We start from the raw sequence: 70,054 nt of genomic DNA on the forward strand, positions 1-70,054 counted from the left end.
GGAGGTGGGTAAAGACTTGAAGAAGACATGATTTTGGGAAATCAGCAGTTCTTTGCTACTTTAGCTGGATTATATAGCAGGAAGACTTAGATAGCCAGATATGTCTTCTATGAAATGTCTTCTCACTTTGAGGTAAATGGGTCTGGAGAGTTTTAGAGATGGGGAGACACAATAGGGCTGGTGAATACAGGTAAAGTTTGAGTAAAGTAAATACTATGAGAGTGCATAGCTTTTTAGCAAAGAGCCAACATCAGGGCTTTTAAAATAACCCTTCTATAATGATTTATTTGTTATTGCAACTTTTCTATGATAAATATGCAAATAAAACATTCTTAATCTGTATCAGTACAGGATCATTCTCTTCACTTTCTAATCATTTACAGGGGGCCTATGCATCTTATCACATTTACTTCTTGTTTCTGTGGGCAAGAAACATAATTTCCAGCAATATTCTTGTAATACAATAGCAGAAGTACACTCTTCCTATTTTTTAATATAAGAAATAGTAATAAAAATATTCTAAAAAAATCTACTGGGCTCTAGATTCCTGGTCTTTATGCAACTCCAAAGAATTTGCAATATATACAAAATATAAATTCTTGTTAACATTTATAGATTTATATAAAAACATGTAATAAAATATGTCATGGGAATGATGTGTGAAAATGTCATAGTACTGGACTAAGAATTAGAAGCCTGTGCTTTATATTTATGGAATTTATCACAGTTTGGAATGTGTCACTGATGCTTTCTAACATGGAACTCCTCTCTGGCCTTCCCTGTGTTTTAGTTCTCAAATCAGAAAACTTGTCTAACAAGTACTTTTTGAAATTTTTCATAGGCTTACAAATGCATAATATTTAATATTCCCTGTCCTTCAACACTGATGTAAAATGGTATCCTGTTCAGAAATGGAGATAGCGCCTCTATTCCCCATTTCTACTTTCACTGTCCGAACACAGGCTCTCATTACATTTTCTTTGAGACTGCAGCATTGTTCTAGGTCATTCCCCTTCCTCCTTCCATGATTGTCTTTTTTTTCCATATCACTGCTGCCAAACTCAGTTTAATGAAGCACTGGTTCTCTGCCAAATTGCCTTGTTTAGGAATTTACCATAGTTCATTATTACCTATCACATTCCCATCTTTTCTTTCTTTGAAACTGGACCTATTTGGAGCAGATACTGCATGTTGCTTTTCAAATTCACATTTCTCCCTTCATCCTTCTTCTCCAATACATAAGTATTCCAAAGAAGCCAGCTAAAGATAAAACAGAACATGATTTCCCAGGTCCGTTGTACCTGAAGGTAAGCATGTGACATGATTTTGTATAAAAAGAGGTGAGTTTGCTGGAGGCTTTGGGGAGCGGTAGGTTTCATTTTGGCTTCCATCTGCCTGGAACACAGATAACCCTGCTCACAGTACAGGAATGTAGGGAAAACGATCTATTCTTTGGTTAACCTGCTATAGTCAAGTCTCTGGTATACAACTGAACAGTATAATAAACTAATCCATGCTCCACTGGTTCAGCCTAATTTTTCACTAGCTTCCCCAGCCCATATTTCAGTTTTGCCGTTGGAATTCCCTCCTATCCATTTCTATGTTTTGAGCTATGCACTTCCACCCCTTACTACGCACTCGGAAAAAAAGGTTCTTTTTATTGACATTACCCTTTCCAAACCTCAGACATTCTTCAAGTCCACTCAAGTCACCTTCTACATGAAGTCTCCTCTCATAAACCAACCAGAGTCTGAATTTCTACAGCATGTATGCTTTCCACCACACTACACTACACTGTTATTCGTCCTATTATTTTGTTCCCTTGTGTTAACACTTTAAATAGAGTACATATTCTTTAAGGGCTGAACTGTTCATAAATTTATTAGAATATATGTCCCTGAAAGGCAGGGCCAAGTTTTACACCCAATTTTATTCATCATTCTCCTCTCTTCTTCATCCAGCACTGCTATACAGCATGAGTACTCAAGAATATCCTTTGGGTATGTGTGTATATATATATACATGCAGAGACTTAGGAGACTTTAAATGATTCAGTGATTAATGATTATATTTTATATTTATATTTTTAATCAAGAGCTATATCCTTTAGCAGTCTCCTTTATTGGAGATATTCTCACTCTGAAATGTTTAGCAGATAATTTAAAGCAAGACAAAACCTGTGTGATCAGTTTTCTCCTATCCAACTTATTGTCATTGTATAAGAATTTTGTAAGGCAACATTTATGAAGTTGACAAAAACTTAACCTTTGTGTCTAGTTCTTGCCAAAAGTCAGGGAAAACATAATGCAAAAGTAATAAATCACATGTTTGCTTATATTTCTATCCTCAATCAATTACATTCAATTACAATCAATTACATAAGGAGGTACTTAGAAAACAAACTTTTGCAGAGTAAAAAGAATTGCAACTTAAAGATTTCCTGACAATCTTAAATCTTTCTAATAAAGAATCTTGCATATTATTTTAAAACTCTAATCACTCTCTCTCCTAGGTCTGGGTGAACAGATTGTGTTAGTATTATAATCACAGCAGTCATTCTAACATAAAAATCACCAAGGGAAAAATAAAGATATGAATGCAATAGGATTTTTTCACACTCTATAAAGTTTTCCTCTTGTTAAGCTTTAAAGATTTTCTAGTGTTTGCCCATATTAGCACTATTTCTAAAATATCTGACAGTTGTTAGACTGCCTACAATAAATGAAGTAGTACCAAAGATAAGGAATGTGCCTACACTAGCCATTTGAAATGAAGTACTTTGCAGAAAGTGGAATTGCTTTCATTCCAAGGAAGCATTTATAGTCTTTGTAGGCATTTACTGTTTTTATGTGCTTTGTATTATGCAAGTTTGGAATACGTTCTTTCCTTTCAGTGCTCTTAATTTTTTAAAGCACACTCCTGATCCTGTTGAAAGAACATGGTCTGAAGTTCATGGCAGTGCTAACTTAAGCTTGCATCCATCATACTACATGAGCTTTACCTGATTTTCTGGTTAATTGCCTGTGAATGCCAACTCAGGTGTCTCTTCCCTACATCCACTGTCTTCTTTACCTCACTTTTCATGTTTGTGATGGCTTAGGTCCAAACTACAAAATTTATATTGTTACATTGTTGGTTTGACATTTAAACTTGTATCTTTCACCCAAGGGAGGGGGGAGGCCGGGGGAGGAGGAGGTCTGTCGGGTTCTGTAGTGCACCAGGGAAGTATGAGAACTTTTTCCTGGCATAATGTACCAACGCCAGGTAGAGACTATGATGAGAAATTGATCCTTCCCTCCCAGATTTGGCTATCGGTGGCACTTTTGTGGCTACATGGTTTCATGGTCTCTATCGAGACCAGGAGGCCAATCCATCTGGAAGAACCTCATCAGTTTGTATATCAGCTCTGATTGGTTGAAACACCTTTGCTTTGGAAAACTGAGATGAATAATTCATCTCTATTCCTTCAGATTTTAAATTTTACCTCTTTATAAAGCAATCTACTCCTCCATATATTTAAAAGAGGGAGAGCTTAAATTGCTAGTTTTGGAGTATGAATTTAAGGTATAATCTTTAGGCTAAATGTCTAAATTTAAAATACTCAAAAGTCCATAAGATTTTACTCCTTATTTTGGCCATTGGTGATGAGTAAGTAAGAGCTTGTTAAGAATCTCATAGCAAGGGATACTAAGAGGTCCTTATTGAATTAAAAAGATTTGGGCCATTAAGAAGTTCTAACTATAGAAACTGATTCAAATGCAAGACTACAATCCTTGTTCAGAGAACAAATACTCCATCCCAGAAAGAGACCTAGTTATTTGATGGGTTACCAAGTCAGGTACTCAAGCATGAGAAGTTGAGGTACCAAAAGGGGATTTTTTTTTTTTCCATTATGTGCCCAGAGCATAAAGTCAAGGTCGGAAGAGCAGCAACAAGACTTCCATTTTGAAGGGCACCTGGGTGGCTTAGTTGGTTAAGCATCTGCCTTTGGCTCAGGTCATGATCCCAGAGTCCTGGGATGGAGCCCTGCTGAGTGGAGAGTCTGCTTCTTCCTCTCCCTCTGTGCTGCCCTGTTTATGCTCTCTTTCTCTCTGTCAAATAAATAAATAGAAATCTTAAAAAAAAAAAAGACTTCAGTTTTGAAATGGAGCTAAATAAATTCATCCATGTATAAACATGACTGATTTGTGATTTTTTACTTGGGATCAAGGTGATGAGAGATTCAGCAGCTAAAACTAGGTATGTATATATGTGTATTTATGTTCACGTGTGGAAATATTGCACATGTGTAGGCTTTTGAGTACTTCTACTCTCAGTTAAATTTACAACAACACAACTTGCCTGTGACCTCTACTTGATAGAACTGTATCTGGAAGTAACCTTAATTTTTTGAAAATACAAACTATTTGTGTGAAACTCATAAATTTTTCTTGGATTTTTCAGTGTGTATAAATCATGGTTATTATCTCTAAGAGGTGGTTCTTAAGGTCAAGTTCTGTCAGCAGAACAGCAACAGAGAGAGTGCATGGTGAGTACAGCTGCAATCCTAAAGCCACACAGTCTTAAATGCTTTCTTTTTATACTCTTTGCTGATGACCAATGCTGAGGGAAGGTGTAGCTTTCTTTTATCAGCTTCTATTTGTGTGGCAAACTTTGCTTTCTTATCTTTCCTAATTTACCAGCCACAATGAGTTTAGCTTACTTGCTGATGACTGTACAATTTTCTTACCTCCAATAATGTTATCTGCGATAACAGGGACAATCATGAAGATCTTAAAGTGCTTTCTGTAATTTGAAAACAAAAACAAATTCTGTTAATTGAGGGCTTTACCCCTCATCCAACTTTCTTCTACTTTACTTCTTCTATATCCATGAAGTCTATACAGTGCCATCCATTCACGTTGGTTTAAATTTGTAAAATGTTATTTGTTTTACTTATGAGACTCAACATTAAACTGAAAACATCTTGAGGGTAAAAAATTAATATACTTGATGTGAATGGGATAAATAAGATTTTATCCACACACCTTGGTGTTTTAACCTCGACCTAATCCCCTCAAAAGGAAGTAAATGGGGCACTTGAGTGACTCAGTGGTTGAGTCCCTCTGGCTCAGGGCATGATCCTGGGGTCCTAGGATCGAGTCCTGCATCAGATTCCCTGCAGGGAGCCTGCTTCTCCCTCTGTCTATGACTCTGCCTTTCTCTCTCTCTCATGAATAAATAAAATATTTAAAAAACAAAAAAGAAGTAAATGGTAAGTTCAGATAAAGATTCTAAGGTATCAAAGGTAAAATAGACTAGTGCTATTTTTGTGGTTCACTGTTATTTTATAATCATACTGTCTGTTGCTGAAATATTGGTCAAAAGTCATCTCCTTGGGACAAATCTAAATGCATTGTTTTTTATATCCATGCATAGAACACAGACCTGTGGACTGCAGTTCACAGACCTGCCTGTTGACTTAGACAATATAAATTATCTCTCTAAAAACTAACTAAAAAAATAATGAGTTGTCACTTTTGTTTTTTTTAACAAATTAGCAAAATTAAAAAGTTGAATGGCACATTTTTTTAAAAAAGTAGGGAAAAATAGAAATAGGTACTTCAATATAGTTTTGATAGGGGTATATGCTGCAGTAGTATTTCAAAAAGCAATTCTTATCTATAAAAATTTCTCAGATGTTATGATCCAACAATCCAAAGAAGCTGTTCTACAAAAACAATAGCATGACAAAAATATAGAAAAAAAATCACAGAATTTGTTGCATTCTTGCTTTTAATAAAAATTGGAACCTGCCTAAATTGACTTCAGTAGGAAAATGGTTGAATAAAGTATACTACACATGTGCAATGTACTATATCAGTTAAAATGAATGAATCTTTGTTGACACAACAATCTAGAAAGATGTACCAAAAAGTTTTTAGCTTTTAAAAGCATTGAGGAATACAGTTTGGTTCCATTGTGTTAAAGAAAACTTTGGAACAGTGTGTGTGTGTGTATGTGTGTGTGTGTGTGTGTGTGTGTGTGTCGATATGCATATATCTGACTTCATTTACAAATATATAAGAAATATAAATTTTGGAGGCCCAGAGAGAAATATTGAATAATATATCAAAAACTTAGAAATGTTTCCTTTGGTGGAGAAACACCAGAGCAAATTTCACTTCTTTCACTTAGGTAGATAATTTTTACTTTTGGAGGCATTTTAGTTGTGTGTATGGGGGGGTATACTTTTTAAGTAATAATAATGATAAATCTACAGTTTTGTACTTCTTAAAAATGTAGATAAAGACATCTCTCTTTCAAAATTTATATGAATGAAAACAATTATATATGCAATTATATATGTAAAATGCATGGCATATATTTGGCTTTCAAATTCACAAACTACATTATTATGAGACTGTTGTTCTCAGTTATTGTTATGATGAGGACAATCTTATAATCAGTTTGATGTTTAAACAATTCACAATCATTAAATACCTACAGTATAGAATTTTTTGGTAATTCTTAAGATGATTACTAGAATCTTCCTTCAATTTCCTTAGGATCTCGGGATTTTATAAAATCTATGATTCTGAGAGTGTGCTGAACCTATACTGGAGAATAATCATGTATCTGTTCTGACCTTTTGACCTCCTGATTCCCACTGGCAACCTTAATATACACTTCTAAGAATGTCTGTCTGTTAACTATTACAAATACCTTATTGACCTTAGCTATATCCAATTGTAAGAACTGCTTCATAAGATTCCAAGGCTCTGTTTTTCTTAAACTTCATCTCTCATACAACCCAAATGCTCACCAAGTAATCACTACATTCATTCAACCAGTTATTCATACAATCATACATTTTGCAATTCATATCTTTATCCCTTCACCAAAGTATCCAGTTGCACCCCTACCCCCATTTATTACTTTTATTGAATTTATCACAAGTTGTGATTTTTTTGTCTTTTAGAAAAAAAATGTGTTTACAATTTTTTTATCCTCACTTAGAATGTTAGGCTCCATGACCGCTAAGATAACTTCCATTTCATTCACCATTGTTCTCTACGTTTAACCCAGTTCCCGATGTGTGTACAGGTATATATATATTTGAATGTGTATGGCTACTTGGATAAATATTGGGCAAACATCTTAATATTTAATTAACTTTTTAATTTATTCATTGAACACATGTTTATTGAGAGATCTGTTTTGCCTGGCCTTATGTTTGATGCTGAAGATCCAAAATTTATATTAGATCCAACTCGGGTAGCCCTCCAAATATGAGTGAAAGGTGTAATCATTGATTTTTATGAAGTCAAAATTGAATATTTAACTGTCTGATCCAACTCATTACTTTTCCCCAGAAATACTTGAAGTATTCTTTTAATTCTCAACCTGAGATTTAGTATAGAGTACTCAAAATGTAGGTTACAATTTTCTTTTGTTTTTGTTTTCTATCACTTATGAATATTACTTAGGAAACAGGGATGCACTAAGTTAAATTTCCTGCTCCAAGTGAAAACATCTATAAAAGGTGTGTAAATAATAAGCACAATTTTTAAAGAGAATATAAGAATTTTTTATTTAAATCTCAAATCAGTTAATTACTTATCTCAAATGCTTATTTTAAGGCTTCAAAAATGAAAGAGGTAGCTGTTGGAAGGTGACAAACAGGATTTTTCTTGCTTCTAAACCTTTTTTTCTATAAAATAATAGGCTTATAGGAATCTCTCTTTCTATAATTAGAGAAAAACTGGCTTCTCTCTAGATTAGAGTCACTAGAGCAGTTTAAAAAGAAACCCTCCAAATCTCACAAATACTTTATGTGGGGGGACACATCTTACATAGCCTGGAATTTTTTCTTTCCTTCCAAAGATCCTGAATTGAAAGGGAAATAGATACCTACTGACTAATGCAGGAAGAATACCTTAGGCATGCATTTCATGTGATAATTGCTTTTCTTTTGCATTTAGGAACTACAGGCAAAAGTGAGAGAAATGTAGCTGGTTTTATTACCCAGAGGGAAAGCAATCACTATGCTTGTCAGGTCTATGAACATTTCTCCCATCCTGGGAAATCTTTGAAAAATAAAATCATGTTGGTGGCTATCTTGCAGTGCACTCAATTAAAGCTAAGTTGTTAGATTTTTTCTTAAGAAATGTCAGCTACTACCATTACCGAGTATCTGACCAGGTCACATGGAAAATAAACGTGTTCATGCTATACTATCCTCATTTGTCAGGGACTGAGCTAAAAAGAAATACTGATTAGTATCTCATGGATATTCATTCTGGTTTTACTTGGGGCAAATTACATTCATCCTGCAAACTCTTTGACCACAAATGGTTATCTTTGCTGCTTGATTTGCCTCTAAAATATAACAATGCAGAATTTTATAATTTAAAAGTATAGATCAAATGCAACTGGTTTATGCATAAGCTGGATGAAAATTTGAAGAAATCTGCTTCATCAAGCATTAATAGAAAAAAGATACAATTAGAGACTGTTCTGTTGAGACTATAACTAAACCTCTGATTTTAGTTACTGTGGAGGAGAGAGTGACAGAAAGAGAGAATGAGTGAATAAGATGGTAATTGGGTTTCTCAGATTGTTCTATTTGGAAAATGTCACATTTCAGAGATTCTGCTGCCTTTCTTTCCAGGATAGAAGGTGAGATTCAAGAAAGCTTTTGTGGATATAGAAAGCGCAAATTGCCTCATCAGTCATCCACTCCATCTTCAACTACTTTAATAACTCTCATTCCAGTGCTCAGCTGAGGCACAGACTCAAGGCCAAAGTCTACTCCTGAGATATAGGAAGAGTAGCAGGTATTTTTTAGACTGGAGAACTTGGGAAAAATTAAAACAAAATCTACTGTTCTAGCCCAATATATATTCTCAGAATGAGTTTGTCCTGATACTTTCTTAATCCAAATCCTCTGCCAATGCTTGCAAATTATTTTGTTATTGAGTTATCTCTAATTTAGCCATTTTACCATATGGTATTGTTTCTAATTATTTCAAAGAGCTATGAAAATTGCCAAAACCATTCAAGGAACATTTCTTATAGGCTACATAACTTTATCTGCCCTGCCTCTAAATTTTTATCAAAAGGTGGTGACATCACCTGAAAAGGACTACAATTCTAATATTTTCTTTTATACATTTTCCTAAAGATGTCTATTTGATTCTCAGAGAGATGCAACTATGAATATTCTTTCATAGTTTGTTATTACACTTTTACTTTACTAAGATTTCATCAGCATAGATGGAACTATTCCATCACTATTTTGTCCAATTATGTTTTCAAAGGACTCCCAGCCCAGGGAATTTCCACTATAATTAGTTTTAAATTTTTTCCAACTACATTTGGTTTTTACAGTAATTTTATATTATCCTGGCTATATTTTCATTTTTTACAATATTTTTCTTAGGTTTCATTTATATGAGAGACACAAGGAGTTTGCACAAGTCACATCCTTGCCATATCTGATTATATTAAACTCACTGCACGGTGGAAGCAGTATTGACCAACACAGAGCAAAGATGAAAAGAAGGAAAACTTCTTCGTTATTTTCTTCTCTCTCAAGTGAGTAAGTCAATTTGTATTATTTTTGATTTATTATTTGAGATTTTTTTTTACAGCTCCAAATATAAATGCATTTTACATGGAGTACTTGTTTCATTATGACTGAAAAAGTAAGTTATCTCAGCAAAGTGGTACAGTATCCATGCCAAGAAAATATGAAAATACTGACTCTTCAGCAAGGAACTAACTTAGCAAAGTAGTCTCATGATAAAGGAACATATATAAATTATTAAAAAGGGTAGAACTTGCTTATTAGCTCAGGAGTTTGCATTAGAAATATTAAATATAAGAAATTCAGGTATCTGGAAAAAGAGGCTCAAGATGAGAAGTGGAACCGTTGCTGAGTAAAGGCCAATTTCTTGACAGTGAGGACTGAAATAGTATGAAGTAAACAGCTAAAATGTTCAATTGTGCACCAAATCTTGTGGAACTTTGGATTCAGAAGATTGACTACAGATTATGATGATTTTTAAGGCTTTGCTTATTGCTCTCTGCTTATAAATTTCTTTTCATTTTTGAAAAAAAAGAGAATTATAGAAATTCAATGTTAAAATTGTACTATGAGCTACCAAGTCTAATACATGTTCATTTTGGAGGCAAACATACCAATACTTCACCTGTGTTTACTTTAATTCTACAAATGTCAAAAAAAATTCTACAAATGTCAAATATGATTTCAAATATTCTTCAAATATGTTTTTTTGTCCATTAAATGTATATAATTCTGTTTCAAATTTACAATGCACATACATTTCTAATAATGTAATATTCATTTGTTTTATACTAAAGGCAATCTCCCAGTGTTGCTGTTGTCCTTGTTAAATAGGGACGTGACTTCATAAAGGGAAAAAAATGGGACAGTATGCATAAGTAACTTGCTTTCTAAGCAGGGAATTGCTAATTTCCAGGTCACACACTGAACCTACATCATTTTTCAGGTAATATTTTATTGGGAAATCATACAAAATGTGTTTTATAGTAGAACTATAGAGATTAAGGCAGAAAACTGTTTAAGTAACCATCTATGCATGCTGTCAGCTTGAAGTAGGGCCATTTGGGGTGAATGACTATATGAAGCAGTAAGAGCTGTAAAGAGTATCTTACAGTTTCACACAGGACTTATTTTGTGGGTTGAGTAGTGCAAAAGAAGAGAAGTTGGTAAGCAAAAGCACCAAAAATGCTTTAGACTATTTTTTGTTACTCTTCCGAGTATTCTTTCCAGACTATTATCTTGAAAGAGTTTAAATCTATATTTCATACCTAAATTGAATATACCAAGTAAAAGCCTATGCTATATAGTATAAAGTGAATATGGGTGAAAAAAAGAGATATGATTGAGAAGTCTCCATTTTATTGTAATACAATATCATGGAACTTTCCCTGAAGATTGATGTTTATAGTGAATATAGCTACTCTTTGTCAAGGACCATGGGAAACTGAAATTTTAATTCTGTGGATACCTGCCTACTTCTAAGCCCCTCCTCAACTGCCTCTAAAGATGTTAGTAATCAACATGGGTTTCTATCATCTCTGTTAAAAGAATCTTTTTTTTTTTTTTTTTACCAAAATTTCTGATTCTTTCCAGCTATACAGTTTCTGGTACTGTGAACTATTTCATTTAACCTGTTTATTTTTTTAATATCATGTTTTACATAGATTTCTGGTTTATTCCCTATGAAAATTATATTGGGCGCAGCCCAGGTGGCTCAGTGGTTTAGTGCTGCCTTCAGCCCAGGGCCTGATCCTGGAGACCCGGGATCGAGTCCCATGTCAGGCTCCCTGCATGGAGCCTGCTTTTCCCTCCGCCTGTGTCTCTGCCTGTCTCTCTGTTTCTCATGAGTAAATAAATAAAATCTTTAAAATATATAAATATATATATATATGTATATAAATAATCAACTGTATGAACTAAGATGGAAAAGATCACCAGCTTACTCAGGACTTTTTTCTTTGATAGAAACACATGGTTCTGTCCCTGAGCACAGGTAATTGGGCAGATTTATTTTGGGTACTAGTGTTTAGTCCTAGAGTTTAATATGAAAACAAAAAAGAAAAGTGAATCACCATGGGTGATTGGAACAAGAACATAGAAATTGACTTAGTTTATAATGAATGGAAAAACAGAATATCAGTTTAACAACCTCTCATGCCAGTAGGCCAGGGAACATACTTAATTAGAAGAATATGAACTCTACTATCTCCAACATATTTTTAAAAATTTAAGCTGCTTTATTAAAAACATTACTTTCCTGTTTTTCTATGTTTCTGTATGTGGAAAACAAGTGACAATAGACCTACAGACATAACACAATAATTTAGGGATTCTGGAATGCTACAGTATTTTTGTCTCTAATCTTTCCTACTGAAAAGAAATACTTCTTTTTCTTTTTAATACTGTCACGTGGTAAATTAGTATAAAGGAATGCAAATTAAAGACTTATGCCAACATCACACATTTAAATCCTTTTTAATCTATGTAAAAGCAGACTTTCTTCCCTTTACTTTTAACAAGATTAATTCATAGAAATCTCTATAGGACATTTCTCTTGATTGAGAAAGACTTGTAGCCCTTTAAATATTAGAGCTGTGCCAGAATGTCCATAAATAATTCCTACTCTCCCACAAACTAGAGTGCTAGTAAATGTGCAGACACTGCAGATTTTTACTGTTTCCTCTGCTTGCATTCATATTACAATAAATGAGAATAGATTTCTAATATCCATTTCTATTACATACATTAACTGAAGCTGTGGGGGTAAAATGAAAAATTTGCTAGGATTTGAGACACTGAGAAGGCCCATATGTTTATGTGTGGGCAGAAGAGTCAGTATTTCTGCCATGCGGTTTGGTATTTTTTGCTTTCCTTTTTTTTTTTTTTTTTTTAGAGTAGCTTAAAATGTTCTAGGGTTTGCTAAAGGTTGAAGAGCATTCAAACACCATTCTGTTAGTTTAATTGTAGCCCTTTCTGTTAATAATTTTGGAAGGATGAACCAGTTTCAATTAAAAAGCCTGAACTGAGAGAAAAAATAAGCCAAATTGAAATGTACATGAACAAGTTTAGATTGTGCACTTCTTGGCATTATTTTCTTTCAATGAATAATTAGCATGAAAATGCACTGTAAAATTTAATTATAAAGAAGTTGTCTTTCTATCCACAAGTGAAATTAAAATAAATCTGCTATTTAGGATGATATAATTTTTATGAGTGTTGATTTGTCTATGTCTCAATTGATTGATTTACTATGGAGGAGTTTAAAGATGTTTCCACATCATAAACTTTTTGGTGGAATATGTACCTGTATATCCCCATTATTTGGCAATGCACATCATAAATATTTGCCAAAAAAGGATTAGAAAATCAGTGGCAGAGTTGGAATGTGATCTCTGAAGACTTAAATTAATGGAATTCTGCTGGAGACATAAAAGTTGTTTCCCTGCTGTTCACATCTGTTGCATTCTGGAAAAAAAGAAAATGTTATGTGAAGAGCTGTGCTTGCATAGCTGACTCTTCTTGATTTGTGCTGATGATAGCTGAAGCTTCAATCTTGGCATCTTCCACTGCACATTGTCATCAGCAAGGTAGGAACACATCCTTGAATTAAATTAGAATTCAGTGTGAAATCTGATTTGTTTGACAGAAATTCACTTCTAGTCTAATCTGTAGAAATGCAACTGTTTTAAAAGTTACTACAAAATATTTGAAAATATTACCAAAGGTAATCTACCTGCAAAAAAAAAAAAAGTAATTTTTGAAGTTTCCTCAAAGAGAAAGAAAGCAATCATAAATACCATTCAAAAGTTAAGGCCACAATGAAGGTGAGAAAAAATCCTGGTCACACTCACAAAAGCCTTATTGAAGGGACATAATTAAATGGTTTATGAACCTTGAGTTTATAACAAGTTCTAACTCACACTGTTTTTTCTTATCTCTTTTCCTTCTTCTTTTGCATTTTACAAAGATCTGTGCTGTCTTTTACCTCCCTAGGAATAAACAGAGTATTAGTGTCAGGGATTTCTTTAACAGGATAAGCAGCATAGAAAGAGAAGTTTGGGTAAAGTGACAAATTAAGAACAATATTCTGTGGAATAGCCAAATTCTCACCTGGAGGTAATGAGAGATCCCTGGCTTTGATAAACAGAAAAGAATAAAATGTAGATGGCAGTTAAAAACTATAGAGATAGGGACACCTGTGTGGCTCAGCGGTTGAGCATCTGCCTTTGGTGCAGGGCATGATCCTGGGGTCCTGGGATCAATTCCGCATAGGGCTTCCTGCAGGGAGCCTGCTTCTCCCTCAGCCTGTGTCTCTGCCTCTCTCTGCGTGTCTCTCATGAATAAATAAATAAAATCTTTAAAAAAAAGAAACTATAGAGATAAGTCAATAAAATGTAAAGATAAAGAGATTAAGTGAAGAAGGAAAATATCCAACAAAGATACTAAGAATAAATAACTAAGTAGTAGGATCAGAATCAGTGTTCTAGAAATTATGAAGTGAGAATATAAAGTTAAAGGGAATGGTTACTAGGGTTACATGCCACAAAGAAGTTAGAGTAGAAAGTGGCTATATAATTTGAATATTACCAGCTTATTAGTTAATTATTGGAGAGCAAAGAGCCAGAAAGAGATTTTTAAGATAGAAGTAAACAAACATTAATTAAGCACTAAAAATAGTGAGAGTAACCTCTTAGCAAACTGAACATACAGAGATAAATGTGAGGATGATAGATTGAACCATGGTCCTCCTTAATGTATCATGCATGGAGCGTATTGGGAGGAAAATATGTGAAGGAGGGAATTAAAATCTTGAACCCCAGGGACGCCTGGGTGACTCAGCAGTTGAGCGTCTGCCTTTGGCTCAGGGCGTGATCTTGAGGTCCCAGGATGGAGTCCTACATTGGGCTCCCTGCAGGGAGCCTGCTTCTCCCTCTGCATCTGTCTCCAACTCTCTCTGTGTCTCTCATGAATAAATAAATAAAATCTTTAAATAAAAAAACCCTTGAACTCCAAAAAGGATGTGAAACAAGTTTCTTATTTCAATGACTTGAAATATCATTGTTGTTTTTATTTTTTTTAAGATTTTATTTATTTATTCATGAGAATACACAAAGAGGAGAGAGAGAGAGGCAGAGACACAGGCAGAAGGAGAAGCAGGCTCCATGCAGGGAGCTTGACGTGGGACTCGATCCAGGGTCTCTCCAGGATCACACCCTGGGCTGCAGGAGGCGCTAAACTGCTGAGCCACCGGGGCTGCCCTCATTGCTGTTTTTATTCATTTAAGATTATAAATTAGTGGTCTTGGATGAAGACTTGTCTTTATACAAAACAAATTTATTTTATTTTATTTTTAAAAAAAAAATATTTTATTTATTTATTCATGAGAGACACAGAGAAAGAGAGGCAGAGACACAGGCAAAGGGAGAAGCAGGCTTCATGCAGGAAGCCCCATGTGGGACTAGATCCTGGGACCCCAGGATCCTGCCCTGAGCCTAAGGCAGACACTCAACCACTGAGTTACAGAGGTGTCCCAATACAAAACAAATTTAAAAGGTAAGAAGTAGAGTTGTAAGACTGGATACAAAAATAATTCAAGATGGAATCCAGGAAGAATGCTATGCTAAAAAAGTTAATGATAATCCTCAGCAGCATGACAGATGGAAAATTATGAGAAAAGATAGAAACAGAAGAGTCAAGGAGTAGTATAGATTCCTCACAAATTATAAGAAGTTTCCAAATTTTAAAAAGAACTAGACTTTCAATTTCTAATGGAATTATAATGAGGGTTTGTAGTCATGAGAAGGCTGAATGAAACCATGTTGTTAACTTCAGGAAGAAAAGTGTTGGGTCTAAAAGAAAGATGGATGTAGACATTCTCCAGGATCTGGGCAAGGTGGTGGGGGGCAAAGATTGGGAGCATGTGCCTGGCAATCAGGCCATCCTCAAATCCTTCTACTCCTTTGTAATTTGTTTATTGTTTTTTCCTTTTATTAGTTATACTTCATAGTATGAAGTATCAAATATTTCTACAGATTTATTTTGAAAAACAGCATCCTATTGCAATTCTTTCTCAGCAGCAATTCTATTTTAAATTCTATTTCTTTTAGCTGGTAATTTTGAATATCAACTCAATGTCTCTAGATAATGGCCTTCTATTATTAGTTCTTTTGTTTTTGTTTTTGTTTTATAGCATTATGTTTTGACTTCCAACTATGGAAAATAAGGACTTAGCTTAGTTTTTATTTTCTTTCCTGTTTTCTCTACTTTTAAATTTTTCTTCTAGAGTTAATTTTTTTCTTGTTTGGTTTTCATATGTGCATTTCTCTAATTCAACCAAGACCTTTGTCAATTGCCTATTACCTATGTCATCTTTCAAGACATTTTGATGCCTCAAGCAATCTGTTGCTTTAATCTGTATGAAAAAGTCTTATGTAGAATCATTTGACTTATTACAATCTGGATGGGCTGCCCGCTATACCTGAGTACAGCTGTCATCCTGGAATCTCTCCTCTACATCATCCTCAGGACACTTTCATCACCCTCTTGTGTCTTGCCTTTCATTCACTTGTACATTAATCATCTATTCATATTTTTTGGCTGTGTGTGTAATTTGTTAGGTACTGTTTTAGGTGCTGGCTGTATACCAAAGCGGGGGGGGGGGGGGGGAGAAATAAAATTCATTACTCTTATTGACTTTATATTACAGTGATACTCAAAAGAGAATTCACTTCAGTAATATTTTCCTCTTCTATATGGGTGCCTGATAAAAAGTATAAGAAAAAATACTCGTAGTGTTCTGTGGAGAAATAAGTGTTTCATTGTAATTATAGCTTATCATGCACTATCTAAAAGCAATCTGAGAAAGTCAACAGAACTTTCTGTAATTTTCCATCTGACTAGTCTTTCCTATAGTTTACTCCACTGTCTAAATAGTGTTTGGGAGGCACTCAAGATGAAATCTCTTTCAAAAACTTTGGGACTCACTTAGTAAGATTCCGCAAAATGTGTTAACGGACTTTTCTAATTTTTACCTCACGGGGAGTTATGTGAACTTTGAGGCCTATGGGGAAGATATATTTTTTAAAGTTTTTATTAAAATTCCAGGTAGTTTACATACAGTGTAATATTAGTTTCAGGTATACGATATAGTGATTCAGCACTTCCATTCAACACCTGGTACTTATCACAGCAAGTGAACTCCTTAATCTCCATCACCTATTTAACCCATTTCTTCCCACCTACCTCCCCTCTGGTAACCATCAGTTTGTTCTCTATAGTCAAGAATCTGTTTCTTGGTTTGTCTCTGTCTCTTTTCCTCCTTTTTCCCTTTGTTTCTTACATTCCATATATGATGAAATCATATGGTATTTGTCTTTCTCTGACCTATTTCACTTAACATAATACTCTCTAGCTCCATCCATGTCGTTACAAAAGGCCTGATTTCATTTTTTAATGGCTGAGTAATATTCCTTTATTTATACAAACATACACACACACACACACACACACACACACACACCACTACTTCTTTATCTATTTATCAGTTGAGGGACACTTGAGAGAAACAGGGACACTGTTTCCATAATTCAACTACTGTAGATACTGCTGCTGTAAACATCAGGATGCATGTATCCCTTTGAATTAGTATTTTTGTATTCTTTGGGTAAATACCTACAAGTGCAATTGTTTAATCTAAGATAGTTGTTTTTGACTTTTTGAGGAACCTCCATACTTTCTTCCAGAGTGTCTGCACCAGTTTGCATTCCTATCAATAATGCAAGAGGGTTTTTCTTTCTCCATATCCTCGCCAGCACCTGTTGTTTCTTGTATTGTTGATTTTAGCCATTCTGACAGGTATGAAGTGATAGTTCTTAGTAGTTTTGATTTGAATTTCCCTGATGATGAGTGAATTTGAGCATCATTTCATGTGTTTGTTAGCCATCTGGATGTCTTCTTTGGAAAAATGTCTATTCATGTCTTCTTCCCATTTTTAATTGAGTTACTCATTTTTGGGGTTGTTGAGTTTGTATCAGTTCTTTATATATTTTGGATCCTAACCCTTTATGAGATATGTCATTTGCAAATATCTTCTCCTATTCCACAGGTTACCTTTTAGTGTTGTTGTTAAGTATAGACTTCAGTGGCATTAGTTACATTGTGCAGCTTGCCATCATCCATCCCCATACCCTTCATCCTGTAGAACTGAAATGCTAATCCCATTCAACAGTAACTCCCCATTCTCCCCTCCCCCAGACCCTGGCAACCATCATTATACTTTCTAAAATTTTGATTACTCATATAAGTAGAACCCTACAGTATTTGTCTTTTTCTGACTGGCTTATTTCATTCAGCATCATGTGCTCAAGCTTCTTCCATGTAATATATATCAGTTTTCTTTTTAAAGTTGAATACTACGTTGTAAAAAAAAAAGGGGGGGGGGGGTGTTTGTTTGTTTCCTTTGCCTTGTGATGTACTTCCAGTAGTTTATTTGGCGTATCTAGAGAGAAGTTGCTATGGCCAATGTCAAAGTGGTTGCTGCCTATTTTCTTTTTATGGTTTCAAGCCTAACATTTAGATCTTCAGTCCATTTTGAATTTATCTTTGTGTATGGTGCAAGAAAGTGGTCCAGTTTCATTCTTTTGCATGTTGCTGTCCAGTTTTCCATACACCATTTGTTGAAGAGGCTATCTTTTTCCCATTAGATATTCTTTTCTGTTTTGTCATAGATTAAATGACCATATAATTGTGGGCTCATTTCTGGCTTTTATCTATTCAGTTGATCTATATATCTGTTTTTGTGCCAGTACCATACTATTTTGATTGCTACAGCTTTGTAATATGACTTGAAGTCTGGAAATGAGAGGACTCCAAGCTTTCTTTTCTTCTTTGAGGTTGTTTTGGCTATTTGGGGTCTTTTGTGGTTCCATACAAATTGTAGGATTGTTTGTCCTAGCTTTGTGAAAAATACTGTTGGTATTTTATATTTTGATAGGGACTGCAATAAATGTGTAGATTGCTTTCGATAGTACAGACATTTTAACAATATTTGTTCTCCCAATCCACGAACATGAAATGTTTTTCCATATCTTAGTGTCATCTTCAGTTTCTTTCATCAGTGTTTTATAGTTTTCAGAGGACTTCTTTGATTTTACTTCTTTGATTAGGTTTACTCCTAAGTGTCTTATTATTTTTGGTACAATTATAAACGTGGTTGATTCCTTAATTTTTCTTTCTGGTGCTTCTTTATTGATGTATAGAAATTAAACGGATTTCTGTACATGGATTTTGTATCCTGCAACTTTACTGAAAACATTTATCAGTTCTGTTTTTCAGTGGTCTTTCAGGTTTTCTATATGGAGTATCAAGTCATCCGCAAATAGTGAGAGTTTTCCTTCTTCCTTGCTAATTTGGATGCCTTTTATTGTCTTTTATTTCATTTTGTTATCTAATACCAAAACCAGATAATGACTCCACTAAAAAACAAACAAACAAATAAAAAAAGAACTGCAGGCCAAAATTCCTGATGAACATGAATTCAAAAATTCTCAATAAAACACTTGCAAAAACCAAATCCAACAATACATTTAAAAAATCATTCACCATGACCAACTGGGATTTATTCCTGGGTTACAAGAGTGCTTCAGTAATTTGCAAATCAATCAATGTGATATACCACATTAATAAAAGAAAGGATAAGAACCTTATGATCACTTCAAAATAAAAAAAAAATTAACAAAGTACAACATCCATTCATGGTAAAAACCCTTAATAAAGTAGGTTTAGAGGGAACATATCTTAGCATAATAAAGGCCATATATGAAAAACCCACAGCTACTATCTTCAATGGGAAAAACTGAGACTTCTTCCTCTATGGTCAGGAATAAGACAGAGTGACAGTCCACTCTCACCACTGTTATTTAACCTTGTCCTAGCCACAGCAACCTGGGAACATTAATTTCTTTAAATAGTTTTATTTAAACATAATTACTGAAGTGAAAAAAAAAAAGTCACAGATGAGATAAACAGGGAAGGCAAAACACGAAGAAGCAAAGGTACTATTAATACTGTCTTCTCTCGGGGATCCCTGGGTGGCGCAGTGGTTTGGCGCCTGCCTTTGGTCCAGGGCGCGATCCTGGAGACTCGGGATCGAGTCCCACGTCGGGCTCCCGGTGCATGGAGCCTGCTTCTCCCTCTGCCTGTGTCTCTGCCTCTCTCTCTGTGACTATCATAAATAAATAAAAATTTAAAAAAAAAAGACATTAAAAAAAAAATACTGTCTTCTCTCTCAAGTATCCTTGAAATAAAAAACAAAACCCAAAAGCTAGATATAAATTTTGATTAAAGAGAATGGCGGGCAGCCTGGGTGGCTCAGTGGTTTAGCACCACCTTCAGCCCAAGGCGTGATCCTGAAGACCTGGGATCAAGTCCCACATCAGGCTTGCTGCATGGAGCCTGCTTCTCCCTCTGCCTGTGTCTCTGTCTCTCTCTCTCTGTGTGTGTGTCTCTCATGAATAAATAGATAAAATCTTTAAAAAAAAATAAAGAGAATAGCAATATATTTTACATATTTGGATTTTTTTCCTAAATAAATATATTAAAGTATAATATCTGCATTTGACTCATTTGTTTCCATGTAGTTTTTAGACTCTTTCTGAGAAAGTGTATTTATAGGTGAATTTTTGGAACTTGATACATATTACAGTATCTTTATTTTCCATACACACAGAATTGATAAGTTTGGTCATTACAGAATTTTAGGTAGATAATACTTTCTTTCAGAAATCATCCTCACCAGTGTGGTGAAGAGTAATGCTATGTTGATTTCTCATCTTTCACATAAGACTTGTTTTCTCCTGTAGAATCTTTCAGAAGCTTCTCTTTAAAATCCTGTTTTCAGGGAGGCCTCAGTGGTTGAGCACCTGCCTTCCGCTCAGGCCTTGATCCCAGGGCCCCGGGATTGAGTCCCACATTGGGCTCCCTGCATGGAGCCTGCTTCTCCCTCTGCCTAAGTCTCTGCCTCTCTCTCTGTGTCTCTCATTAATAAATAAAAATTTTTTTTAAAAAAAATATCAGTTTTCAGAAATTCCAGAATGATGTTCTCTTGTGTGGCTCTGTCTTCCTTGAACAGAACACTTTGTGGGCACCTTCAGTCTAGACCTTATGTCCTAGAGTTTGGAATAATTATCATTAGGAATGTTAATCACTTATTCCTTCACATCTTCTCTTTCTCTTCTCCAAAAGCCCAGTTATGTGGATGTTATTTAGGCCCTTTGAAAAGTCGCTCTAATTTTTTGCTCTTTTCTCTCCTACAATACATTTCTTTGTGTATCATAACATCTAGGAGGTATCTTCAGTATTTTCTTCCAATACTTATTAATAATCTTTTAGCACTGCTACCTAATGTTAGGTTTTTTCCAAAATGAACAGTGGAGAAATAACAAGAAAACAGCAGAGCCCGGCGGCAGTAGGTTCGAGAGTGCTTTAATGGGGAGCACTCCCGGGCAAGGTTCCGTGACTCAGAGAGGTGGCCGAGTGAGGGAAGTCGCACCGGGGTCGGGGGGTGTGGGGGTTTTTAAGCCTTATTGGTTCCGGGTCTGGATCCAGGTGGGTCCCTTGCCTACACCGTGACCCTAGGTGATTGGCTGGGGGTGGGGATAGTACAGAAGATGGGGGGTGGTCCCTGGCTGGAAAGTCCTGGATGGAAAGTTTCCGTTTCCTCTCTAGGCTTTGATTTACTGGAGATGATGTGGTGGTCATGGCTGCTTTGGCAGAAAGATCAGCCATTTTGACCCAATTTGAGATGTCCGCCATTTTGGGTGTCCCTGTCTCTCAGCCAGCCCCACACCGAAATGTGAATTTCCCGAAGTTCCTTTTAAATTCACTGACTGTTTCTTTGCCAAGGAACCCCTTCCTCATTTCAGAACTCCTGTATCTTATCTTATCTTTCTGGTAGATTTTATTTTTATGTTTTCTTTCCTAGGCAATGATTTTTCTCAAAAAATTTTTTTACTTTGTTTTAGTCCACAGCTTTCATATTAGCATCTTTGCAGTCTTTTCAATTATCCTTTGTTGTTTGCTCAGATTTAAAACTGTAGCACTGTAAAGCTTGTGAAAGCACTGAGCATGTGTATGGAAAGTTCAAAAAGGAGCTTTATTTTATATGGAGACATCTAACTGGATATTTTAGTTGACAGTGTGCTATCATGGGCTTTATTTTCTTTTCCTTTCTCTCCCTTCTTTCCTCTTACTTTCTTTTTCTTTCCCCTTTTCTCTTTCTCTCCCTCTCTGTCCATCTTATCTCACTATGTGTGAATGTGTGTGTTTGTGTGTGTGTGTCTTCTCAGAAGCTACTAAGATTCCCGATAAAAGAGTCTGCAAATTTTTTTTTTTCTTAGACAGCAAAGACCTGGCTCATGCTTTGGTAATTCAGGGACCCCAATGAAGAAAGGGTTCATTAGCACCATTTATATGCATGCATGTATTTTTCTTCAGTCTGAAGGATGGTGCCTACTTTGCCTATAATGAGACTCTATTATTACTAATTTACTAATTCTTTTTCACTTTTTCATTCACAAAAATCCAGTTGTTTTACAAAATAAAGAAGGAGAAATCGTCTTGTTGAACATAGCAGAGGAAGGGATTGGATGGAGTATTTCTTGAATAGGTTTTCAGCTAGTCCTTCTTAGTGTAGCTTTCTTGTATTTCACCCCAAACCCAGATTGCCTAGTGACTTTCAGGATTCTTGGGGGGGGGAGGGGGGGGGAGAAGTTTGTTCTGAATTGTCCTATTAAAGATTTATGATTCAGGTTTCTTACCAGCATCAGGCATTTCCACTCATTTGTATGCTTTCCTAATTCCACAATTGTGATACTATTGTCTTTTTTTTTCTTTCTTTTCATTTTTGTGGGTTAATGTCTTTAAAAATTCATTTATTTCATTAGATAACAAAATAGATATGTGTAGACATGTATATTTAATAAACTATCCCCACCTTCATTTCTACTCACCTTCAGCTTTTTTGAAATACATTGGAATGATTATACTATTACAAAATCTGACGGTGTTAATATTCAATATACATTTGCTCAATTAACTAATATATAAAAAATGAATGAATAAAGACTTGACTGTCTTTCTAGTGATATTGATGAGCAAATTAGTAAATGTAATAGTAAATAGAAGCATTTGGGAACATATGTGGACTATTTGCCACTTGCAATTGAAGGTTAAAATTTGAAAGAACATGTATTTATGAGCAGTGAACAGATGGCTGTGGTTATGAAGTTAAAAATAGGATTTTAAAATTCTAATTGTTGAAGACATTGGATCTTACAGTACTCAGAATAATGTAGATAGCAAAACATTCCTATTTGATCAAAATAATTTAAAGTGAAATATCAGAGGGAATTCTCCAAAAAAACAAACAACAAAACAAAACACACACAAACTAGATTTTATAAGAGAAGGAGGTATGCCATATTAATAATCATTGTAGAGAGAATGCATAGGAAGTACATATAAAGAAATTAAGCTATTGATATGTGGAACTTCAATAACTGTTCAACTAAAACTACAAATAAAGTGAGGACCTGATATTTTAGTTAAGGTAGGTAGATATGTCCTCATGATTATACCAGAAATTCAATGGAATAGGATTCATAACTGGAATATGGCCATTATTTTAAAGAAACAATTCTAATCAAAGGAGTTGGATATAAGAAAGTATACAGATGCAAAGTAATCTACAAACCACACGGGGACAGTTGTTCTCACCAAATGCTCCATTTATGTACCAATTCTTGCAATTCAGGAAAACCACGTACCTGGTTCTGGGTAATGGATAGTGGGCAGAAGTGATATGTAACATTTTTGAGACAGAATGATGAAAATATGCACCTGATTTTCTGGTTGACACCCAGTGAATTGTGATATTCCAGGTAGTAGAGATCCTGGCCAACCTGGATCCTTGAATGAGTATATAGAACAGAAGACTCTTCCCATTACCAAGCCTACCTGAGCACATATCAATGACCAAGAAACAAACTTTCCATGTTGTTTTTAAGCAATTTATATGTTACAGTGCACTAGAACCACCTAATTAAGGTAAGTACATTAGTGATTGTAGTGATGACTATTAGAGAGATGGGAAAGCACAGTTTAGCAAAAGTTTAGCAAAAAAGGATAACATACATGTGAAATGAGAAAATCTTATCCACATTTTAACTGGAAATTTTTATTCACTTAAAACAAGAAGAATTGATCCTTTTTTTATTTGCCTGGCTGAAAATTCAGTTTAAATATCTGTCTGTCATAGTGATGAACAATTAGTAAAGGGTGATTAGGTCATGAAACTACATTATTGGCACAAAGTGATAATGATTTAAAAATATGAATACAAATTAGCATATTCAATTGAATATATAAGCTTAGGGAAATATGTTAAAAACTTTATGAAAATAGTAGACATCACACCATGGATTGAAATAAGAAACAGACTAAAGATTGGCAAATGTTTGTTTTGTTTTATTTTTTTTATAAAAAGAAAAAATGGGATGCTTGGGTGTCTGGGTGGTTGAGCACCTGCCTTTGGCTCAGGGCCTGATCCCAGGATGCCGGGATCCCACGTCGGGCTCCCTGCATGGAGCCTGCTTCTCTCTCTGCCTGTGTCTCTGCTTTTCTCTCTCTCTCTGTGCCTCTCATGAATAAATAAATAAGATCTTTAAAAAAAAGAAAATATTAAAATATCAGAAATACAAAAAGGAAAAATAGGCAGCTAAAAACATTACCATTACCCATGTAGATTGCTGTTTTATCAGCTCACATTTTAAAAGAATGAGCAAGAAATATATAAGCAAATTAAGAACACTGACAAATCTCTAAGGATATTGACAATGAAATTAGACTTAGAAGTGAATCGAGGGTACCAGAAACAGAGATTTTTAAATTTTGTTTTGATCATAAAAAAGAGAGACATATAGAGTTACGTGTCCAACTCTTGATTTTAGCTCAGGTCATGATCTCAGGGTCCTGATATCGAGCCCTGCATCAGACTCTCTGCTCTATGGGGAGTCTGCTTATCCCTCTCCCTCTGCCCCTTTCCCTGCTGGTGTGCATGCCCATTCTCTCTCAAATAAATAAATAAATAAATAAATAAATAAATAAATAAGCCTTTAAAAAAAGAGAGAATGAGAGACCTACAACCGAGGCAGTGTTTGCAGAAAACAAAATTAAATAGAACTCTTATTTTGCTGCATCAAAGATGGTCTTAAAATTAATATAGTAGGGGATCCCTGGGTGGTGCAGAGGTTTAGCACCTGCCTTTGGCCCAGGGCGCGATCCTGGAGACCCGGGATCGAATCCCACGTCGGGCTCCCGGTGCATGGAGCCTGCTTCTCCCTCTGCCTGTGTCTCTGCCTCTCTCTCTCTCTCTATGTGACTACCATAAATAAATAAATTTAAAAAAATTAATATAGTATATCTTGCTTTAATGAGAACAATACATGAGACAGGGGTATGTGAAAAGTCTACCCATGAAGTTTAATTTCATCATGAACATTTCAATATAAACATCATAAACAGCATGACTGTAAATTAATAGAATAGTCTAGGAAATATAGAATAGTCTAGGAAATTTTAACCAAGTCATGGAAAATGGGAATAGGATAAAAAAATAAAGAAGGACTAAGATTGCAGTTTTCAAAACAGTGGATTCTGGAATTATAAACTAAGTATAATGAGCATCTCCAGAAAAAAGAATGTAAGAAAATGGACTGTTAAACACAGGATATTGGAGTAGTCATAAAGGAATATTAGAGTTACTAGAACCAGCACAAATTCAATAATATAGCAAGGCTTGCTGAACTGATTTTACTTATTTATTTACAGTGTATTCAGAATTTGAGAAAAATTTTAATATATTCTCATGTATAGTGGAACAATTCAACACTGATGAATAGACAGGGTCACATGGATTCTGACCTCTTTGCCAAGTACTAGTAAGGGATAGATGTTTATTGTCTCATAATATTCTACAATTGGCCTCTTCAAAATTGTTATCATGATTTTAATGAAACGTAAAAACCATGTTTATTGAATTTGATAATGACACAGCTCAGAAATCATGCTAATGATCTGAAATACTGAATCTTTATCTGAATAAATTTGGAATGACTGGGGTAAGGCTGAGCAAGAAAAATTCTAAGATTTCTCAGGTGACCCAAATTCATATTTACAAAAGGAAACATATTGGCCATAGGAAACGGGTTTTATTTCCACTCTCTGTGATCTGAGAAAGCTGTCATCCATCCAATAAATATTTGTAAACTGCCTACTGTGTGCCAGGAACTTAGTCCACTGAGGATCTGTCCAATAATAAACAAGAGCTCTTAAGCCTGGAGAGGGAAGAAAGATAAACATTTAAAATATTTCAAAGTCTGTAGTTCAGAAAAGCACTTATACTTTTCTGTTTAGTTCTAAGAGATAAGAACCAGTGGCCAAAACCACAAGATATATTAGATATTAAGAAAACTTTCTTTTCATTGAGACTTCATTAAAGAGTAGGATGCCTGGTGAGATTAAGGCCCTACCTCTTTTTGATCAAACATGCCAGATTCTTATCTGAGTAAGTGTTGATCTGATATGGAAGATGTTGCTTGAATTTCTCAAAAGATTGTGTCTACTATCCCTCCCAAGACTTGATAGTTACATTATTCTTAGCAGGCAGGTACTTAGAATATATGGCATTGGTGCTTTCCATGCTTCAAAAATATTGGTTCATGTCTAGCAGAAAACTGTGGAGACAGAATAATGGTGGATATATGAATTTAAGTAACTTTGGGTTTCAATTACAAAAGCAATAGAGCTGTTGGGAGAAATAAAGCAAGCAGCACATAAGTAACTGAACTAATGTGAGTTTGCTGCTTGATGAGTTACAGGTAGAGACTGTACCAGGTAGACTTGTCACACAAAAGACACTTTATTTGCAGCAAACAAGATGACAGGAATAACTTTCAAAGCCATGACTCCTCAACTGGGAATGAGTGGGTTTCTTTTATTTAGAGTTAGGATGAATATTCAGAAAGGGAAGCTTTGTCATCACATGTAAAGGTGGGCATAAGGTTGCACAGGCATACTTTGAAAACATGCCTATACTTGCATCCTATATTATGGTAATGAAGCTTATGCTTTTCCTAGGGTAGAAACTAATATTATAGCGAGGCACATAAAATGACTTTTCTTTCTGAGGACCCCTAACTCTTCCTGCTTACACAGGAGTATTACAATTAGCATACTTTTATACAACACTGAAGTGTTAGTGTCACATTTTGTTATTACTGCAACATGTGCATTTAAAGACAGACACATAAATTAGGCTAAGCTGAAGGTGCAGGGTTTTCAATTTTAATACTGCCTTATGAAAATATGGCATCTGTAAATGAGAGTCTATTGGGACAGGAATAAGTTGCTTGTTTTAGTTAAGGGAGAAATTTGCCATAGGAAGGGAGTTGGATGTATGATTTTGATTCCCTGCAGGATGGAAAAGATGATATCATTAGTATTAAAAACCCATCAACACCCAGCATGTTATTGAGGCTGTGTTTGGAAATGCTAAGTGATACTGACACACAAATGTTTTCAGGGTCATTTGCAGAGAGTGTAGAATCAAAACTAGACACTTTTAGACTTGCTGAACAGAAAAAGGAATTTGAAAAACAAAATAGTTGAGTTTTCAGGGGAAAAGTCCTATTTCAAGGTTACTGTTAAATGATTGACACTAACTCAACACCTTTCCCCTGGTAAATGACAGGAATTCAGTTGAGTAAATTTTAAGGATCTAATTGGCTTTATGAGAGGATTCATGATTCAGGCATCATCCCCTGTAGCAACTAGAAAAGAGCTCCAGAGGGCTATAACAAGGGAAAAGCTTTAAAAGGTGGGACAAGAAAGTCATAAACCACCAAACAAACAAAAGTGATCATTTTGGGCAAGTCCCTTTGGGGGACAAGAGAATCTTCTTAGATTACATTTCTGGGGAAGAGTGAAGCTACAGGTAGGTTGGGTTTTAAGCCCCTTTGGTAACATGGGTCTAGCACTAGTGACACTGTTTTAGGCCTGTGGTTTTCTTTTTAACACACTCAAACAGCACAGGAGAGAGAAGTCTGTTAGCTGTTTACTCTTTTAAAAATTTAACCAATTGATTCCATGGAAATTCTGGTCTACAAGGTTAGAAAAACCTTACTACTCTAATTCTTGTTTCCCGAGTGACCACTATAAGATTAAGGTGAAAAAGAGCAACATTGAGAAAGAAAGCATGGAATATCTGAGTATAAGAATTCTGCTTTAATTAGACAAGTTTATATTTGAAACAGAAAATCCAATGGGAGAATCAATTTACTTTACAACAGTTTATATTATTTTTAAGTTCATACATTTTAATTTTAACTCCTTTACAAAACATGCCGATAGTAATTTAATTAATTCAATCCTAGATCTTTCAAAGGAAAGATTCTTAGATCAATATTTCTGACGCTTTGATTCAATATGTTAAAATCTTACCCTATACTTCTCTTTGCAGTTTTCTAGCCCCTAAGCTGTAAAGGAGAACAGAATTTGCCATGCCAAATGTGTCTCTTTAGCATAAGGATTATTTTGAGCTGGTATTTTTTTTTTTTTTTTAATAGCAGGCAAGAGAGAAGTTCTAAAACCAAGTCAACCTTTTGTAACAGACATTTATATTTATAAGAGAAATCTCCATTTGTAAGGGGTCTTCCTTCCTATCTGTTCCAGAGAGAGGAAGATAACTAATCTCTAGAAATTCTTTTTTTTTTTTTTTTTTTTTTTTTTTTAGAAATTCTTATCAACAAAGAAGGCATGGACTAAAATCTGTAGAACAACCATACCCTTGTTTACTGTACTTTGCCTGACAAACTTCCATAACTGACTCCCCTACCTCAAAAATCATTATATGTCTTTAGAGGGAGATGGTATTTAAGGTAATGGCTAGGGTCATTTTGGAAGTTACTCAGTTTTCTTGGGTCTCCCTCATGTAAACTTCTGTTTTGTTTTGTTTTCTCCTGTTAATTTGTATTTTATTATAGGGTGGTCTCATCCACAAACCTAGAAGAATAGAAAGAACATTATTTTTCCTCCCCTACAACTGTCTTTAGCTCTCCTTGTTATGCCTCATTCATGAGAAGAATAGGAAGCCTAAATGGAGTACATTTTTAAAACTAACTGCCAGTGCCATTCAGTAGCATACATTACCCAAAAGTACAGAATCTTAACTTCCTTCCTTTTGTTCATTTCTTTGGAGATAACAATTGCAAGTATTTGCCAAGTAACTCAGTAAGTCTTTAAAGTCTGAAACCGGGAGCAGCCTGGGTAGCTCAGCGGTTTAGTGCCACCTTCAGCTCAGGGCCTGATCCTAGAGACCTGGAATCAAGTCCCACGTCGGGCTCCCTGCATGGAGCCTGCTTCTCCCTCTGCCTGTGTCTCTGCCTCTCTCTTTCTGTGTCTCTCATGAATAAGTAAAAAATCTTAAAAAAATAAATAAAGTCTGAAACCGGGAATTTATCACTGTACTTAAGTTTCAAGGCATAAATAGTACTTTTTTGACAGTCACAAACTTTACAAATAAAAAGAAAAAAAAAGCTCTAAATGCTTAGTAGTAAGTTCAGCAGCTTAGCCTCTCCTTTTCTTTCCAAGCTAAACCAGTAGAACCCTTGTTGCCATAACACAAGGAGAAGAAAATTAAATTGCTTTGTTTTTGTTTTGTTTTCATTTGTCTTTCATTGTCTACTAAAGTGGTTTTTGTTGTTGTTTTCTCAATTGTTAATATGCATAGCAATCAACCTGAGATTCTATTATAATGTAGATTCTGAATCAGTAAATCTGGGCCTGAGGCCTGAGATTTTCATTCCTAATTAGCTCTCAGGTGATGGTGATGTTGATCAGCACAAATCACATTTTTGGTAACAAGTGTCTAGGATCTTAATTTCTTTCTTCTTTTGATATTATCCTAACATTATTGTTTGAGTTGTTCTCATTAGAATTTTCTTAGAATGGTCAGTATATCTTGGTATTTCTACATTAAATAGATTTATAATTTTGCAGAAATGACAAATTTCTTTTCTTTTTCTTCCTTCCTTCCTTCCTTCCTTTCTTTCTTTCTTTCTTTCTTTCTTTCTTCTTTCTTTCTTTCTTTCTTTCTTTCTTTCTTTCTTTCTTTCTTTCTTTCTTTCTTTCTTTCTTCTTTCTTTCTTTCTTTCTTTCTTTTTCTTTTCTTTCCTTTTCTTTTTTTCTTTCCCCTAATTGTGGTATTCATGGAGAGGTAGGGAATATGATGCAATATAATGCAAGATGATGGTTACTATGGATAAACCTACAAGTGATGTAGTATGAGGGTTGGAGCAAGCTCTGTAATGGAACCAACATGAGTTTACTCCTCGTTGAGTCAGAAACTGCACCATGTTGAGTTGTTGCACAAAGAAAATTATATTTGCAGCAAATGAGATCACAGGGAATGCCTTTGAAAGCTGTGATTCGGGCAGCCCCAGGGGCGCACCGGTTTAGTGCCGCCTGCAGCCCGGGATGTGATCCTGGAGACTCAGGATCGAATCCCACGTCGGGCTCCCTGCATGGAGCCTGCTTCTCTCTCTGCCTATGTCTCTGCCTCTCTTTCGCTCTCTTTGAATAAATAAATAAATAAATCTTAAAAAAAATGTTGCATCTTAAAACAAAAACAAAAAAAAAGCTGTGACTCCCCAAACAAGAGTGAATGTATTCTTTTTATTTAGAGTTATGATGAATATTTAGATAAGGAAAACTTGTCATTATATGTAGAGGTGGGTGGGCATAAGGTCACACATCTGTCTTAAGGAAACATGCCTATACACACATTGTACATTATGTAAATGTGGCTTGTGCTCTACATTGGGTAGATTTTAGTATTATAATGTAGTAAAGGTAATTGTCAGTCATTCTAGAGGTCACTCCATGGTCCATCTGTGCAGGTGGGAGTCAGGGGTTAAGCTCAAACTGGTCTGGGTGTTCTGGGCCAGTAGGAGGTTTTGCTATGGCTGGAAGGATGGTTTCACTTTGTATTTGCCTGAATTAAAAGATAAGCTGAAAAGAAGAGCATAAGGAAAAAATGTGGGACAAAGGTGGGTGAGTACAAGCAGGTGGGTAGTAAATGTCAGGTCTTGGAGTTTAGCTGGTGACAGCTCCACAGCAGAGTACAGAAGGGAGACACACTGCTGAGTTTCATCTCTTTCCTTCTGTATTTCTTAATGTAAATAGCTCTGGCTTCCATTCATTGAACTCCGTCTGTATTCCAGGTTCTAGTTTAACACTCTTGAAAATATTTGTTTATAGATTTTTTTTTTTAATTAAGAAGTTTGTTATCCCTGCATTACAGATAAGGAAACATCATTCATCCCATTTGAAAGATGGCGGGTTAATTAGTCTGTTAAAAGTTAAACACTTCTCAACTCAGTTTCTGAGGCCAGCATTTACCCTAATTTCCAAACCAGTTAAAATAGTACCAAAAAAATAAAAATAAAAAAAGAAAGAAAGAAAATTACCGACTAATATCTCTCATAAACCTAGGTAAAAAATCATTTGTAAATATTAACAAATCAAATTCAACAATATGAAAAAAGCCCATAACAACCAACTAAAATGTAATCTAGGTATGTAAGACTGTTTCAGCATATGGAGATTGTGGAGACTGAGAAAATTAAGGCCATTCCACTTTAAGTTCAGCGTTAGCACAAGTACAGCCATCCCAGGCCCCTGTGAATAAGAGCAGAACTTTATCTTACTTCAGTTACAGGAAGAAAACAGCTTACAGCTTAAGGTCCTAGAAAGCCCCATATTAGAATAAGAACAGAGCTCAATGCCCTTGAAAGCCCCATATCAGAATGTAAACAGAATTTGAGAAATTCCTCCACCCCTTCTGGAGGTCCCCTAGACCAGCCCTTAAAACTAAGCTGAAACCCACCTCGGGGTCCAAGTCCCTGCTCCGCTGTGTCAGGTATACTTGGACCCAAGCTCGAGCTTGCAAATAAACCCTCGTGTGTTTGCATCGGGGTCGGCTCCTTGGTGGTTTCTCGGATTCTCAATCTTGGGCACAACAGAGGTCAGTGTAATCTACCATATCAGTAGGATAAGGAAGAAAATCTCATGATCATATCAATTGATGCAGAGAAAGTATTTGACAAAAGCTAATACCATTAATGTTAAAAATGATCAAACTAGAAAGGGAGGAAAACTTCCTCAACTTGATAAATATATCTACAAACAAAATTCTACAACTATCATACTTAATGGTGAAGGACTTACTATCCTTTTAAGACTGTGAAGATTTCAGTCTCACTGCTCTTATTCAACATGGTATTGCAAATTCTAGACTATATAATAAGGCAGAAAGGGGAGGGAAAGGTAATAAAATCACACAGATTGGAAAGGAAGAAATACAACTATCCCTATCTGCACATGATATGATTATCTAGATAGAAAATCTTGATTCTCCTAACAAACCTAGAATAAGTAGATTCAACAAGATTGCTGAATATACTATCAATACACACACACACAAATTGTATTTTTAAAAAAATTTTTAACTCACAACCCTGAGATCAAGATCTGAGCTGAGATCAAGAGTCACACTTAACTGACTGAGCCAACCCCCCCCAAATTTTATTTCTGCATATTAGTAAGGAGCACATAAATCTATATCAAAACTGTACTAGTATTTACAGTTGCTCCAAAGAATATGAAATTCTTAGGTATAAATCCAACAAAACATGTACAAGATCTATATGCTGCAGTTTACAAAAATATTGCATCTGTATGATGCAATTTACATCATTTCTTTGATGAAAGAAATAAAAGAAGACTTGAGTAAATGGAAAGATATATCATGCCCATGGATTGGAGGACTCAACATACTTGTTGGGGAGAAAGAATCTACTGTGCCTTTAAAGGCCCTTTTAGCTGGACTAAGAATCAAATTGACATGAGATAGGTTAACAGGAGAAAATAAAATTGAATAGTGTATTTACCAGGAATCTGCGCAACATGGAGTTTCAAAGACAGTGAAGCAACATGAAGATTATAAGAGCTAAGGAGAGGAGTAGGGTCTAGGATACAAAGAAAGAAAGACCATTAGCAGAAAGGTGGAAGATATTTGGAAAACAAAGATTGCTGTGTTATGCAGGTAAGTTTTTTAGGTACAGACAAATCTCTGTCAAAAACTCTCTTCCTGGTACAAGCAGGCAGTTGAGGGAAAGATAAAGAGCTTCTCCTGAATCTGCTGGGATTTGATTGCTTTTAACTTAAGTAGTGTTCATGCCACAGTGGCCCAGCTGGGCCCAATTTCCTATGGGGGCAGCCATAGGAAATATAAATTTAATGCGATCCCTATTAAATTCTCAGAGAGATCTTTGGCAACATAGATAAACATACTTTAAAATGTATACGTAAAAGAAAAGCTCCTGGAAAACTCAAAGCAATTTGGAAAAAGAAAAATGAAGTGGAAGAAATAAGCCTTTCTAGCGTTAATAAGACTTACTCTATGGTTATGATGAGGGAGCAGGGCCAGCTGAGGTCAAAGCAGAGCTGATATCCTGCAAACAACCACCACCCAGGGTGGGATATGTGTGACAATCTTCAGGAAGCTTCCAATTGTCTTAATGTTAATGCCTTGCTAGAAGGAAAAGCTATCTTTAACTTGACAGTGGCAAGGCCTCCAGTATCTCCTAGGTCTTCCTTAGCATATGAAAATCCTTTTGAAATCTCCCTTTTTGCTTACCTCCCCCAACTCTGCAAGTATATAATCAGTCACCCTTCACAGGCCCGGGGCAGCCACTCTTCCTGCTTTCCCATCCTGTTCCCATGCTTTAATAAAACCACCATTTTGCACCAAAGATGTCTCAAGAATTCTTTCTTGGTCTTCAGCTCCAGACCTCACCTGTATTCTAAAACTTCATCAGTTAGAGTAGTGATAGTATTATGGCATAGTGAAATAGACATTATAATACCATTATAGAGAAAGTTACACAGATCAATCGAACAGAGTAAAGTAACCAGAAATAGTTCCATATAAGTATATTCAATTGATATTTAACAAAGTTACAAAAGCAATTCAGTGGAGGAAAAACTGTGTTGGAACAATTTCATATGTAAACGTATTAAAAAAGAGAGAGGAGAGAAAACCTCTAATCTCACACCTTAATAAAACAATAACTCAAAATAGATAACATTTAATTTAAAATATAAAAGTATAAGATTTTAGGGGAAAAAATAGAAAATCTTCAAGACCCAGGACTAAGTGAAGATTGTCTAACTTGACACCATAAACACCAATAAAGAAATATTAATAAATCTGGCCTCCTCAAATATAGGATATTTACTGTATTAATGATCTTATTAAGAGGAAGAAAAGAAAAAACAGAAATTGGGATAAACTATTTGCAAATTGCATATCCAACAGAGGACTTCTTTTCTAGAATTTATAAAGAACTCTCAAAAGTCAATATTTAAAAAGCAAATAACCCAACTAAAAAAATAGGCAAAGACATAACTATTTCACTGAAGATCTACAGACATCAAATAATTACATGGAAATGTTTTTCAACATCGTTAGTTACTAGGAAAATGCGGTTAAAACCACAGTTTTAATACAAACACTAAAATTAAAAAATAATACTGATAACACCAAATGCAAGTAAGGATGTGAATAAACTGGACCATTCATACATTGTTGATGGGAATGTAAAATGATACACGTAGCTACTTTGGAAAATCATTTGGTAGTTTCTTTTAAAACTAAAGATAGTTACTACATAGGACTCAACAGTTGCATTCTTGGGCATTTTTCCCAGAGAAATGAAAACTTATAGTCACAGAAACTTGTACACAAATGTTCATAGCACCTTCATTTTTAAAGGACTGAATTGGGAATTATTCAAATGTCCTTTACTGGGTGAGTGGTTAAACAATCTTTGATATACCCATACCATAGTATACTGCTGAGCAGTTAAAAGGAACAAGCTATTGATACGCACAACAACTTTGATGAACCACAAAGAAATTATAAGCGGAAAAAATGTGACCTCAAATCCAGTCTTTATACGTATGTTCATATATATTATACATATAATATATAGAGATTATTGATTTTAAAAATCTAGCCTGCATATGATTCCATTTGTATAATATTCTTAAAGTAATAAAATAATAGAGATGGAGGAAAGATTAATAGTAGGCAGGGCTTATGGATGAAGTAATGGGGGTGGGTTTGGCTATAAAAAGTGATACAAGGGAGCTCTAATTTATGGTAGTGCCGAGATGCTTAGGTAGTTCAGCGGTTAAGTCTGCCTTCAGCTCAGGGCATGATCCTGGAGTCCTAGGATCGAGTTCCACATCGGGCTCCCTGCATGGAGCCTGCTTCTCCCTCTGCCTATGTCTCTGCGTCTCTGTGTCTCTCATGAACAAATAAATAAAATCCTTAGTAATAATAATTTATAGTAGCGCCTGGTCTGGATTGTGGCAGTGATTACGTGAAAATACACATATCATGAAATTGCATAGAAATTCACACACACATCCACACGTAAATTAGTGCATGAATAACTGATAAATTAATTGTACCAATGATAACTGCCTGATTTTGATATTGTGCTTTGCTATCCAAGAGGTCAAAATTAGGGAAGGCTGGATACCTGGTGAACTGGACCTCTCTTTACCTTCCTCCTTGACTTTCTGTGAGCCTATAATTATTTCAAAATAAACATCTAAAAAAAATATATAAGTTGTTCAGTTAAAATCGCAACTTAACTTAAAGAACATATTACCGACTTTCTAGCCTTTCCAGAGTAACAGTTCTTATCTCTTGCTCTGTACTATATTCTCCTAACTTCTAACAAGTGACATTCTGGGGGGGTGAAGATAGGAAGACAATACCAGGTTATAAAAGTTAATATCAGGTATAAGAATTCCATGACTCCAGATATATCCTGATCTATTTGGGAAACCCTACCTTATGTGAAGAGTTGGATTTATAACCTCAATAAAACACCTATTTCTCTTTTCTTTCCTATTCTCATTTTCTGTGCTCACTGAAGTCTCAATTGTGTTGAAATAGAATTCTAGGGGAAAACCTTCTATGTAGCTATTTACTATTGTCTTTCTTATGGGTTAGACTCTACCCTTCTGAAAGGCTTTTAAAATACAGCACTATTGGGATCCCTGGGTGGTGCAGCGGTTTGGCGCCTGCCTTTGGCCCAGGGCGCGATCCTGGAGACCCGGGATCGAATCCCACATCAGGCTCCCGGTGCATGGAGCCTGCTTCTCCCTCTGCCTATGTCTCTGCCTCTCTCTCTCTCTGTGTGACTATCATAAATAAATAAAAATTAAAAAAAAAATACAGCACTATTTTTCTAATTCTGATTTTAAACAATCATTATTGTAAAGACCTTTCTCTGGCTTAGTTTCAGCTATTTTCCATTCTAAAATGTTTAAAGTTAGTTCTTCCTCCCTAAGTGAATTCTTTCCAAATTGCTAGTTCTGTTTTTTTTCTTTCCTCCTCTTCTCTCTGTTTTAAGCATATAGAATCACATCTGCTTAACTCAGGAATTGTTGAGATTTCATGGGGATTTGGGGAGTAGGAGGCATCTTGGCATGGAGATCATTATTACTTTTTGATCCGCCTCCGGTAAGCATTCTGACAATTCCTCCCACACCTTCTACTAAAAGTTTTCTCCTCAGGCTAATTGACTGTTAATGGAAGATAAGTAAGGCATTTATACATCCGTATCTACTCAGTATACATGATTTATGTTGCCCTCTTAAAAAACAAGATTTAAGCAGCAGTCACCTATTTTTTTCTCTGCCACATCAGAAACTGGGTTTGTGTGGTGGATCAGGAGACAGATTTTATTTTCTACTTGAATACTTTCAGGGCTGATAGTAAACTATTAACATTGAAGGTATAGGGATATAAAAAGGTCAGTTTTTTATGTAACTAATATATATTTTGAAATTTTTGAAAAGTATGAAATTTTATTTGAATACAGTCTATGCAACATAAATCTTTTATTTCTTTTCTGTGATAATTTTCTTGTGGATTAAAAGTTTGGTAGGTTAGAATTCTATAGGCATAGCATCTGATCTCTGAACTAGCTTTTGACCTCTTAAACACAACAATTTTAAAGTTACAAATTACACCGTTTATTTTTCCTGGCTAAATAAATACAGATAAACTCATTTAATTAGCCTTCTTTCAGACTTGTTATGGAAACAGCTAGTCATTATTGAAAAATGAAGGAGAATCTCTGGAATAGATTGTGTTCTCATTTTATCATTTTCACAATTCTCTCATCAATGGTGATTGAATGGCTCCCCAAGAGAAATACATTCTATGCACAGTTATCTGAGACAGCTGTTTGAAAACAACACTTTATGAAGTACAAATAATTCAGTTAATTCCAGGAAGTAAATCTGTTATCCTGCGAATTCTCTCAAAGCTGATCCTTCTTTTAAGTTATACTGTTATTGTTCAAACATCAATCATCTGTTATAATAATGTGCCCTTCCTACTTTCCCAAAATGCAGGTTGTAGTCTTCATTGTCCCCAATTAACTTTCTCAAATGCAGATCTTACTATGCTGCCCTCTTTAAAAATATCTCATTATGTTTCAGCATTGTTGACTATGCCACGGATTGCATCTTCACTTTTGATTGCTCTAAGATTACTTGACAATGTGTGAACTGTATGTGAAATCGGAGTGTAAATAATTGTACTTATTCCTTGAATGAAAATTTTACTTAAAGGTTAGGCAAACTTTTTAAATACAGAATGCTGATTTATTATAGAATAGCATTAAAGGCCGTATGAATTTTATAATAAAATATGAAACCTCAAAGAAATGCCATGCTTGTAAAATCAATCTTCTTTGGAATTTGTGTTCAAACTCCATAGTATATAGATCTCCTTTTTTTTAAATTTTGTTTTAATTTATTTATGATAGTCAGAGAGAGAGAGAGAGAGAGAGAGGCAGAGACACAGGCAGAGGGAGAAGCAGGCTCCATGCACTGGGACCCCGATGTGGGATTCGATCCCAGGTCTCCAGGATGGCGCCCTGGGCCAAAAGCAGGCGCCAAACCACTGCACCACCCAGGGATCCCAGTATATAGGTCTCTTAATGGTTAGACACCAACTAACACCATAGCCTGCAACTCCATTCTATTGACATTCTTATGACATACTTTTGCGGACCATTATTCCCAAAACAGCCTATGCTTTTCATGCACCTCTTAATTTTTTCATGGTGTCCTCTCTGCCTAGAATATGATTTTACAGTTTCTCTGAATTATTAATGCTATTCACCCTTAAAGTGTACAAAAGTATTTGAACAATATAAATTATTCCTTCCTCTACATCTAAAAAAATACTTCACATAAGTCTATTCAAGTATACATCATACTGTATTATGCTTATTTATTTATTTGTTACTATTACCAGTTATGAAAGTCTTGAAGTAAAAATATATCTTATTATTATTTTTGTTTCTACAATGTCTTATAATATGGCCATAAATCAAATACTTTGACACTCCTCCCTCCAAAAAGTAAGTTTAGATTCCCTTTCCTTGGGTGTGGATTGTACTTTTTGACTCTCTTCTAACAAATAGAATGTTGTAGAAATTACAGTATAACTTCCAAGGCTAGATCATAATCAATACAAGTACCAGTACCTAGAAGTGGTTCATCGTGCTGCCATGACATAGATGTAAAATCTCTTTAGAACCAGACAATGGATAAAACTTGTAGGATATAGAAAAAAAAGTAATAAAGGTTTTTATAACCTTGAAGAAAGTCTATGTAGAAGAATGGTGACAGTTTAGGAAGCTGTGCATAAGGGCTGAAAATAGTTATCAATATCTTCGTGGAACCTGGAGGAAAAGGGGTCTTTGGCATAGTAGTAAAAAGATAAGCAATAGTGATGCCTAAAAAAACATTGAAAATGGAGAATATACCTAAGGACCTGGGAGACCAAGCTATACTGTTTTCTGAACTAAATGTTCTTCTTGATATTCATAGTAAAATGTGAGAACAGAGAGATGAACTGACTTAAGTGTTGTTTAATATGAAAGAATGAGGATTTTATTTCTTTGAAAAGTCTCCACTGAGCACCTGGGTGGGTCAGTGGTTGAGTGTCTGCCTTTGGTTCAGGTTGTGATCCCAGGGTCCTGGGATCGAGTACCACACCAGGCTCTCTGCAGGGAGCCTACTTCTCTCTCTGCCTATGTCTCTGCCTCTCTCTCCATCTCTCATGAGTGGATGGATAAAATTGTTAAAAAAGAAAAGAAAAGAAATGAAAAAAGAAAAAGAAAAAATTTTCAACCATTTCAGATAGCAAACACTGCTGATAAAACATGCTATACAGTTTAAATCAAAGTTGGGACTGTAAAATCTTTGCTAAGACTTTATAAAACTCTAAGGTGATGCCTCAGAGTACCATTTAGTAGGGAGGAAGGAGAAAGTCCTCTAAAAATTTTAAGAATATGTCTCACAGATCCTTCAATTTAAATGATAGAGGTGCTAAGAAGCTTAAGGATAATGGCCATTAGCTTAATATAAAGTAAAAAAAGTATATATTAAAGAGATTTGTCAGTTTGACTTTGGTACATTAAAATCAACAGAAGATCTAAGCAGTTTTAAAATAATTATATTGGTGGAAACAATGCCAGCTTGGAATGAAAGGGACAGTCAAACTAGTGGTGATTTTGCCTTTGGAATTTTGAGCCTCAAATGTTCTAACATGATTGGATAAACTACATACTATGTTGTAAAGCCATTCTAGTAACATGAAGTCCACATTTTGAGGAAGTGGGATCTCCTACTAAAAACCAGTAAGAAACTAATGCCTCTAGTCAATGGTTATATGATTGAGCCAAATTGATAGTGCATCATTTAGTCTTGTCAAATCTTAAACTGACAAGCTCCAGCTAAAATATCTTGACTCTAACCTCATGAGAGACCCAAAACCAGAATCACCCAGTAAATTACTCTTGTATTTATGAGTCTCAGAAACACTGATATAATAAATATTCGTTCTTGAATGCTATTAAATTTGTGTGAATTTGTTATACAGCAAGAGATAACTAATACAATTTCTTTTTCATCTACTATAGTTTGGTGTATAGTTATTACTTATCTAATATTTACTGGGAGAGAAAGGCAGAGAAAAGATGAAGACATTGTAGGTGGAATACAAAATAAAAAAAGGTGTAATAATAAATTATATTAAAATGACTAAAATTCTGCAATGAAAATTTTGATCATGATATATGTTAAAAGTTGTTTGCCTTTAAATATAAGGAATTTTTGAATTTACATTGATAAATCAAGACAAAGGTGGCGGGTACTGATATTTATTGACTTTTTCTGCACATCAGATAGGCAGTCTATTATGATCTTCATTAAAATTTGTCATTTAATCTTAGCAAAGATTCTGGAAGTTAGGTATTATCACCAATTTATAGAAGAGGGAGATGTCTGAAAGATGTGAAATAATGTGTCCATAATGATAAATCTAGTAAGTGCAGAGGCTGAATCTGATCTCACTTCTGTCTGATTCCAATTTTTCTGTTTTTGTTATATTATGAAATATATACTATTAAAAATGTTGAATTATAATAATTCAGACTACTGGTTCTAGAATAGCAGGGGATATTTATTTTTAATATATCTTTTAAAATATTTTATTTATTTATTCATGAGAGACATACAGAGAAAGGCAGAGACATAAGCAGAGGGAGAAGCTGGCTTCCCATGGGGAGCCTGATGCAGGACTCGATCCCAAGACCCCAGGATCATGCCCTGAGCCAAAGGTAGATGCTCAATCACTGAGTCACCCAGGTATCCCTTTTTCATGTTTTATTAATTCAGGTTATTTACTAAGAAGCTAAAATTATTTATTAAGGGAATATTTAGTGACATTCCAGAGTCAACTATGTTTACTTATATATTATATCTCCTTGAGGAGCCTTTTAAAACATATAAGTGAGGGCAGAGTATAAGTAGGCCTAGGAATATGTTTTTTGATCATCTCTGCAGAAAACAGAACAGAAAAATTATTCTAGACATTAAATCTACACAATTCTAACTTTCTTTCTCTTCAATCTCATGTTAGCTTTTCAACTTTGTTCTCTCCTTCCTTTTTTCTTTCTCATGAAAACATTTATTGTCTCTTGAATGTTCAATATTTTAATAATAAATTATTCATATAACTAAGAAGTAGAAGAATTAGGTCATACACTGAATAGAATTCTAAGATCCTTTATTGAAAATAATACTGACTGTTGTCTACAGTGATACTGGAAATAAAGTGTTGAATTGGCTGTAATGCACATGTGAAACAAAGAGAATAATTCATATTAATGCAGGACACAGAAGACATCAGAATAAGTGGGCTCTCACTGTGGATAGTTTATGAAGACTATAAAATATAAAATATATGCAGGTGCCTGGCCAGCTCACTCAAGAAAGCATGCAACCATTAGAAATAAAAGTTAGCATGGGGCAATCAGGTGACTTGTTGACCAAAACAGGTCCATCCATATAGAAGATGTAGGAGACAAAAGAGATGAGATAACCAAGAGCCTTTCAAGCCAGATTAATCTGGCCCAATCCACTACTACATATAGTTTGCAAAAGGCAGACTAAAGCAAGAAGGATTACTTAGGATCCTACTGTAGTATTCTAGAAAAGACAACTAAGAACCAGAATTTGGGAGTTTTGTTAGGAATAAGAAATAATAAGAACAGATGGATCTGACCAATATTGAGAAAGAAACTACAGAAAATCTGGGTAAATAAAGTACAAAAACAAAAGACAACATATATATATATATAGAATATATAAAGAATATATAAAGAAATGAACCAAAGGATAGTCCAAAAACATCAGAAATTGAAAGCAGACATTACCTCTTTAACACACGTGTGTGTTTGCATGCACATATACAAACCACACACACACCCCGACTCCAAAATAAATATATGTATATAGTTTAAGTAGATTACAGAATGACCACTCCCCACTCCCATCAATCTTTGGGAAGCTAGAATTATGAATTGTTTTGACATAATATTAACATTATTCAGAATAGACTAACTCCTATAATAATTATAAAAATCTCTTAAGTAAAACTTACTTTTACAGACCTAAAGTATAATGTTCCTGGTCTGGTGTTTCTCCTGAGCAGTTCTACCCTACATAGTGACTCAGGAATCCAGGTTTCTATGTCATGTGATTTCTTAAAACTTCAGGCCTTAAAGTCTTTTCCTTCCTGATGCATAGATGGATAAAAAGAAATAACATCCGGTGTTGTATGGAAAAGTCAATGGCCAGGCATCCCTTGGCATAAATCATTTCAACTTCTATTCCACCAGATAATCAGAATATCAGAAAGCAGGAAATTAATCAGAAGGTTCAAATAACATAACCACATACATGGGAGCTGGGGAAGGTCAGTATGCTCAGAAAGAAGAGGAAACAAAATATTGGTAAACATGAGCAGCCTCAAAGATACCCAAAGGCAATGTTTTAAAGTAGGCAAAGGGGTAGAGGTCTGTAATTGGGAGTTCTGGTAAATGACGACATTAACAATTCTTCTTTGTCTTAGATTATATTCGAAAATATTTGTATTTATGAGACTCTATAAACTAACAACTTATAGATAAATCTGAAGGTAGAAAATCACCTATTTAAGTTGTAACCACATATATTTAATAAAAGACTGTTTTTGTTCAATTATTATGTCCTATCCATTTCTTACCTTGCCCTGATAATATTTCTTTTTAAATGTAAAGGTTCTTTGAAATTGACTGTTTTATCTTTCTTGATGAGAGTCTCTTCTACATTCAGTCCTGTAGTATATGGCACAAAATTTATACCCAATAAATTTATTTTTCTATATTTCTATATGCTTGCAAAAAAGCTCTATAAACAAATGTTGAATTTACCTGTAACTTTATGATTTAAGTATCAGTCTCGGAATATTGTTTACATTTGCTCATTCACCCAAAAGCAGGATCATTTTACTGTCTGGACCTTAATCAGTTGGTGAGGTTTTGTTTTGTGTATGTGTGTAAACTTTACAAATTTATTTTACAAGCTCAGAAAGTTCTTCTAGGTCACCTAAGTAATTGCTGATTATGTGATTCTGGCCAGTGGGATTGTGAAAGCATGTTGATAATATCAAAACAAGAAAGATAATCACTTCTATTCCTAGAGCCCTGAGAATGTTACTTTGTCCTCCTCCTGACATTCTCCATGACTAGTCTGACTCCATGGCTTGCACTTGAGCTGCTCTCACCGTGGAGAGAGCCTTGGATTCCCTTAAGTCTAATAAAGTCCAATTAAGGACTGCTAGTTTCTGAGCTACATACCCTAAGGACACATGTTAATGATGAGTTTAAAATGGTGTCCTATTACAGGCTTATAGAGTGCCAGCCACCTTAGCACTTCATTTTTAAAATAAGTGATAATTGGTAAGACCTTAGCATTCCTATTTAAAAGATAAGGAAGTACAGATTCAGGGAACTTCAGGGACTTGATCAAGGTTACCCAGACAAGCTACACTTACAGCTTCTTAGATTCTGAGCAGATTAAATGATTGAATAACAGAACTAAAATCCATTTCATCATGGCCCACATTTTCCTGTATTTGTGTGAATGTGTGTGTATATACATACATTTGCCTTCATTTTTAAAGATCTGTGCAGAATTTTATGGAATAGAATTCACCAGAATACTAACAAATTTCTTTCCGTACTATGGATGAGTGCATCCAAATTTAGGGCCTACTGTTAAGATTTGGAAGGAGTATATGTGTGATGATAATACAGTAATTAGGAGGGGCAGTCTTCAAAGAAATGAACCAAAGGATAGTCCAAAAACATCAGAAATTGAAAGCAGACATTACCTCTTTAACACACGTGTGTGTTTGCATGCACATATACAAACCACACACACACCCCGACTCCAAAATAAATCTGCATATAGCATACCTGCTTAAGTGTATAAAAAGTTCTCTAATTTGTATCTATGCCCAAGTTAGCCATGAAGATGGAGTAGTGTTAGATAAACATAGTTCTTTTTTTCTTTCTATAAATTTATTTTTTATTGGTGTTCAATTTGCCAACATATACAATAACACCCAGTGCTCATCCCATCAAGGGCCCCCCTCAGTGCCCGTCACCCAGTCACTCCCACCTCCCGCTCACCTCCCCTTCCATCACCCCTAGTTCGTTTCCCAGAGTTAGGAGTCTCTCATATTCTGTCTCCCTTTCTGATATTTCACACTCATTTTTTCTCCTTTCCCCTTTATTCCCTTTCACTATTATTTATATTCCCCAAATGAATGAGACCATATAATGTTTGTCCTTCTCCGATTGACTTACTTCACTGAGCATAATACCCTCCAGTTCCATCCACATCGAAGCAAATGGTGGGTATTTGTCGTTTCTAATGGCTGAGGAATATTCCATTGTATACATAAACCACATCTTTTTTTTTTTTTTTTTTTTTTTTTTTTTTTTTTTTTTATTTATGATAGTCACAGAAAGAGAGAGAGAGAGAGAGAGAGGCAGAGACACAGGCAGAGGGAGAAACAGGCTCCATGCACCGGGAGCCCGACGCGGATTCGATCCTGGGTCTCCAGGATCGCGCCCTGGGCCAAAGGCAGGCACTAAACCGCTGCGCCACCCGGGGATCCCAAACCACATCTTCTTGATCCATTCATCTTTCGATGGACACCGAGGCTCCTTCCACAGTTTGGCTATTGTGGCCATTGCCGCTAGAAACATCGGGGTGCAGGAGTCCCGGCGCTTCATTGCATCTGTATCTTTGGGGTAAATCCCCAGCGTTGCAATTGCTGGGTCTTAGGGCAGGTCTATTTTTAACTCTTTGAGGAACCTCCGCACAGTTTTCCAGAGTGGCTGCACCAGTTCACATTCCCACCAACAGTGCAGGAGGGTTCCCCTTTCTCCACATCCTCTCCAACATCTGTGGTTTCCTGCCTTGTTAATTTTCCCCATTCTCACTGGTGTGAGGTGGGATCTCATTGTGGTTTTGATTTGTATTTCCCTGATGGCGAGTGATGCGGAGCATTTTCTCACGTGCGTGTTGGCCGTGTCTATGTCTTCCTCTGTGAGATTTCTCTTCATGTCTTTTGCCCATTTCATGATTGAGTTTTGCTGTTGAGTTTAATAAGTTTAATAAGTTCTTTATAGATCTTGGAAACTAGCCCTTTATCTGATATGTCATTTGCAAATATCTTCTCCCATTCTGTAGGTTGTCTATTAGTTTTGTTGACTGTATCCTTTGCTGTGCAAAAGCTTCTTATCTTGATGAAGTCCCAATAGTTCATTTTTGCTTTTGTTTCTTTTGCCTTCGTGGATGTATCTTGCAAGAAGTTACTGTGGCTGAGTTCAAAAAGAGTGTTGCCTGTGTTCTCCTCTAGGATTTTGATGGACTCTTGTCTCACATTTAGATCTTTCATCCATTTTGAGTTTATCTTTGTGTATGGTGAAAGAGAGTGGTCTAGTTATATTCTTCTGCGCTTGGATGTCCATTTTTCCCAGCACCATTTATTGAAGAGACCGTCTTTTTTCCAGTGGATAGTCTTTACTGCTTTGTCGAATATTAGTTGACCATAAAGTTGAGGGTCCACTTTTGGATTCTCTATTCTGTTCCATTGATCTATGTGTCTGTTTTTGTGCCAGTACCACACTGTCTTGATGACCACAGCTTTGTAGTACAACCTGAAATCTGGCATTTTGATGCCCCCAGCTATGGTTTTCTTTTTTAAAATTCCCCTGGCTGTTCGGGGTCTTTTCTGATTCCACACAAATCTTAAAATAATTTGTTCTAACTCTCTGAAGAAAGTCCATGGTATTTTGATAGGGATTGCATTGAACATGTAAATTTCCCTGGGTAACAGTGATATTTTCACAATATTAATTCTGCCAATCCATGAGCATGGAATATTTTTCCATCTCTTTGTGTCTTCCTCAATTTCTTTCAGAAGTGTTCTGTAGTTTTTAGGGTATAGATCCCTTACCTCTTTGGTTAGGTTTATTCCTAGGTATCTTATGCTTTTGGGTGCAATTGTAAATGGGATTGACTCCTTAATTTCTCTTTCTTCAGTCTCATTGTTAGTGTATAGAAATGCCACTGACTTCTGGGCATTGATTTTGTATCCTGCCACGCTACTGAATTGCTGTATGAGTTCTAGCAATCTTGGGGTGGATTCTTTTGGGTTTTCTATGTAGAGTATCATGTCATCTGCAAAGAGGGAGAGTATGACTACTTCTTTGCCAATTTGAATGCCTTTTATTTCTTTTTGTTGTCTGATTGCTGAGGCTAGGACTGCCAGTACTATGTTGAATAGCAGTGGTGAGAGTGGACATCCCTGTCTTGTTCCTGATCTTAGGGGAAAGGCTCCCGGTGCTTCCCCATTGAGAATGATATTTACTGTGGGCTTTTCGTAGATGGCTTTTAAGATGTTGAGGAATGTTCCCTCTATCCCTACACTGAAGAGTTTTTGTTTTTTTTTTAATTTTTATTTATTTATGATAGTCATACAGAGAGAGAGAGGCAGAGACACAGGCAGAGGGAGAAGCAGGCTCCATGCACCGGGAGCCCGACGTGGGATTCGATCCCGGGTCTCCAGGATCACGCCCTGGGCCAAAGGCAGGCGCCAAACCGCTGCGCCACCCAGGGATCCCAACTGAAGTGTTTTGATCAGAAATGGATGCTGTATTTTGTCAAATGCTTTCTCTGCATCTATTGAGAGGATCATATGGTTCTTGTTTTTTCTCTTGCTGATAAGATGAATCACATTGATTGTTTTATGAGTGGTGAACCAGCCTTGCATCCCAGGGATAAATCCTACTTGGTCATGATGAATAATCTTCTCAATGTATTGTTATATCCTATTGGCAAGTATCTTGTTGAGAAGTTTTGCATCCATGTTCATCAGGGATATTGGTCTGTAATTCTCCTTTTTGGTGGGGTCTTTGTCTGGTTTTGGAATTAAGATGATTCAGGCCTCATAGAAGAGGTTGGAACTACTCCATCTCTTTCTATCTTTCCGAACAGCTTTAATAGAATAGGTATGGTTTCTTCTTTAAACGTTTTATAGAATTCCCCAGGGAAGCCATCTGGCCCTGGACTTTTGTGTCTTGGGAGGTATTTGATGACTGCTTCAATTTCCTCCCTGGTTATTGGCCTATTCAGGTTTTCTATTTCTTCCAGTTCCGGTTTTGGTAGTTTGTGGTTTTCCAGAAATGCATCCATTTCTTCTAGATTGACTAATTTATTGGCGAATAGTTGTTCATAATATATTTTAAAATCATTTGTATTTCCTTGGTGTTGTTAGTGATCTCTCCTTTCTCATTCATGATTTTATTAATTTGAGTCTTCTCTCTCTTCTTTTTAATAAGGATGGCTAATGGTTTATCTTTCTTATTAATTCTTTCAAAGAACCACCTCCTGATTTTGTTGATCTGTTCCACAGTTCTTCTGGTCTCTATTTCGTTGAGTTCTGCTTGAATCTTTATTAACTCTCTTCTTCTGCTGGGTGTAGGATCTATTTGCTGTTTTATTCTCCAGCTCCTTTAGGTGCAAGGTTAGCTTTTGTATTTGAGTTCTTTCCAGTTTTTGAATGGCTACTTGTATTGTGATGTATTTCCCCCTCCGGACTGCTTTTGCTGTATCCCAAACCTTTTGAATGGTTGTATCTTCATTATCATTAGTTTCCATGAATCTTTTTAATTCTTCCTTACTTTCCTGGTTGACCCTTTCATCTTTTAGCAGGATGGTCCTTAACCTCCACGTATTTGAAATCCTTCCAAACTTCTTCTTGTGATTTAGTTGTAATTTCAAAGCATTATGGTCTGAGAATATGCAGGAGATGATCCCAATCTTTGGTATCAGTGAAGACCTCATTTGTGACCCAGTATGTGGTCTCTTCTGGAGAAAGTTCCATGTGCATTTGAGAAGAATGTGTATTAAGTTGCAATGAATGTATATTCAGTTGCGTTGGGATGTAAAGTTCTGTAGATATCTGTGAAATCCATCTGGTCCAGTGTATTATTTAAAGCTCTTGTTTCTTTGGAGATGTTGTGCTTAGAAAACCTATCGATTGTAGAAAGCGCTACAGTGAAGTTACCAAGTATAAGTGTATTATTATGTAAGTATGTCTTAACTTTGGTTATTAATTGATTGATATATCTGATTGATAATTGATATATTTGGCAGCTCCCACATTTGGGGCATATATATTGATGATTGTTAAGTCCTCTTCTTGGATAGATCCTTTAAGTATGATATAGTGTCCTTCATCTCTCACCACAGTCTTCAGGATAAACTTTAGTTTATCTGATATAAGGATGGCTACCCCTGCTTTCTTTTGAGGACCATTTGAACAGTACATGGTTCTCCAACCTTTTATTTTCAGGCTGTAGGTGTCCTTATGTCTAAAATGAGTCTCTTGTAGACAGCAAATAGATGGGTCTTGCTTTTTTATACAGCCTGTAACCCTGCGACTTTTGATGGGGTCATTAAGCCCATTCACATTCAAAGTTACTATTGAAAGATATGAGTTTAGTGTCATCATGATACCTATTCAGTCCCTGTTTTTGTGGATTGCTCCATTGGACTTCCTCTTTATTTTACAGATTCCCACTTAAAATTTCTTGCAGAGCTGGCTTGGTGGTCACATATTCTTTCAGTTCCTGTCTATCTTGGAAGCTCTTTATCTCTCCTTCTATTCTGAATGAGAGCCTTGCTGGATAAAGTATTCTTGGCTGCATGTTCTTCTCATTTAGGACCCTGAATATATCCTGCCAGCCCTTTCTGGCCTGCCAGGTCTCTGTGGAGAGTTCTGCTGTTACCCTAATACTTCTCCCCATAAAAGTCAGAGATTTCTTGTCTCTTGTTGCTTTAAGGATCTTCTCTTTATCTTTGGAGTTTGCAAGCTTCACTATTAAATGTCGAGGTGTTGAACAGTTTTTATTGATTTTAGGGGGGGGGGATCTCTCTATTACCTGTATCTGAATGCCTGTTTCCCTTCCCAGTTTAGGAAAGTTTTTAGCTATGATTTGTTCAAACACATATTCTGGACTTCTGTCCCTTTTGGTGCCCTCAGGAACCCCAAGTAAACATAGATTTTTCGGGATCCCTGGGTGGCGCTGCGGTTTAGCGCCTGCCTTTGGCCCAGGGCGCGATCCTGGAGACCCGGGATCGAATCCCACGTCGGGCTCCCGGTGCATGGAGCCTGCTTCTCCCTCTGCCTGTGTCTCTGCCTCTCTCTCTCTCTCTGTGTGACTATCATAAATAAATAAAAATTAAAAAAAAAAACATAGATTTTTCTTTCTGAAGCTGTCATTTAATTCCCTTAATCTATCCTCATGATCTTTAATTGTTTTTCACTTATTCCCTCAGTTTCCCTCTTTGTCATCAACTTGACTTCTATGTCACTCACTCCTTCTTCTACCTCGTTAACCCTCGTCGTTAGGACCTCCGGTTTGGATTGCATCTCATTTAATTGATTTTTAATTTCTGCCTGATTAGATCTAAATTCTGCAGTCATGAAGTCTCTTGATTCCTTTATGCTTTTTTCTAGAGCCACCAGTAGCTGTATAATAGTGCTTCTGAATTGGTTTTCTGACATTGAATTGCAATCCAAATTTTGTAATTCTGTGGGAAAGAGGACTGTTTCTGATTCTTTCTTTTGAGGTGAGGTTTTCCTTCTAGTCATTTTGTTCAGTGCAGAGTGGCCAAAAACAAGTTGTATTGGGAAAAGGAGAAAAAGAGAGAAGAGAAAGAAGAAAAGAAAAAGAAATAAAAAAGAAAAGAAAAAGAAAAGAGAAGAAAAAAGGGGGGGGAAGCAAACAGAAATCAAAGAACAAAAAACAAGGGGGAGTATCCTCTGATTCTGTATACTGTAAATCCCTCGACTTCCCCTGGAAGTTTCCAGGGCTGCTTGGTCAATAATTTGTTTTTCCCCTGTCCGTCTAGCTGGTCTTCTGGGGGAGGGGCCAGCTGTGTTGATTCTCAGGTGTGAGCACTTGGGGGAGCTGCTCTGCCCCTGCCTGGTGCAGGGCTCAGTGGGGGTTGTTTACCCCGTGAGGCCCCAGGAGGAACAACCGCAGTGGCGGGGCCAGCTCTGCAGCCCTGGAGTCAGCCCCCGCAGTAGCTCCGGAGCTCTCGGTCTGCAGGGCCTGGAGGCTCCGGGGCGGGGCCGCTGCTCTGCTCAGCTGGGGCAGGAGCGTCCTCGCTGTCCTGGGCCCTCCCGGCCTCTGCCTGTCCGGGGGGGAGGCCGGATCCTGGGCTGTGTCCTGGCGCCGTGTGCTCCGAGGCCTGCGCTGTTGGATTCGGCTCCCGCCCCGCAGCCCCCTCCGCGGAGCCGCCCCCCGAGCCTCCTGAGCTGCTCCCGCCCCGCAGCCCCCTCCGCGGAGCCGCCCCCGAGCCCCCCCGAGCTGCTCCCGCCCCGCACCCCCTCCGCGGAGCCGCCCCCGAGCCCCGCCGAGCCGCTCCCGTCCCGCAGCCCCCTCCGCGGAGCCGCCCCCGAGCCCCCCTCCGAGCTGCTCCGGGTCCCGCCGTGCGCGCTGCAGCCCTTAGGGAGCTCGGCGCATCTCCCGGGGCGCAGGTGTCTGTTACTGTCCCCGGGAGCCCGAGGGCATCCCCGCCCTCCTGGGTCCTGCTCCAACTCCCTGCGAGCCCCTTTCCGCCCGGGAAGGTTGGTGCAGCTCCTGCTTCTCCGGGACGGGGCTCTCCTGTCCTGGGGACACTCGCCCCGGCCTCAGCCCGGCTCCTCGCGGGCCCCTCCCCCTTGGAGGCCTTTTGTTTCTTTATTTCTTTTTCCCCGTCTTCCTACCTGATAGAAGCGGGAACTCTTCTCACTGTAGCGTTCCAGCTGGTCTCTCTTTAAATCTCAGGCCGGGGATCCCTGGGTGGCGCAGCGGTTTGGCACCTGCCTTTGGCCGAGGGCACGATCCTGGAGACCCGGGATTGAGTCCCAGGTCGGGCTCCCGGTACATGGAGCCTGCTTCTCCCTCTGCCTATATCTCTGCCTCTCTCTCTGTGTGTGACTGTCATAAATAAATAAAAATTAAAAAATTAAATCTCAGGCCGAATTTGTAGATTTTCAGGATGATTTGAAGGTTATCTAGGTAATTTGGTGGGGACAGGTGACTTGGGGACCCTCCTCTTCTGCTCTCTTGCCCCGCCTCCAGATAATCATAGTTCTTAGTGGCATTAGCTTTCAGGGATCCATGAGGATTTTCAGTAAGTGTTCTTCACCTTGGGTTCTTAGTTATAGGTCACAGATACATGCTTCCCAGAAATACGTCATAACAGTTTGGCTGATGAAGAAATAGTTTGGCAAAGTTTCTCTTTGGGCATAAAATATTTAGAATATTTCTGAAAGCACTGTGAAAATTTGAATTTCATTCCATTTTCATATATGTTTATATCCATTATCTCCTTGATCGCAAAATTATTGGAAAGACAGTGTCAGAAGGAAATTACTTTGCAATACAAGTCATTTGGTAAGTAATAGAGCTTAATCAAGAAGCATCACTAGGATAAGTACCCATAAGTAGTCTCTTAAGATTATTCTTTCATGGAATTTCTGTTAGTTTTTTTCCCCCTAAAAGTAGTGACTATATCTTATCTACATCCTGTAAATCCCTTGGTGCCACATCTAAAACAGTGTTCAGTTGTTTGTTCAATAAGTAGACCAATAGTGAGGTTTATCAATTCCCTGATATAAGTTCCACCAACTGCTTTGAGATTATAGAGCAATAATGGTGAGATCTCAGAATCATACCTCTGGCTGACTTCCACATAGGGATAAATAATAGGTGATGAAATTTACAAAAAAATAATAAGGTAGATCTAAACAAATTTTAAATAGCTCTAGAACAATTACTATTTAATTTTTGGGACAGCCGCTGGTGATTTTGAAATATTTAATTCTGTGATAATAATTCTTCCATTTGGTGTTTTCTAGATACAATTGGAATAGATTTATAAAAGAAACTTAAAAAGGTAAGAAATTAAAGAAACTTGTGCTATATTTTTATCCACATTAAATTTCAATTATTCTTGGAATAAATACATATTTTTTTAGCCTTTTCTTATTACTGAGATATTTTTTCGGGAATGTTCCCTAGAGCAATTATAATTTTAGAGATGCTTCTTTTGCTATTTTTGTGTTACTTTATAAGAGATAAGTATTTGATAAAAATAAGTAATTTGAATTATTCGGTTTAGGGTTTTACCCTGCAAAGTATTTAGTGTCATAATGATACTACAAGCTATACTGTTCAATATTTACAAGAATTAATATCCCCACATGTTTATGATTTATTTATCTGATGCTGGTAAAGTATCTTCTGTTAGACAAAATGAATATAATTATTTATTCCAATTTAGAATCTCTATGAACTTCCACCATTTATTTACTAAAATGTTTTCATAATGATCAGTTTCCAGAAGACATCAATACCAAGATTTAGCTCTTCACATTAAAAATTCAGGAAAAAAACCCACAATGTTACAATTAGAATGATGGTACTTTAATCCTGACATTCCAATGTAGCAGGAGTGCTGCCTGAAGCACTCTTTAAAAAGCAAACAGTACTGAGAAACTAGGTATGGTTAAGGGGTTAAATCAAATATTTAAAGATAAGGATAAAGAGGAAAGAGATCTTTCTCCTGACTCTGTTGCTTCATGGATTTGGTTTCTGTTTTATGCCATGCAATTTTTATCATTGCAGTTAGTGAACCTGTTCATATATTCAAATGTTTCTACTGTTCTCCAACAAAACTGTGAAGTATGGAGGTAGATGAGTATGATTTCTATTTTGGTGAATACTATTGTACTAACAAGATGTCTAGTTAGAGCAAGGTATGTTTACAAGACCTATCACAATGACCATTGAATTCATTCCAGAGAGGAGCAAATTTATTTATCCTGATATTTATTTGCTCATGTGGAAATGCTCTACATCTTTTTTAGTTTAGTCCCAGATGGATATATTAGTCTTTTTTTCTGCTACAGTGAAGTCAGTTTCAATAGTTGGCATGAGATAAAGGATTTTGAATATTTAGTAATTATGAGAATCCCCACAAGATTGGTCTCCACTTACTCCACCTCTTTGTCTTGGGCTTTGTTTGTTGCTCTATGCATGGTGTTTTTTTCCAAAAGACAATGTCAGAACAGGATTATTCCTCACTCTCTTATTCTCTTGAGTGTGAGTCACAATATAACAGAACTAATAATCTATTACCTTTTTCTAACAATTAGAAAAATATCGCTAGTAAGCCTCCATCCATCTCTGCTCCCTCTCCCTCCTTCCTCACCAAGGATATATTATAGCAATTGGAAAGAACACTTTGTCTCCTTGAAAGCAGAGGACAAACAAGGATACTAGTTCCTATATTTCTATCTTTTAGCTTACAACTGGGTAGGAGTGATGAAATAAAAAAGATAAAACACAATATATGTGTGTTTACACCCTAATATGAAATGTATTTTACCAAATGATAAAGTTGCTTTTTTTTTCCTGTAAAGGTCACTTTGTTTCCAACCTATTGTCTTATTTATTGGAAACAGAGGCACTGACTGATAAGGAACAGACTCAAAAGTGTGCATATGACAGTGACAAAAGAGGGATTCTTGGACTTCCTGCTTGCTTGTCTTGACACTAAGCTATTTTGCCTCCTAATGTATATTTCTTCACAATCCAGGAAAACAAGTAATGTCTTCAGTGAGTTAGTAATTTAAGAAGTTAATAAAGGTCTAAAGAGGGTAACTGCAGTTGTGGCACAGAATAGAATATCTAACTTAACCTTTTGTTGGCATATTTCCAAAAACTAGAACGACTGCGCATACAAAGGAATGACTTTAATTCACCTCGCTGTAGATGGAAATATAATCCTCCAGTATTTCCATATCTGTATTTTCTCCCTAGTTATAAACTCAGCTCTAAAATCTTATTACAGTGAAATAGTAAAATATACTGAGAGCAAATATGAGATGTATACATTTGACTATCAAATCTATGCACATGAAAATGACCATAATCTGAGTGATGGAATTAATGTAAATAATTTCTTCAGAAAAAAACATGAGTATATATTTAGAGCCCTTTAAGTTTAAATTTCAAGAATGGAAGCAAACTCAGAGATCTAGTATAAACATTTCATTTTACAGAAGAGGAAAATAAGGTACAGAAAAATGCAGTGAGCTAGTTATTGAAGATTGTATCACATCCATCCATCCATCCATCCATCTATCTGTTTCTGTCTATACTGTCTATCATAGAAGTAATTTATAATAGAAATGTTAGGTAATGCATCTGTATTTTTAAAAATATTTTATTTATTTATTAATGAGAGACACACAGAGAAGGCAGAAGGAGAAGCAGCCTCCATGCAGGAAGCCTGATGTGGGATTCAATCCCCGGACCTCAGGATCACACCCTGAGTGAAGGCAGATCCTCAACCGCTGAGCCACCCCGGTGTCCCAAAGCATCTGTATTTTAAAGGCAAGGAGACCTGAGTTTCTGAGAAGACCTAATATATAGTGGCGTGAAAATCTCCCATTTGATACTATTTTGGAGGGGATTTCTTCTGGGAAATGTTTTTCTTTGTAAGTAGATGGAAAAACAAGACTCTTAATCTCCCTTCTTCTGTGCAATCATAAGTGCATATGTGTGTTTGTGTGGCTAGATAGACAGCATATATTGGAGTCTTAGAGGAAAACACATTCTAATTAAGTATTGAGGAATAAATGGATGATTCCAGGTGGAATAATAAAGAGAAGAAATGTGAACATGAGGCACTGGTATGCACAAAGATACAAACATATAAAAACAGTAGTTTATTCAAGGTACTCAAAACAAAAGGTTATTGCTTGAAATGTCAGGTGTAAGAAAGAGCTAATGAGATCGAAGAAGTGGTTTAAAGGCAGATTATAAAGAGTCTTTTATGAGAAGTGATGGATTTGAAATTTATAGCCCACAATGCCTTTAGGCAGGGGAGTTAGATTAGGTTTTTAACAAAGATTACTCCAGCAGCAGGAAGAGGAAAGACCAGAGAGAGGAAATATTGACAACAGGAAGTCCAAAAACAGGTTCTATAATGATTCAGCAAAGAAATGATAGACTCTGAACAAAGGCAGCAGCAGTAGGGATAGATGGGGTTAAAGAGAAATGAGGTGTTTTAATGCTTGAATGTAGAAGACTGCTGATATTATGTCCTTTGTGAAAAGCATAGAAGTATCAAAGATGACACCATCATGTCTAGATGGATATCTGAACACCAGGAACTGAGACAATAAATATAGGAGGAACAGATTGGATTTACTGAATATTATACTTGATTTGTTATGTTTTGACTGTCAGTGGTTTATTCAATTGGAGATGTCCATATAAGTGACTGGATTGGGAGCTCAGGAGAGAGAACAAAAGAGGAGATGAAGATCTGAAAGTCAACCATTGTGTTTTGGGGTAGAAGTAATCTTATGAAATTATCCCAAGTAGTGTATATAGACAAATACAAGAGGGCCAAGGACAAAATCTCAGAAAATACGAAAATATGGTAATGAATTTTGAAAGTAGAACCAGTAAATTAAGTAGAAATAACATTTTCAAATATATAGGAAGTAAACTAGGCAAACAGGATGTCTAGGATTCATAGAAGGAGAGAATTCCAAAAGTTCGAGCGGTAAGTAGGGACAATGGTGTTAACAAAAGTCAAATGGATTAATGATTGAATATAGACCATTAATTAGACTTGGCAATTTGGGCATCATCAAAAATTTGGTAAAAGCATTTCCAGAGTGGTGGGAAAGAAAAAAAAAAAAAGAGATTGTGATGAAGTATATAAAGTATATAAAAGTATATAAAGTATATATAAAGTATATAAAGTATATAAAGATCTATGAACTAAAGCTAGAGTTTTAATAAATAGTAGTCAAAACATAAAAGTAAGAAATAGCAATTACATTTCTAAGCAACAAATCAAGAAAAATTAGTGATTAAGAGAGATATTCCCACAAATTATTTTTATATGCAAAATTGGATATTACAAATTAGAATTAGCTGACATTGTTGGTGGGTTGAAAAACTGATTATGTCAAAAATAGAAGATAATATCAAAGTTATGGGGAAAAAAAGCAAAGTTCTCCTCAGGAAGAAGGTGATAATTGTTGCTAATGGTCTGTAAATGAAGTGACATTTCTGTAGAAAGTACTTAAAAGCAATCTTCTCAATCCAGTCATTTTTGCCACATTTTGTATATCTTTGAGGTCTATGTGTTTTTTGAGCATAGGAAAAAATAAATTTCTGGTTTTATGAGATGGAGTGATCGGGATGCTTTATACTTGGATCAACATTGGCACAAGAGGGCAGATCAGAAAGCAATCCAGATCGCAAGCTAATGCTCATACTTGAGGTGGAATTCATTATCTTCGCCATAGGAATCTACTTAGCTTTCACAAAACTGGCAACTTACTAAAAATAAGATAAAAACATAGTTTATTCTTTCATAAACTAAGGAGATAAACCAGACTTTTTCCTATTTAGTGCATGACTACTTGCCATAGTGAAACACTGATAATAAGTTATTCCATATCCCAGCAATGCTGATTTGTTGGAGGACTGCATCATATGATTGAGATAACACTAGGTAATGATTGAAGAATCTGGACGCTAGTCCCAAATCTGCTAAGAACTCTTAATGGAGAGGTGCTTTTAACATTTTAAAGATTTAATTGTCCTTCATTGTATTTTAAAAGTGTTGGATGCAGTGCTATGCAATGATCCCTGTAACTGTAAAATTTTGTGAGTTAAGAAACCTAGGCCAGAGATAATTTCTTCCAGAAGCAATAGTATTAGAACAGATTAGTTTTTTTATTTTGTTGTTGTTTGACAAAATTTACTGGATTATAATTTACCTAAAATAAAATGTACACATTATAAAAATCTGATTTTTAAATTTTTGTAAATGTATACACCCATGTAGCCAGCACCCAATCAAGGTTTGAAAATATTTTTATCATTCCAGAAAACTTCTTTTTCCTTTTTACAGTCAAATATTCCTACCCATATCCCATCCTACATCAGGCAATCATTTATCAGCTATATCACTACTGATCAATTTTGGCTATCCGTAACTTCATATAAATGGAAAAATATCATTCATACTCTTGTGTCTGGCTTCTTTCACACAGTATACTATTTTTCAGATTCATTCTTATTACTGCTTTTATCTGTAGTTTATTCCTTATTGTTGAGTAATATACCATCATGAGGTATACCACAATTTGTTTTCCATTCTCCTGTTGACAAAAATTAGGATTGATTCTAGTTTAATTCTCTTCAATCTCTGAAGTTATATTTTAATTACTCTTGTGTAAAATACTTAGGATTAAAACTACTAAAATACTTCCCAGCATTGATGAGTCTTCCAGTTATACCACTTGGTATCCAACACTTAATTTTAAGCTTCCATTAAATTATCAAACAGTTGCCATTTAAAAAAAATATTTAAGAATTCTAGTGAGTGTGAAAAAGTGTTCTTAGTATGAATTTAATTTACATTTCTTTGATGACTGAGGTTGAGCATATTTGCACATGCTTAATGCTGTTAATGAAAAGTATGCTCAAATATTTTACCCATTATTTTATTTTATTATTTGTCTTCTGATTACTGAATTTTTAAATGTTCTTATGAATTCTTGGTACAGTCCTTTGTGTGTGTGAGTTTGTGTGTTTGTATGGTGTATACATATATAATTGATCCTTGAATAAAGGGGGTTTGAACTGTGCAGGTCCACTTATATACAGATTTTTTTGGACAAATACAGTAGAGTACTGCAAAAGTATTTTCTCCTCCTTGTGATTTTTTCAATAACATTTTCTTTTCTCTAGCTTACTTTATTATAAGGGTATGTAATACAGTATATAGTACATATACAAAATATGTGTTAATCAACTGTAAGATTTCTGGTCAACAAAAGGCTATTAACAGCTAAGTTTTGAGAGAGTCAGGAGTTATACATAGACTTTTGCTGTGCGAGAGGTAAGGGGTCTCAGCACCCATAACCCCATGGTGCTCTTGGTCAACTGTATTACGTGTACGTATATTTATATATTTCTTCTTCCATTTTTGGCTTGTATTTTTAATTTCATAATTGTTTCTTTAAAGGAGTGATAACTTTTAATTTGAATGAAACATATTTTACTCTCTAATGGATATTACTAAGTCTTATTGGTATTTATCTCTTGTCTATGCAATGTTTGCCTACCCCAAGTTTGTGATGATTTTTTCCTTTCTTATTGATCCATTTCAAAATTTCTACAATGGTTGAGTTAGAGGTTGAGGTTCTTCTCTTTTTTTTCCCCAATGGAGATATTCAGTTGATCTAGAGTCACTTTATGAAAAGACTATTTTCACCTTGAGTTACTGTGTAGCCATTGTCAAAAATCATTTGGCCATTTATCATTAATTGACACTATTTCTAAACTCTTTAATTGACATATAATTCTGATGGAACACAAAGTCCAGACTATCTTATTTTTTGTAACTTTACAATAAGTCTGAAAATCAAGTAATGTAAATTCTTCAATTTTTATCTTTCTTTTTCAAAATGCTTGCTATTCAATGTCCTTTGCATTTCCATATAAATTTTGGAATCACTTTGTCAATCTCTATAATATCTATTGATACTATAGGATTGTTATTTTGTAGAATCCATAGAAAAATTTGGTCACAATGAATATCATAAAAATAATAAATCTTCAATCCATTAATAATGGATATCTTTCAGTTTATTTAGATATTCTTTCATTTCTCTCAGCAATAATTTTCAGTGAAAAAATCTTTTATATATTTAGCTATTTTTTCCTGTAGTGGTTTATATATTTGATGCTACTGAGTTTTCAAAATTTTATTGTCCATTTTCTTTTTGCTAGACTTTAGAAATAAAATTGATTGTTGTATTTGACCTTGGATCCTGTGGTCTTGCTAAATTCCAGCAATATTTTGGTATATTCCTGAAGATATTCTAGTTAGATAAATATACTCTATATGAATAGAGAGAATTTTCATTCATCCTTTCTAAGTTTTAAAAATATATGTCTTTCTTTCCTTATCACACTAGGTAATACTCCATCCAGTTCAATATGGAATGGTGGTGAGAGTGCACATTCTTTAAAAAAAAAAAAAAAGATTTTATTTATTTATTCATGAGAAACAGAGAGAGAGAGAGAGAGAGAGAGGCAGAGACATAGGCAGAGGGAGAAGCAGGTTCCATGCAGGGACCCCAATGTGGGACTCGATCCTGGGACTCCAGGATCACACCCTGAGCTGGAGGCAGATGCTCAACCGCTGAGCCACACAGGCGTCCCGAGAATGCACATTCTTATATGATCTCATGATGTTTCTCTTTTATTCTGTTAAAATAAATTACAATAATTGATTTTCAAATATGGAATCAGTATTGTAATTAAGAGAACATAATGACTGTTCATGATGGATCAATGTTTTCATCTCTTTTTATATTTGATTTGTTAATATTTTGTTGAAGATTTATATTTCTATTCTAATAAGGGATATTGGGACACCTGGGTGACTCAGTGGTTGAGCATCTGCCTTTGGCTCAGGGCATGATCCCAGGCCCTGGGATGGAGTCCCCCATCAGGCTTCCTGTGAGGAGCCTGCTTCTCCCTCTGCCTATGTCTCTGCCTCTCTCTCTCTCTCTCTCTCTCTCTGTGTCTCTCATGAATAAATAAATAAAATCTTTAAAAAAATAAGGGGTATTGATCAATCATTTGTTTTCTTTCATTCTCTGTCAGGTTTTGGTAGCAAGATTATGCTGGTATCATAAAATAAGGTGTGAAGCAATCAATTCTCTTCTATTTTCTGGCAAACTTTGCAAAAGCTTAGAATTAGATCATTTAAGAATTCAACAATAGAATTATCTGAACTTGGAGTTTTATTTGTGAATGACCTTTGTTTTGAATTAAATTTATTTAATAATTTTGTTAAGTTGACTTTTAAAATTTGTGTTATTTTTTCTATCAGATTCATTCACATAAAATTATTTTTAATATTCTTTCTTATTCTTTTAATATATGTAGGATCTTTTGTGGTGGTATATCCTCTTGCATTCCTAATGTTGATAATTTATATTTGTTCCTTTTTCTTAACATTGTTAGGTGTTTATAAACTTTATTAATATTTTCAATGATTGGATTTTTATGTTAATTTTCTCTATTTGCTGCCTGATTTCTATTTTGTCAGTTTTATTTATAGAAACCTACATCATTTACCTTAGTTAACTTAGGCATTAAAATCTTTAAATTTTCCTCTAAGTTCCACTTTCATGTTTCCCATATATTTTGATACATTTTATTTATATTATCATTTTTCTTAAAATATTTTCTAGTTCACCCTAGGGTTTCTTCTTTGATTTGTAGATTATTTGGAAATGTTCTGTTTTATCTCCAAATATCTCTTTGTTACTGTTTGCTAATATAATTTTATTGTGGCTGGCAGAATACTTCATAAGATTTAACTTTTGAAATATATTTAGACTAATTCATTGGCCTAGCACTTGTTCTGGTGAATGTTCCATGTGTACTGAGATTGTGTGTGTTTGTTCTTCTGAGGGGTAGTGTCCTATAAATGTCATTTCCAATTAGTTGTTAATGTTGTTCAGACCTTCTGTATATCCCTGATTTGTGGCTGGAGTGGGGTGGGTGTTGCCAAAACGTTTCCTGTTGTTAGGCTATCATTGTCCCTGTCCTTTGGCTAAGGGTAAGAGGCTTTTGTCCTATTTACAGCTTATCCTAGTGACATTCCAGGTTAGAGCAACCCCCCCCCCCCCCCGCCCCATCCAGGATGTATGGGAAGCAACAAGGAAACGCAGAGAATGTGCCACCATGCTGTTCCTAAAATCCCAAGTCCCTGGGAAGCCTATCTTCTTCTTTCACCTTTGAAAGTATTCCTATGTTTATTTGGTCTGTTATGCCAGGGTTATTTAGTTGTCAGAAGGAGATCCTAAGAGAAATGAGATTATTCTATCTTGGTTAATCAGAAGTCCCATAACTCTTTTTAACAACCTAGACCTCCAGCTGCAACCTCCAAAAGGCCAGAACTTCCCCTCTATAACAGAACTTAAGTGAGTCTACTCCTTGCTGAGTTACAGATAGACATTAGACCAAGTGCACTTGTCATACAAAGGAAACATTATTTGCAGCAAATAAGGAGATAACAGTTATAACTCCCAAAGCCATGCCCCCCAAACAAGAAGGAGTGGGTTCTTTTTATCTAAACTTTAGGATGAATATCTGGAAAGGAGAGCTGTCATAGCATGTAAAGGCAGGCGTAAGATTGCACACGCACACTTAGAAAACATGCCTATATATATGCATCCTGTGTTCCAGTAATGAAGCTTGTGCTCCTCCTAGGTTGGACACTTTAACATTATAATGCATCAGAGGTAACTATCAGACAAAGAGAAGGGGCTATGGGCCTGCTTTGAACTCTGGTATAAACCTGATAGCATACTGGGTTCCTTATCTCAGGTAAGGAATGCAGGGCTTTGCCTATTTTTGAAACAGCACTGGGAATTTTACCACTGATTTATTGTCTCTAATATGGTTAGTCTATATCCTGGCCTGGTAGAGATAGTTTTGGCACCCCCATTGTTCCCTTAAAATCCTTAACTTTTGTGTTTCTTTGTAATCCTGACACCTCCTAGGAAGTTCTGCCAAAAGTATGTTTAGGCAAGTGGAGGCATAGATCACAGAAAATAGCTGGAAGGCTGAAATATTTCTCATGTGTCACAAAAACTATGTGTTGTCTTTTTTCCTCTGGGAACCCCTAATTCTCAGCTTACACCTTCATACCCTACACAGTTTTGGTGGGTAAGCAGGGAGCTTCTTTTCCACCCCTTAACCAGAAGAAGCAGGCAGTGCTTCTGTTTTTCTCCCCCTGTAGTGTTCACAGAGCTGAACTGGAAGTTAATCTATTCTGCTGAGGAAGTAGGTTGTCCCAATTTCCTCAACAAGGTAATGGGTTCCAACAGTGATCTGAGCTTCCACCCTCACCTGGCAGCAATAAGACTAAAGAAGGCAGCCAGAAGCAGGGCTACTTGGCACTCTGAGCCCCTACTCCTGCTGTCCATACTCAGTAGGAACTGAAAGGAGAGGAGAATTAATCTCATTTGCTAGGGGTTAGGGGCTTATTTTGGAAACAGGTCTAGTGTACAGGTGTCTTCAGGAATCCATGCATGGTAGGGTCGTATCAGGGCCAAATGTTGAGTGAACAATAGGCGTTATTCCATAAATTACTGAAGTTAGGGATGTTGATGCCAGCATCAGCAGAGGTTTGTTTGAAACTAATGTCCTGGAACACATTTGGGATCCAGCAATTCTTAGGTGATATCAAATGCTTGGGGCTTAGGACAAAGTTCAGAGAATGACCGACTTTCTTGCTTTCCCCTTGAAGTAGGAACATAGCTTCTTTGGCTAATTCAGAGGCAAAATATGGAACATGAGTAAATGGGGCCTAGCAGAAAAACACAGAGGTGGAACCTGTCAAAAATGGCATCCTTTCAACTTTCCTACTTCAATATCTCTGTTCTGTTCCCAACTCTGTAGCATCTGCTTTCTGGTAACCTTTTTGTATTCTTACCCTATGTGTTCATTACCCAGGATCCTCAGGAGACCTTAACACATGGATTTCTGTGGCTTCAATACTGTCTCCCCCTTCTAGAAATAAAGGTTGAGCTGTTGCAGTGTCCACTCCTGTGTCCCCTTCTCTCAGGACAGAGTGCAGTGCTGCCTGAAACCCATTGCCTAAAAAACAATTGGCTGATAATTCTCGCGCACACACCCCACCACCTCTTATGGTTATTTTTTGTAGGAGACTTAATCCAGTGGTAGTTAGCAATCATAGATGGGAGCAAAAAATTCCAGGTTAGTTCTTAACCCATTTTCTAGCACCAGTGAATGTTTTGATTCAGGGCACATCACCTGAGTCTCTGCTTCCTCACTTATAAAATAATACAAAATTCCCTTTAAAAATCAACTTCTATCATCATCTAAATGGGTTGCCTTTCCTACTAAATACTACCCTTCTAATTTTTGTCTGTGGATCAGCATTTTATAGAAGAATGAATAAACTATTTTTAGAATTTAATTGTGCAATTCTAAACTGGAGGTTAAGCTAGAGTATACATGAGTCATAACATCTATATTTTCAAAATGTGTCATGAACTTCCCTAATGCATGGATTAATTCTCCTAACAGCAATAATGTTTCACAAAGTTATATTGTCATTAAAAAAAACTTAAAACATCACCACATATTATAGTGTTATAATTTAACAAAAAGAACTATGAAGTCCTCCATTATAATGACACAACTGACAGATTCTGCATTTTGATATGAATCATCCCACCAACACAAAAGTAGTTCTGTAAACAAAGATTACTCTCTTGTTCTTCAGTGAGAAATTAATACAAATTTGAAGGAAAATTATTAGTTTGCTCTGACAGTCTAAGTACATATTTCTCCAGGACAAAAAAAAAAATAGGACTTAACCAATGCTTTTCTCAAATCAAATTTCTTTCAAATACAATTATTCAACTAGAGTTATTTGGGATCATTAAATTCCTGCTTCAAAGTTACAATATCAAAAAGGGAAAAAAAAGTCTCAGAGACAAACAAATCCTAAGTTATAGATTATCAGGTTAAGACCCACATATATTGAATTTCACTGGAGTGAAAATGCTTCCTTCTTACTTGATTGATGTGTGTACCTCTCCCTGATTTTCTAGGATCCAGTGAGTGTATTGGGCTAAGCACCATGGTAAATACATAGGTATAATTAGTACCTGCCCTTAGGTAGTTAGAATTTTATTAATGATAACAACAAAAAAGGACCAGCTTACTTAGAAATTTACATATCAAAGAGCAGATGGATGTCCTAAGAAAATAGCATGTTAATGTTAAGTATGTTGTAGAGGCAACACATGCTGTATCTTCAACATTTATACCTACAGCTATTACCTTGACCTTTTATTTTCACAATCTGTTTAACACTATGACCTTCATTCCTCATCAATCTTTTTTTTTTAGAAGCAGACTCCAAGTGGCAACATACCAACATTTGGAAGTGTTCAACCACAAAAAATTGAATTTTGGGGGGATCCCTGGGTGGCTCAGCAGTTGAGCACCTGCCTTCAGCCCAGGGCGTCATTCTGGAGTCCCCAGATGGAGTCCTGCGTCGGGCTCCCTGCGTGGGCCTGCTTCTCCCTCTGCCTGTGTCTCTGCCTCTCTCTCTTCTGTGTCTCTCATGAATAGATAAAATCTTTAAAAAAAAAAATTGAATTTGCAATGTCTATTCTGTTTTTGTTATCTAAACTTAACTCTTTCTCTAACTCATTGGCCTTTTTCTGGCTATGTGCATCTTTCTATTTACCTGGATCTTATGGTTAGTAAATAAGTCTAATCAAAAGTAAATTTTCTAGCTACTGATGAGGGCCCAATAACAGACTACTTTCACTCTATAATGACTTAACTGTTATACCAACAAAAAACAAAAAACAAATAAACAAAAAAAAAAAAAGAAAGAAAAAAAAAGAAATCACAAACTGTAGTTAAGCTACCAACGAGGCCCTCAGAACCTGGGCTGCCCAGAGAAGAGTCACTCAACACATTAAACAACAAATTAAAAGCCAGTAGCATTTAACATTGGGATCTAAATGCAAATGCTTCATCATAGACATCCAGCTTCTTTGACTTTCTTTTAGATATCAATCACTATCTTAATCACACAGATTACAAAAACTATAAAAAACTTTTGTCAAAACTGAAAAATAAATTGCTGCTGTTTGTTGAACTTGAACAATCAATTACAGATTTAAAAGGACTATATGCTTTGGAATCAGAATAGCAGAATTCAAACCTCAACCCTACTTAGTCAAATTAATCTGTCAGTATCTCTGAGTCTTCATCTCTATGTATTGATAATAATCTTATCTACCTCATAATATTGCACAAATAACACACAGTTTTTAAAAGATTTTATTTATTCATGAGAGACAGAGAAAGAGAGAGAGAGAAAGAGAGAGAGGCAGGGACATAGGCAGAGAGAGAAGCAAGCTCCATCCAGGGAGCCCGAAGTGGGACTCGATGCCAGGTCCCCAGGATCAGGCCCTGGGCTGAAGGCGGTGCTAAACCGCTGAGCCACCCAGGCTGCCCCCACACATGTTAAGTTATTAGGGTAGTACTGTTCTATATAAGGTACTTAATGTATTTTGCTTATAATTGTCTTTTTTATTTTTTATTTTTTTAAAGATATTATTTTTTCATGAGAGACACAGAGATAAGCAGAGACATAGGCAGAGGGAGAAGCAGGCTCCATGCAGGGAGCCTGACGTGGGACTGGATCCCAGGACTCCAGGATCACTCCCTGGGCTGAAGGCAGGCGCTAAACTGCTGAGCCACCCAAGCGTCCCTAATTGTCATTTTTAAAGAAAATATTACATTAATAATAATTTACTTGACATAGGGAGAAATAGATACAGTTCTAAGTCAGATAAGCTTCTCAAAGAATATAGCACTAGAGTTGAGATCTGAAAGATGGGAGATTTTTTGATAGATGAATACAGAAAGGCCAAGTACAAGCCAGAAGAACAGTTAGGAGCTTAAAATATGTGTAGGGGAAAGGTGATGTGTACCTAAAATAAAGAGGAGATAAATTAGAGATATTTATGATGTCTACTGATATGTTGTAGGGTTGATAAGATGTTGGAATAAGTAAATGGGAGCAAAATCAAAGGCCCCTGCTCTGCCTTACATAAATTTTTCTTCACTGAAATTTGGTACATAGGTGAGGAAGAAACTGATAAAAAAAAATGGAGGAAAAATAACTAATATAGGCTGGATTTTATAGGATTTATGTATCTACAAGCAGTGTTTTAAAGCTATTTAATTGAATGTTTACTGGGAAAAGACAAGTAACCTAAATGAGGGAGGTGGACTTGACCTAAGTATAACAAATTGGACAGCACATATCTCTACAGGGAACTACAGATATGACTCAGCTCCAATGGATTGTTGCCATGCTCACATGTGAAGTTGATGTTGCTAGATCTTCCTTTTTTTTTTTCCAAGAGGACTTTTATTTAGGTTAAAAATTATAAATACTGGCATGCAGTATATTCTTAATTATATGGTTCCCCAAGATGCATGTGGTTTACATTCATCTCAAAGATTCTAGATTGTGACTTCTCCTATAGATCCCATCTATTTTTTCAAAGCATATTAATTGGATACTTCTTTAGTGTCAAGAGGTATTTTAGATGCTGGATATACCTGAATGAGTCCTCTAAGGATATGTCGTAATTAGCATTGTGGAATTTTGCAATATTGTCCAAGAAAATTACATAATGCAAAGAAATAGATGGTTTGATTCGGTGCCTGCAGAAATACCAATGGAAATGTGATCTAAGGAATGCCTCAGAGAAAGAATAGGAAGAGAATCAGGAGGAATTTGCATGACAGAAAATGATAATTTCAAGAAAGATGCTATAGTTAAGAGAGGCAAATGCTACAGGAAGACAAGTACAATTGGGACAAAAGGGTGTAGTTGGTTTGGTAAAAGTGTACCAATGGAACCCTTAGAGAAAACAGTTTCAGAAAAAAAAAGGAACAGAAACCATATTTTAGTCATTGAAGAATGAATGGAAAGTGGAGAAGTGGATGTGATAAGTATATTGTTTCTAGAGACTGGATTAGGAAAGAAAGCACAGAAATAGTGCAGGAGGTAGTTGGACATACAGGGTGGAAGGAAGAACACATTTTTAAGATGTGAAAAACTTGAGTATATATTATATAAAGTCAGTGAAAAGAACGGGATTACAATACAATAAAGTAAGGAGGAAGGAGGAACATGAACCAGAATTCCAGAAGAGATGACTGGTTTCTAGCAACCAAGAAACTCCTTTCACCAAATTTTTTCTGTGATCAAATTTTAGCTTCCTGGGTGCCTCTTGCCACTCCTACTCTTGATTATTGCTTCCGGGACTACTCAATTTCACTCAAGAAAGTTGAAAAGAATATATACATACATATATATACATATATATATATATATATATATATATATATATATACACACACACATAAAATTTGTAAAATTTTATCAAATGCTACCTCAATTTGAGAATCTATATATGGTGACAGTACCAAGAAATGACCACTTCTGAGTTGTTTCAGCTGCCAGCTGGACTTTCTCAGTATGTCATCTGTCCATCTATCCATCCATCCATTTATTCACCCAACCATCCCCCCAAAAACATATTTTTTAAAAAGGTTTTTTTTTTTTTCATTTATTTGAGAGAGAGCACAGAGGGAGAGGGAGAAGCAGACTCCCCACTGAGCAGAGAACCTGATGTGGGGCTCAATCCCAGGACCCTGAGATCACCTGAGCCGAAAGCAGTTGCTTAACTGGCTGAGCCACCCAAGTGGACCCGAAAAGACACTTTTTTTAAAGGACCTTCTCTGCCTGCCTCCAGGCTGGAAAATGACTAAATGAAGACATGATCAGGATCCATGTGCAACAAGCTGTTTTGACAGCAAATCCAAGAAAACCGCATTTCACCACTGGACTGGAAGATCCCTCCGGGCAATGACCAAATCTTGTTTATATTCCTGTAAGCAGTTCTTGGCATAAAGTAGGCCTTAAGTACATTTCTTTTTGGTGTATGATCTGGCTTCCATCTTCTCTCAAGCTTCATTTCTCATCACTCGGCCTCTTAATCACTAGAATTTAGCACCATGGGTCTCTAATCTGCTCCTGGATCATGCCAAGACTTGCCTTAGTACCTCAGCAGTTGTTCTTCTTCTTGACTTTCATATCCTTCCTCAGAAATTCTATGAATTGGCTAATTTATATCCATTACTTCTTAGCTTCAATATGAATCCTCAAAATGGCCTTTCCTGACCACATTATCTAAAAAGAGACATTAACTTTTTTCTTTTTTAAAGATTTTATTTACTTATTCATAGAGACATAGCTAGAGAGAGAGGCAAAGACACAGCAGAGGGAGAAGCAGGCTCCATGCAAGGAGCCCGACGTGGGACTCGATCCCGGGTCTCCAAGATCACGCCCTGGGCTACAGGCGGTGCTAAACCGCTGCGCCACCGGGGCTGCCCGAGACATTAACTTTCTAAGATACTGTCTTGTTTATCCTTTTGTAGAAATTGCAAACTCATCCTGTGGAGGTTTCCCTCTTTCAAGTATCAACTCATTTCCAGAATTTGCCTAACATTGTTTATTCTTCAGAGCCTTCAGGTAGATTTTGTTTTGTTATGTTTTGTTTTATCTGGGATTATAATCATTATCTGCAGAAAGGTTAATGCACTGGAAGATTAACATATTTTGATTTCTAAAAAATTCTGAAGAGACCTTATATTACTAGAAAAGTGCATGTTTCTTTAGGCATTTTCTCAAAAAGATATTAAAAGTACACATTCTAATAATAATAGTCTTCAAAATAAAAAAATATTGAGATCGATTTCCTGTTCCTTAACACTCTGACTTTTGACTGTTCTTTTATTTTTTAGAAATTTCAATTTCTTGCTCAGGTCAATTAATAAAGCTCTTAAAGATGGCTAAGAAATTTACAGGGGAAGGCTTAAGCGTGAGGAGTATTTGACTCATTGACTAAAACACTGCAAAGATTATGCAAGAGCAATGCAGGTTCCATATTTTCAGCAAATATTTAAGTTAAAAGTTCATAATTTTCTCAGTCAAGAATACGATCCTGTCTATAACCCATTTTTCTTTTTCTTAATTACATTTTTATATTCCAAACTTACAAAAATGATTAGTGTAGATTATGAGCTAATTACTTTCCAACTTCATTTTAATTAATGATGCTATTTTTGGGGATACCAGAGCAGTGACACATATAATTCACATAGCTTTGATGTTTATATTTTTGTTACTCTCTTTTTTAACTCAAATGACTGTTTTATTCCCTTCAAATGTATAAAAATCAGGGCTCCCATGGGCTCCAACTTAGTATGCTAAGCTTTATTTTAGAGCAAATTTTTGTAGTGGAGAACATTAGCGGTTTATAATGGCTAAGTCAGCAGACCTTTAACTATAGTTATAATAAAGGGCATCTCAAGCGGAGAGATCACGCTCTCTCAAAAACCTCCACAGTCATATCTCCAAGCTAAAGAGGAACAAGAGCCCCTGATTGGCACTTTGTTACTTGAATGGTCCCCCACTGATGAGGCAGAAAGGACATTAAGGATGATTTTAGCACAATCTAAAATCTCGCTGATGGCAAACTTAAAGTGGTGAAAGCCATAGTGCCATTTCTAAAATATGCTCCAGCATCTGAAAAGCTTTGCTTTCCAAGATACCTGGGCCTTAGTCTTCTTCCTACTTATTACTTCTAAAAGGCCCTCTTCATCATTCTGTCCCCTGTCTTCCAGGGCTCAAGACAAACTAGGGAATAATCTTCATTTATATGCAGCACAATCTTTCTGCTGCTGGTGCCACAATATAAACGTGTTTTATTAAAAATTAAAAATATTGGTTCTACTTTCCATCAGAATGAAAAGTGAAGTCTCATTCGCATTTTCAGTTCTGTTTTCTCATGGCCATCCTTCTTGCATTGTACCTCAGGACACTACTATTAACAGATAGGCCACATTCCCAGAGACCTTAAATTATGTCAGCCTTTCCTGAACTCTCAGTCATGAGACAATAACAAAAGGCAGAGGACTTTTCAAAGGATAGGTAAGGAGATGCCATGCTCCACTGGGATTAAACCTCTTTCTTGATCTTGTGTCAGAATGATGCTGAGAAAAATATATGTGGTGTCTTATCATCTCACAGCACATGGCTCTTAAAAGTCGAAAAGGCTATTATACATTGAAGAAAGTTAAAGGCCCAGAGAATTACTCTACAGTATTCAACTCTCTTTAAAAAATAAAATAACAAGGCACATGCTGGATGGTGTTCCCACGGATGTTTGTCTGCTACATTGCATGCTTGTTTCCCTTTTGTAATGTTAACTTTCAGGCTCCTGTTGGTATTTTTGGAAAGCAGAGAAGCATGTATTTTGTTAGTTGCCAAAATTGGCTCCACGGAGCAGCACGCTTTGCAATTTGAAGGTTAAATTCCTTTCAAAGAAACTTGTTGGAACTGCTCTTCTCACTCCTATTAACTAGTGGAACTGTCTGACCTTTATAAGTGCAAGTCAATATTCACACTGTCAGAGGAGTATCAGTGGGAGTAATCTTTTCAGTCCCAGAGAGAAACAGTTTGCCACAGGCAGATCATGAGTAGAGAAGGGGA

General features: G+C 36.0%; 1 long non-coding RNA gene across 1 annotated transcript; it reads left to right on the forward strand.

The window, feature by feature from the left end:
- Positions 1-8,659: 8,659 nt before the first annotated feature.
- Positions 8,660-51,700, forward strand: LOC140639353 (uncharacterized). Its single transcript, XR_012036094.1, has 3 exons — positions 8,660-8,819; positions 9,425-9,579; positions 51,663-51,700. It is a non-coding gene; the product is annotated as an uncharacterized lncRNA (long non-coding RNA).
- Positions 51,701-70,054: the final 18,354 nt, after the last annotated feature.

Source organism: Canis lupus, chromosome 9, assembly GCF_048164855.1.
Source record: "Canis lupus baileyi chromosome 9, mCanLup2.hap1, whole genome shotgun sequence".
Taxonomy (NCBI): Eukaryota; Metazoa; Chordata; class Mammalia; order Carnivora; family Canidae; genus Canis; species Canis lupus.